Raw genomic sequence first — 72,089 nt, forward strand, 5'->3', positions numbered from 1 at the left:
AATTCTTTTAGATTTATTTTGTTTGATGAACATAGTGTAAATTTGACTATATTATGTGGTATAAGGTAGTATTGACTAGTAAGAAAACAAGTAAATTAGTAAGTAAGGCAGATGAGCTTTGATCCAAACCAGACATGAATTTGAAACTCTATCTTTTAATAGTTAATATTACACTGGTAATTCATTTTATATCTGTAAGCTTAATTTAATTTTTAAGCAGTGATATATATGATGAAACTAGTACAGTAGCAAAAGGTAAAACACAAAGTGGCAGGTATTATCATTATTACAATCATATTCATTCTTTACCTATGGAGTTATGGTTTGCTAAATATAATTTTTAAAATGAGGTATATGTGCCTTTAAATTGTATAAGCTGTACAAGTTGAATTGACCTTTATTTATTACTTTTAATTATAAAACAAAATATCATAGAATGCATTAAAATGCTAAGATATAAGCAGAAAATGCAATTAAAGGCAAATAAGTTATTTTTAGATATGTGTCTAGAAAGAACCCTTTCATTAAAAATAAAGTTTCAGTGATAGATAAAAAGAGATAAATTAACCCAAAGAGATAGGTAAAACTACTATATATGTGCAATTAGAAAGATTCCAGGATGACAGCCTTGCATCAGGCCTAGAATGATGAGGAAGATAGGAGACATTTGGAAATATGCAGGAAATGATGGGTTTGTGAAAACTCTTCAGTTATAGAAGATTTTAGTAAAATATAAATGAATATGGTGTGTTTTTTATATACATCTATGTGAATTTTATATTTCAGTAAAAAAGAGAGTTATATCTGACTGACCAACTATGATGTACATGAAAAAAGAAAAATGGAACTTTAATATTTTTAGATCATAGGTAAGCACATGTTAACCTATATTCCTTAAAAGTCTCCAAGAAAATACATGATAGATTATATAAATTATTCCCATGCTCAAAAATTTTAAATAAAATAAAGAAAATGTTTCTTGGATACAATATTATGAGAAATTCTAGATTGGAAAGTCCAGAGAGGATTGTATGGTACTATGCCCATTAAACATCTCAAATGTGAATAGCATCCTAACTAGTACTGCTAAGGTGTCATATTGTTTCAGCTACAATAACACTAAACTTAAGAAATTTATGGCGATGTATCATTAAAAGTACTGAGGGAGGGTAAAAAATATAGAATCCATCTGATAGCTATATTATTATTTGAGATTTAAGTGATCTAAATATAATTTGAGACAAGCATTTTCAGAATATTTGTAAGCCACAGACTTTCATTGAAAGAACAATGAAAAGATATACACCAACCAAAAGAGAAGTGAAATCAGAAGGGAAGGTTGGACTTTAAAAAACAATAGTGAGCAAAAATTTCATTAAAATTTATTTTAAAAACTGAAACATTGACTATAAAAATAATAATTGTGGTAAATATTCATATCCATTAGTTCTAAAATTAATGCTTCACTATACTGTTAGTTTTGAATCATTTTAAGTCTAGAAAGAGTATACCTTCTATTTTCTTACCAGTAGGTAATGAAAAATTAATACACAGAGGATTCACAGTCTGTGAGCATTGACACCAAAAGATTCAGATACATATGTGCGAAATTTTCTAATAGTAAGACAGAGTAAACAATGTGAGGTTCAAAAAAAGTACAGATAATGGGAGCATCAAATCATACTGAACAAGAAAGAGTTGAGAAAGCTTAAATTCATGGAAAAAAGAAAGAAAAAAGGTTGTTTCCTGGGCATTCCTTGACTCAAAAAATAGTATAGAAAGTATATATTAAAGAGTGATAGTATACACAAATTTCATAAAGTTATACAAATGTACTGTGTGTGTATACTTTTAAATTAATAGCTGACCTCCAAACACACACACACACACGCACACACACACATACACACACGAGAGAGAGATACATACATACACAGGGCATCCTCCCACAAAACACAAAAAATAGGGAAATAAAAACAGAATACTGAAATCACACAAAGAAGTTATGGTTACTATCAATTCTTTTAAACTAATAAACTTTAATTTTTAGAGCCGTCTTAGGTTCACAGCAAAACTGAGTACTTCCCATAAATCTCCTGCCCACACACATGCATAACCTCCCTCACTATCAGCATCTTGTACCAGAGGGAACTCTTGTTACAATCAGTGAACCCACACTGACACATCATTATTACCCAAAGCCCATAGTTTACATTAGGGTTCACTCTTGGTGTTGTACATTCTAGAGGTTTGGATAAATATATAATAATGCATAATAAATATATCCATCACTATAGAATCATACAGGATAGTTTAACTGTCCTAAGATTCCTCTCATCATATACATGGTAACAATACGTAGCCCATTTGAAATATAGGACAAAACACAGGGAAGGTATTTTTAAAAGCTGATGTACGTTGCGAGTTAGCCAAGGGGCCTTGAATGAATAGAAATTAAGGCCTGAGACAAGATGGAGACCCATATAGGGGTCCATTTGTCAGATAGAAATTTTAAAAGGAGTTCTGCTGTGTCTTTCCATTAAACTAGCTGCCTGAGACCTACTGGGGAGTTGAAAGTTATATTCAGTGCCATTTCAAAGACCCCAGCATTGTGTATTCTGAGAAGTGAAATGAGCACTTTAGTTACTCTCAGTAATGTCTAGAACTCTGAAAGAAAGATCTAGTGAGGCTTTATATTGTGGCCTTATTATACGTAGAAGCATGTGCAACTTTGATATATTGGGGATGGGTGAGACAAAGAGATCCCTAAAGATATTCACCCTGGAGAGGACAACTCTTAGGCAATGCTCCAATAGTTTGTAAATGTGTAGATGAAGCACATTTTTGCTGTGTTAGAAAGGGCATCCAGTGCTAAAATGACTGCCTGAAATTTGGGCAATTGTGCTGACTCTTGTGTCCCATCCCTTATTGGGGACATCATAGTTAAGGGGTGGAAAACAGCTACATTATAGTGAGCTCCACCATTTATGATGATAGCACTGACATTTTTGTAGTCCATGAACTGCCATTGCTATTCAGGCAATTAATCCCAAGGGCCTCCCCAGGTAGCCAAGGGATCTGGGAAAGGAATGTGTCCCCCAGGATCATGACTTCTGGCAAAGGACTGGGATAAGGGAGGCCACTCTGTCCTCTGGTGGAATACGCCAGAGGGCCCATTTTGTACTAAGAATTTGTCTCTATTCTGTACTAAGAATATATTCATAGCCATGCCAAGTTTGTGGAGTACTGCTTTCATGACCCAAGATTTAATGGGAAAATGGGTACTAAAGCCCACAATCCCAGAATTAATGAGAACCTCCATTTCCAGGAAAATCCAGTATGTGACCAGCAATTTTCATTCCAATCATGTATAGCACAGAGCCAAGAAAGACAGTTATTTATATCAGAAACCCATGGGCAAGTTATGACTATTTTTTTTAACATCTTTATTGGGGTATAATTACTTTACAATGGTGTGTTAGTTTCTGCTTTATAACAAAGTGAATCAGTTATACATATACATATGTTCCCATATCTCTTCCCTCTTTTGTCTCCCTCCCTCCCACCCTCCCATCCCACCCCTCCAGGCTGTCACAAAGCACCGAGCCAATATCCCTGTGCCATGCGGCTGCTTCCCACTAGCTATCTACCTTACTACGTTTGTTAGTGTGTATATGTCCATGACTCTCTCTCGCCCCGTCACAGCTCACCCTTCCCCCTCCCCATAACTTCAAGTCCGTTCTCTAGGAGGTCTGCGTCTTTATTCCTGCCTTACCCCTAGGTTCTTCATGACATTTTTTTTTCTTAAATTCCATATATATGTATTAGCATACTGTATTTGTCTTTTTCTTTCTGACTTACTTCACTGTGTATGACAGACTCTAGGTCTATCCACCTCATTACAAATAGCTCAATTTCATTTCTTTTTATGGCTGAGTAATATTCCATTGTATATATGTGCCACATCTTCTTTATCCATTCATCCGATGATGGGCACTTAGGTTGTTTCCATCTCCGGGCTATTGTAAATAGAGCTGCGATGAACATTTTGGTACATGACTCTTTTTGAATTTCGGTTTTCTCAGGGTATATGCTCAGTAGTGGGATTGCTGGGTCATATGGTAGTTCTATTTGTAGTTTTTTAAGGAACCTCCATACTGTTCTCCATAGTGGCTATACCAATTCACACTCCCACCAGCAGTGCAAGAGGGTTCCCTTTTCTCCACACCCTCTCCAGCATTTATTGTTTCTAGATTTTTTGATGATGGCCATTCTGACTGGTGTGAGATGATATCTCATTGTAGTTTTGATTTGCATTTCTCTAATGATTAATGATGTTGAGCATTCTTTCATGTGTTTGTTGGCAGTCTGTATATCTTCTTTGGAGAAATGTCTATTTAGGTCTTCTGACCATTTTTGGATTGAGTTGTTTGTTTTTTTGTTGTTGAGCTGCATGAGCTGCTTGTAAATTTTGGAGATTAATCCTTTGTCGGTTGCTTCATTTGCAAATATTTTCTCCCATTCTGAGGGTTGTCTTTTGGTCTTGTTTATGGTTTCCTTTGCTGTGCAAAAGCTTTGAAGTTTCATTAGGTCCCATTTGTTTATTTTTGTTTTTATTTCCATTACTCTAGGGGGTGGGTCAGAAAGAATCTTGCTGTGATTTATGGCATAGAGTGTTCTGCCTATGTTTTCCTCTAAGAGTTCGATAGTTTCTGGCCTTACACTTAGGTCTTTAATCCATTTTGAGCTTATTTTTGTGTATGGTGTTAGGGAGTGTTCTAATTTCATTCTTTTACATGTACCTGTCCAGTTTTCCCAGCACCACTTATTGAAGAGGCTGTCCTTTTTCCACTGTACATTCCTGCCACCTTTATCAAAGATAAGGTGTCCATATGTGCATGGGTTTATCTCTGGGCTTTCTATCCTGTTCCATTGATCTATCTTTCTGTTTTTGTGCCAGTACCACACCGTCTTGATAACTGTAGCTTTGTAGTATAGTCTGAAGTCAGGGAGCCTGATTCCTCCAGTTCCTTTTTTTGTTCTCAAGATTGCTTTGGCTATTCGGGGTCTTTTGTGTTTCCATACAAATTGCGAAATTTTTTGTTCTAGTTCTGTGAAAAATGCCAGTGGTAGTTTGATAGGGATTGCATTGAATCTATAGATTGCTTTGGGTAGTAGAGTCATTTTCACAATGTTGATTCCTCCAATCCAAGAACATGGTATATGTCTCCATCTATTTGTATCATCTTTAATTTCTTTCATCAGTGTCTTATAGTTTTCTGCATACAGGTCTTTTGTCTCCTTAGGTAGGTTTATTCCTAGATATTTTATTCTTTTTGTTGCAATGGTAAATGGGAGTGTTTTCTTGATTTCACTTTCAGATTTTTCATCATTAGTATATAGGAATGCCAGAGATTTCTGTGCATTAATTTTGTATCCTGCTACTTTACCAAATTCATTGATTAGCTCTAGTAGTTTTCTGGTAGCATATTTAGGATTCTCTATGTATAGGATCATGTCATCTGCAAACAGTGACAGCTTTACTTCTTCTTTTCCAATTTGGATTCCTTTTATTTCCTTCTCTTCTCTGATTGCTGTGGCTAAAACTTCCAAAACAATGTTGAATAAGAGTGGTGAGAGTGGGCACCCTTGTCTTGTTCCTGATCTTAGTGGAAATGCTTTCAGTTTTTCACCATTGAGGATGATGTTTGCTGTGGGCTTGTCGTATATGGCCTTTATTATGTTGAGGAAAGTTCCCTCTATGCCTACTTTCTGCAGGGTTTTTATCATAAATGGGTGTTGAATTTTGTCAAAAGCTTTCTCTGCATCTATTGAGATGATCATATGGTTTTTCTCCTTCAATTTGTTAATATGGTTTATCACATTGATAGATTTGCGTATATTGAAGAATCCTTGCATTCCTGGAATAAACCCCACTTGATCATGGTGTATGGTCCTTTTAATGTGCTGTTGGATTCTGTTTGCTAGTATTTTGTTGAGGATTTTTGCATCATGTTCATCAGTGATATTGGTCTGTAGTTTTCTTTCTTTGTGACATCCTTGTCTGGTTTTGGTATCAAGGTGATGGTGGCCTCGTAGAATGAGTTTGGGAGTGTTCCTCCCTCTGCTATATTTTGGAAGAGTTTGAGAAGGATAGGTGTTAGCTCTTCTCTAAATGTTTGATAGAATTCGCCTGTGAAGCCATCTGGTCCTGGGCTTTTCTTTGTTGGAAGATTTTTAATCACAGTTTCAATTTCAGTGCTTGTGATTGGTCTGTTCATATTTTCTATTTCTTCCTGATTCAGTCTTGGCAGGTTGTGCATTTCTAAGAATTTGTCAATTTCTTCCCGGTTGTCCATTTTATTGGCATAAGGTTGCTTGTAGTAATCTCTCATGATCTCTTTTATTTCTGCAGTGTCAGTTGTTACCTCTCCTTTTTCATTTCTAATTCTATTGATTTGAGTCTTCTCCCTTTTTTTCTTGATGTGTCTGGATAGTGGTTTATCTATTTTGTTTATCTTCTCAAAGAACCAGCTTTTAGTTTTATTGATCTTTGCTATTGTTTCCTTCATTTCTTTTTCATTTATTTCTGATCTGATTTTTATGATTTCTTTCCTTCTGCTAGCTTTGGGGTTTTTTTGTTCTTCTTTCTCTAATTGCTTGAGGTGCAAGGTTAGGTTGTTTATTCTAGATGTTTCCTGCTTCTTAAGGTGGGCTTGTATTGCTATAAACTTCCCCCTTAGAACTGCTTTTGCTGCATCCCACAGGTTTTGGGTCGTTGTGTCTCCATTGTCATTTGTTTCTAGGTATTTTTTGATTTCCTCTTTGATTTCTTCAGTGATCACTTCATTATTAAGTAGTGTATTGTTTAGCCTCCATGTGTTTGTATTTTTTACAGATCTTTTCCTGTAATTGATATCTAGTCTCATGGCGTTGTGGTCAGAAAAGATACTTGATACAATTTCAATTTTCTTAAATTTGCCAAGGCTTGATTTGTGACCCAAGATATGATCTATCCTGGAGAATGTTCCATGAGCACTTGAGAAAAATGTGTATTCTGTTGTTTTTGGATGGAGTGTCCTATAAATATCAATTAAGTCCATCTTGTTTAATGTATCATTTAAAGCTTGTGTTTCCTTATTTATTTTCATTTTGGATGATCTGTCCTTGGGTGAAAGTGGGGTGTTTAAGTCCCCTACCATGAATGTGTTACTGTCTATTTCCCCTTTTATGGCTGTTAGTATTTGCCTTATGTATTGAGGTGCTCCTATGTTGGGTGCATAAATATTTACAATTGTTATATCTTCTTCTTGGATCGATCCCTTGATCATTATGTAGTGTCCTTCTTTGTCTCTTTTAATAGTCCTTATTTTAAAGTCTATTTTGTCTGATATGAGAATTGCTACTCCAGCTTTCTTTTGGTTTCCATTTGCATGGAATATCTTTTTCCATCCCCTTACTTTTAGTCTGTATGTGTCTCTAGGTCTGAAGTGGGTCTCTTGTAGACAGCATATGTAAGGGTCTTGTTTTTGTATCCATTCAGCTAATCTGTGTCTTTTGGTGGGAGCATTTAGTTCATTTACATTTAAGGTAATTATCGATATGTATGTTCCTATTCTCATTTTCTATATTGTTTTGGGTTCGTTATTATAGGTCTTTTCCTTCTCTTGTGTTTCTTGCCTAGAGAAGATCCTTTAGCATTTGTTGTAAAGCTGGTTTGGTGGTGCTGAACTCTCTCAGCTTTTGCTTGTCTGTAACGGTTTTAATTTCTCCATCAAATCTGAATGAGATCCTTGCTGGGTAGAGTAGTCTTGGTTTCAGGTTTTTCTCCTTCATCACTTTCAGTATGTCCTGCCACTCCCTTCTGGCTTGTAGGGTTTCTGCTGAGAGATCAGCTGTTAACCTTATGGGGATTCCCTTATGTGTTATTTGTTGTTTTTCCCTTGCTGCTTTTAATATGCTTTCTTTGTATTTAATTTTTGACAGTTTGATTAATATGTGTCTTGGCGTATTTCTCCTTGTATTTATCCTGTATGGGACTCTCTGTGCTTCCTGGACTTGATTAACTATTTCCTTTCCCATATTAGGGAAGTTTTCAACTATAATCTCTTCAAATATTTTCTCAGTCCCTTTCTTTTTCTCTTCTTCTTCTGGAACCCCTATAATTCGAATGTTGGTGCGTTTAATGTTGTCCCAGAGGTCTCTGAGACTGTCCTCAGTTCTTTTCATTCTTTTTTCTTTATTCTGCTCTGCAGTAGTTATTTCCACTATTTTATCTTCCAGGTCACTTATCCGTTCTTCTGCCTCAGTTATTCTGCTATTGATCCCATCTAGAGTATTTTTAATTTCATTTATTGTGTTGTTCATCGTTTCTTGTTTCATCTTTAGTTCTTCTAGGTCCTTGTTAACTGATTCTTGCATTTTGTCCATTCTATTGTCCATTCTATCTCCAAGATTTCGGATCAACCTTACTATCATTATTCTGAATTCTTTTTCAGGTAGACTGCCTATTTCCTCTTCATTTGTTAGGTCTGGTGCATTTTTATCTTGCTCCTTTATCTGCTGTGTGTTTTTCTGTTTTCTCATTTTGCTTATCTTACTGTGTTTGGGGTCTCCTTTTTGCAGGCTGCAGGTTCGTAGTTCCTCCTGTTTTTGATGTCTGTCTCCAGTGGCTAAGGTTGGTTCAGTGGGTTGTGTAGGCTTCCTGGTGGAGGGGACTAGTGCCTGTGTTGTGGTGGATGAGGCTGGATCTTGTCTCTCTAGTGGGCAGGTTCACGTCTGGTGGTGTGTTTTGGGGTGTCTGTGGCCTTATTATGATTTTAGGCAGCCTCTCTGCTAATGGGTGGAGTTGTGTTCCTAATTTGCTAGTTTTTTGGTACAGGTTGTCCAGCACTGTGGCTTGCTGGTCGTTGAGTGAAGCTGGGTGCTGGTGTTAAGATGGAGGTCTCTGGGAGATTTTCGCCGTTTGATATTATGTGGAGCTGGGAGGTCTCTTGTGGACCAGTGTCCTGAAGTTGGCTCTCCTACCTCAGAGGCAGAGCCCTGACTCCTGGCTGGAGCACCAAGAGCCTTTCATCCACACGGCTCAGAATAAAAGGGAGAAAAAGTAGAGGGAATTAGTAGAAGTATGAGGAAAGAAAGAAGGAAAGGAGGGAAGGAAGGAGGGAAGGAAGGAAGGAAGGAAGGAAGAAAGAAAGAAAGAAGCAAAGAAGGAAAGAAGGCAAGAAGGAACGAAAGGAGGAAGGGAGGGAGGGAGGAAGGAAGGAAGGATGGAAAGAAGGAAAAACAGAAAGAAAGAAGATACAGTAAAAATAAAATAAAGTATAATAAAGTTATTGAATTAAAAAATTCTTAATTAGAAAAAAAAAAGGGACGGATAGAACCTTAGGACAAATGTTGGAAGCAAAGCTATACAGACAAAGTCTTACACAGAAGCGTACACATACACCCTCACAAAAAGAGGTAAAGGGGGAAAAATCATAAATCTTGCTGTCAGAGACCACCTCCTCAATTTGGGATGATTCGTTGTCTAAAGGAGGGAAGGAAGGAAGGAAAGAAAGAAAGAAAGGACGAAGGTAAAGTATAATAACGTTCTTAAAATTAAAATTGATTATTAAGAAAAAAATTTTAAGAAAAAACCATGGATGGATAGAACCCTAGGACAAATGGTGGAAGCAAGACTATACAGACAAGATCTCACACAGAAGCATACACATACACATTCACAAAAAGAGGAATAGGGAGAAAAATCATAGATCTTGCTCCCAAAGTCCACCTCCTTAATTTGGGATGATTGGCTGTCTATTCATGTATTCCACAGATGCAGGGTACATCAAGTTGATTGTGGAGCTTTAATCCGCTGCTTCTGAGGCTGCTGGGAGAGATTTCCCTTTCTCTTCTTTGTTCTCACAGCTCACAGGGGCTCAGCTTTGGATTTGGCCCTGCCTCTGCGTGTAGGTCGCTGGAGGGCGTCTGTTCTTTGCTCAGACAGGACAGGGTTAAAGGAGCCGCTGATTCGGGGGTTCTGGCATACTGAGGCCGGCGGGGAGGGAGGGGCACGGAATGCGGGGCGGGCCTGCGGCGGCAAAGTCCAGCGTGACCCTGCACCAGCCCGAGGCCCGCCGTGCGCTCTCCCGGGGAAGTCGTCCCCGGATCCCGGGAACCCGGCAGTGGCGGGCTGCACAGGCTCCGCGGAAGAGGGGAGTGGAGAGCGACCTGCGCTCGCACACAGGCCCCTTGGTGGCGGCAGCAGCAGCCCCAACGTCTCCCGCCCGCCTCTGGGGTCCGCGCCTCCAGCCGCGGCTTGCGCCCGTCTCTGGAGTCCGCGCCCTCAGCCGCGGCTCGCGCCCGTCTCTGGGGTCCGCGCTTTCAGCCGCGGCTCGCGCCCGTCTCTGGGGTTCGCGCTTTTAGCCGCGGCTCGCGCCCGTCTCTGGAGTTCCTTTAAGCAGCGTTCTTAAACCCCTCTCCTCACGCACCAGGAAACAAAGAGGGAAGAAAAAGTCTCTTGCCTCTTCGGCAGGTGCAGGCTTTTCCCCGGACTCCCTCCCGGCTAGCTGTGGTGCACTAACCCCTTCAGGCTATGTTCATGCTGCCAATCCCAGTCCTCTCTCTGCGCTCCGTCCGAAACCGAAACCCGAGCCTCAGAGCCTCAGCTCGCAGCCCCGTCGGTCGGCACCGATCCTCTGTGCGGGAATCTCCCCGCTTTGCCCTCTGCACCCGTTGCTGTGCACTCCTCCGCGGCTTCGAAGCTCCCCCCTCCGCCTCCCGCAGTCTCCGCCCGCGAAGGGGCTTCCTAGTGTGTGGAAACTTTTCCTCCTTCACAGCTCCCTCCCACTGGTGCAGGTGCCGTCCCTATTCTTTTGTCTCTGTTTATTCTTTTTTCCTTTTGCCCTACCCAGGTACGTGGGGAGTTTCTTGCCTTTTGGGAGGTCTGAGGTCTTCTGCCAGCCTTCAGTAGGTGTTCTGTAGGAGTTGTTCCACGTGTAGATGTATTTCTGGTGTATCTGTGGAGAGGAAGGTGATCTCCGCATCTTACTCTTCCGCCATCTTCCTCTGTCCCCCAAGTTATGACTATTACAGGTGGTCCAAGAAATTCCATGGTCAAGAAGGATGTTACAAAAGCCTCTACTGAAGGAGTCTGGAAGGCACTAATGGGAGTACCTGTTGATTATAATTTGGACATATTCTAGAGTCTTTTGCCAAGGGGACACCATTTAAGGTGGGCAGATTTGAAAGTAGTTGCTTCCTTAATTAATGTATTAAATTAATCATCTCATAAAAATATATCATCAAAATAATGTCATACCTGTGTTCCTGGATAGAAGTAGATGTAGTTAAGATCTTGTGTGTAGAGATAGTGTGTTATTGCTAAGCAGCTGATGTACTCCTTGGGTAGTCTAATAAATGTGTATTGTGCCCTTTTGAAGGTTAAGGCAAACTAGTTGAAAAGCTGTTGAAATAAGCACTGAATAGAACATATTACTCACATCTATAATAACAAAATAATTGACCTGATGCTGATAGGATGGAGTTATTAATTTTAATAAACATCAGATATCAGTATAGGAGAATTACTTGAAGGGCAACAACGCTAAAGTTGTAGTTATTCTCTGTGATGCATAATTTTTTTCCAGACTGAAGAATGGGCAAGATTGGATTGATTGTCAAGTGGAAAAGCAATGGGGATAAACACCTCTTTATTATTCATGTCTTATATATGAAATTTTAATCCTTATAAGGCCCTGTTTTTACTTACATTGGGTCATACTAACTATTTTAATTGGGGATCAGTGGAACCTCCTTTTATTAAGCCACTTGTAAATAATTTAATTTTAATTTGGTACTCATTGTGTCAGAACACCTATGCCCACTGTGGGATATTTTAGGCCAATGGGTACTGACCATGGGAAATTTAGGTAAGGTTATAAAATGAAGTATAACAACATTTCCTCTATTTTATATTTAGTTACACTCTTAAGATTATAGGGATTTCATGTTCAAATTTAATGAGATTCGCCAGGAATAACTGTAATTTGAACATCGCTATTTAATAAATCCATGAAAATCTGCCAATGGGTATATTTTAGCAAATGTTAAACTTAATTTAGAACCTGTTCTTGAAGTACAAAAGCAAATAAATACCCTCTTAATGTTTTTTTAATAAATTATTTTAGTAAATTTTGTATTTCCAATTGGGTCAAATTATGGAACTTTAATTTAATAATACATATATATTTTTTTCTTTTTTACATCTTCCCCGCCATATCCAGAATTTTTCCTTCCAACCTCCCATCCTTCCTTCCTCCATTCTGTTCTTCCTTCCATTTTTGTCTTTACTAGATATACTTTAAGGAAGTTCTCTTTACATAGTTCATGTTTATATATACATTTATTTCCTCTCTGGAGCTTCAAATCAATCAGGGTTAAGAACACATGCCCCCACAAGAAGCAATGATTCTATGCCATAGGAACTTCAGCTTTAACATGGATTTGACTTAACCCCTTCCCTATGCCACAGGGGTGCCATAGGTGTCCTCCCCTCGTACCCAAAGGATTAAATATCTAGTGCAACAGACGTACAAGCTGAAGAGTGGTTCAGTGAAAGAGCTTATCAAACCAGCCTCTACTGCTGCCTTTTCCCTCCTTTTGGGTTTTCAGACATGTAAAGCCTCGGTTTTCAGTTTCTCTCTCTGTCTAACTCAATAGTGCAAACTTTTAGGCAGTTACAGGTGTTAATATCAAACACAGAATCCAGACATGCAAATTCCCTGAGCAGATGAAACCAGTTAGTCATACACACAAAGCTTAATTTAGCTTATTTTGCTGACAAGCTAGTTTAACTTGAACTGGATCACTTCTTGCTTATGCTTCTGAAAATCGTAAGTGAAACTTAAATAGTTCCTGAAAATTGATATGAAGCAACCACTAACCAATTCCCTTTCACTTAAGAAAATTCTAATATTGTAACCAATTACTGTTAAGAATAAACACTGCCTTCACACTATATCAGCTGCTTTATAACAACATATCTCTGAGCCTCATGTTTTGGTTTGAGGATGCCCAGCTTGCAAACTGTCTTTTTGGTTTGTGCACATGAAACTATTACTAATTCCTACTTAAGTGATTTGTTGGTTTCATTTTTTTTTTTAATCAACTTTTGACACAGGCAAAGGGGAGAAGCAGGTTGACCAGTCTCATAGGCAGCCATCTAGCAAGGTTACCCAGTCCACCCTTGAGGGATTGATTTGCACCTAAGAAAGCAATAACAAGCTTCTTGGGGCAACAAAGTTAATGCCACCGTTTGAAGTATCAGTCCCTCTGTATGATGATATGTGGAGGCACTTACTTGAGGCCCAAGAACATTAACTAGGGTTCTCACATTATTTAAACAATTTGGTAACTTGGGCCATTTTTTTGTGTGTGGCAGGGTGGGGACAGGGTGTACAGTGGCTAAATATTCATCTCATTGTCCCAGACACCCCTTTGGATTAAATAATGAGCTACTGGTCTCCAAAGGTGTAACCCGCACATACTGCTGAGGATCTGGGTAGCTTGATGTTTGCTGGTGTTAGCAACTACTTATGCAACATCAAGAAGACAGTAGGCTGCTTTCCCCAACTGAGTAATTTGGACAATGAGAAGAGGGTTTTATTTATTTAGTGTTAGAAGTTCAACCAACACTTTCCTCCACAAGTGTTGCCTAAACAGGGACAAACCAGAGTTCTGTCCTGAATATTAATAAAGAAACACCCACACTGAAGAAGTGATGGGACCCTGGACTTGGCATCTACCAAATACAAGATGTGACTGGTAATATACCTGAACACCCAACCCAGGAAATCCCACCCACATTACTCCTATTGCCCTAGGTGCACCTCCACATCCACCTCTTAAACCCTCTCCCCCCATAGGAAAGTTGAGTAAAACATACAACCACCTGAAGACCCACCAGCAAGCAACAAAGCTAAAGCACAACTTTCCCACTTGGATAGATCTGACCCAAGCCACTCGCCAGGAGCTCTGAAATCAATCTCTAATCCAAGAGCACTCCTTCTCCCCCTAAAACCTATCCAAAAGTCAGTGGTCATAGCCATGCTATTGTGCTTTTAAAGCCAATTGTTTTATAAAATGTAAAGATTCATTTGAGGGTGAACCCAACACACAGGCACTTGGATAGATGAAAAGCAAAGATTATTTTGTTGCAGTTCTAAATGAGAAAGGAGTCCAGGCAAGGCCACAAAGGAGTTTGCACACTGGGACAGGAAACGAGAAAGCTGGAGTTGTAGGGGGCAGCCTCGGTATGGTAAGTAGGTTGGTATAAGTAGGTTTCTCTGGGGCTCCCTATGGATTGTCTATTATGGATAATTTCACAGGTTTCTGGGGAAAGGGGCTGCCCCTAGTTGTTTGATACCTGGCCCTGGGACAACTAAGGTGGGTGTATAATGGCCTGGAGTGTGAGAGTCTACTAAAGGAAGTGGGTGGTGTATGGCCTTAATCATTTGCTCAAAAATAGAAACTGACTTCTAGCCAAAGTCTCAAATCTGAATCAAGACAGAATTAAACAACAGCAATTAAGTCTTGTGTGAAAATATTCAAGAAGTTAGGAAGAAATTAATACAAATTACATATCAATCAGAACCCAACCTTGGCCTTCCAGAATTCTAAACTATAAAGACTTTCAAAAGCACTCTGAAAGTTCAAATTTATAATAAACAAAAGTAAAAAATAGAAGGAAAGAAAACTACAAAATAGTAAAAAGAAAATGAAACAAAGAAAAGCAAGCAAGCAAGAAAAAAACAGAAAGTAAAAGAAAGAAAGGAAGGAAGAAGGAAAAGAAGGAAGAAAAAAAAGACTCTCATGAGTAAAGTAATACAAGAACTAATAAGCAATAGGATTGGATGCCAGAAAAATCTAAGAAAATGGATTGACAAGAAGAAAAATACTAAAAACATGTGACTTCGAGATTTTAAATATATAATAAATTAAGTTTTTTAAAATTTCCTTGCTCAATAGATTAAAATTCATATCAGACAAAATGTAAATTTGTAAACCAGAACATAGGCATGAGAAATAAATATAATTCTGCACACTGTTTGAAAGATAAGATTGAGAGATATGAAAAATAGAAAGAAGAGGTCTAATATCAAATTCCAGGATTTTATCACCAACAAAACGACAGCAAAAACAACTTCAAATATATAAATCGAAATGTCACAGAGTATAAATAAAGAATTGAGTAACACTCTATAATTGGAAACTGTTCACATATTTCTCTCAGGAATTATTATATCAGTAATAAAAGAATTCATAAAGATTTAAAGGATTTGAATAGCATAATTAATACTCTTGATTTTTATGAACAGAATATTCTAAAGCACCCTGGTAACATATGTGAAGACTAACCATACTTTAGGCCATAATATAGGTTTTAACAAATTCCAAGGAATCTGTGGCATACAAAATACATTTTTTGGACAAAATTAATTAACTTAAAAATTTTAAAAATGTTACTAAAAAAACCTCATAGTTATAGAAATTGAAAGCTATTTTAAGTATATAATTAAAGGAAGAAAAATAACAATAGAGATGATATATATATCATATAATATTTATAATTCAACAAATAAAAATATAATCTATTAAAACATAATTTGGAAACATGGATAGACATAGACATTGTCATACTGAGTGAAATAAGTCAGACAGAGAAAGACAAATATTATATGATATGGCTTATACATGGAATCTAAGAAAGGGTAAAAATGAAATTTATGTAAGAAACAGAAATAGAGTCACAGATGTAGAAAACAAACTTATGGTTACCAGGCAGTAAGGGAGGAAGGACAAACTGAGAGATTGGGATTGACATATACATACTACTACGTATAAAATAGGTAACTAATAAAGACCCACTGTATAGCACAGGGAACTCTACTCAATATTCTGTAATGGCCTATATGAGAAAAAAAAATCTAAAAAAGAATGGATATATATATATGTATGATTCATTTTGTTGTATAGCAGAAAGTAACACAACATTGTAAATCAACTATTCTCCAAAATATATATATACAAACTTATAGTATGCAAATAAGGAGATAATTGAAGGCATTTAGAATCAATTTCTTTTAAAACAAAATGGTCTTTTAAAGGGGAAAAATAAAATAGAATAAAATAAAAAAGTTTTGAAAAGTTAAAAGAAAAAAAAAAGAAAGAAAAATGACCAACAGAGTAGTGGGAAAATGCAATGAAGAAGAGTAAAAATAAACAAGACCAAAACCTTTATAAAGAAGACAAAACCTTGGCCTCACTGATGAAGACAGGAACTGGAAGAGGCAAAATACTTAATGTAAGTAAAAAGGGGTATGTAAGTGCAGAAGCAGCAGTAATTTTTAAAGAAAAAAACTTATAAACAGTTGTTTTTACAAACTTGAAATATTAGGGCGAACATACATTTTCACAGAAAATATACTACCTCCAAGAGGTGTCTTAGGAAGAAATAGAAACTCAGAACAGAGCTCTAAGAATTAAAAAAATTATATTAGAATTTAAATACTGAGACATATAATTAACATAATATCCAATCATTTTACAATCAAATTTACCAAATTCTAAAGGAAAGGATAATTTAAAACATATACCACTACATAGGATTTGGTCTCTTTATTTAACCTTAAACACCCTCTAATTTATTCAAATAAATCTATATGGTTATTGTAATATTCCAATCTAATCTATACATACTTGAAAATTCTAAACAAAATATTGAAAACTAACTCTACATTAAAATTCAAAATTTCTTATTCATGTATATGTATACAGGAAATTTCCATTATAATCTAGTTTGTGTTATAAAGGAAATGAAAATTTGGGGTCTTTTGTGTTTCCATACAAATTTTAAAATTATTTGTTCTAGTTCTGTAAAAAATATCATGGGTATTTTGATAAGGATTTCATTGAATCTGCAGATTGTCTGGGGTATTATGGTCATTTTAACATTATTACTTCTTCCAATCCAAGAACTCAGTATATCATTCCATCTGTTTGTGCCATCTTCCGTTTCCTTCACCAGTGTCTTATAGTTTTCAAAGTACAGGTCTTCTACCTCCTTGTATAGGTTTATTCATAGGTATTTTATTCTTTTTGATGTGATGGTAAATGGGATTGTTTCCTTAGCTTCTCTTTCTGAAAGTTCGTCGTTAGTGTGTAGAAATGAAACAGAATTTCCATATATTAATTTTGTATCTTGCAACTTTATTGAATTCATTGATGAGCTCTACTAGGTTTCAAGTAGTGTCTTTTGGATTTTCTATGTATAGTATTATGTCATCTGCAAACAGTGACAGTTTTACTTCTTCCTATATGATTTGGATTCCTTTGATTTCTTTTTCCTGTCTGATTGCTGTGGCTAGGACTGCCGATACTATGTTGAATAAAAGTGGTCTGATACTATGCTGAATAAAATTGGTCGCAGTAGGCATCCTTGTCTTGTTACTGATCTTAGAAGAAATGCTTTCAGATTTTCACTTTGAATATGATGTTAGATGTGGGCTTGTCATATACAGCCTTTATTATGTTGAGGTATGTTGCTTCTATGTCCACTTACTGGAGAGTTTTTATGTATGTTGAAGTTTGCAAAAGATTTTTCTGCATCTATTGAGATGATAATACGATTTTTTAAAACATCTTTATTGGAGTATAATTGCTTTACAATGGTGTGTTAGTTTCTGCTTTATAACAAAGTGAATCAGTTATACATATACATATGTTCTCATATCTCTTCCCTCTTGCGTCTCCCTCCCCTCAATCCCACCCTTCTAGGTGGTCACAAACCACCGAGCTGATCTCCCTGTGCTATGCGGCTGCTTCCCACTAGCTATCTATTTTACGTTTGCTAGTGTATATATGTCCATGCCACTCTCTCAATTTGTCACAGCTTACCCTTCCCCCTCCCCATATCCTCAAGTCCATTCTCTAGTAGATCTGTGTCTTTATTCCTGTCTTACCCCTAGGTTCTTCATGAACTTTTTTTTCTTAGATTCTAGATATGATTTTTATTCTTTTTGTAACATCTTTATTTTAGTATAATTGCTTTACAAGGTTGTGTTAGTTTCTGCTGTATAACAAAATGAATCAGCAATACAGATACATATATCCCCATATACATGTCCTCTTGTGTCTCCCTCCTGTCCTCCCTATCCTAGCCCTCTAGGTGGTCACAAAGCTCTGAGCTCATCTCCCTGTGCTATGTGGCTGCTTCCCACTAGATATCTATTTTACATTTGATAGTGTATATATGACAATGTCACTCTCTCACTTCGTCCCATCTTATCCTTCCTCCTCCCTGTGGCCTCAAGGCCATTCTCTATGTCCGCATCTTTATTCCTGTCCCACCCCTAGGTTCTTCAGAACCATTTTTTTTCTAGATTCTCTCTCTCTCTCTCTCTCTCTCTCTCTCTATATATATATATATATATATATATATATATGTGTGTGTGTGTGTGTGTGTGTGTGTGTGTGTGTGTGTTAGTATATGGTATTTTTTTTCACTCTCTGTATGACAGACACTAGGTCTATCCATCTCAGTACAAGTAACTCAATTTCATTTCTTGTTATGGCTGAGTAATATTCCATTAAATGTATGTGTCATATCTTCTTTATCTATTCATCTGTTGATGGACAGCTTGCTTCCATGTCCTGTCTATTGTAAATTGTGCTGCAATGAACAATGTGGTACATGACTCTCTTTGAATTATGGTTTTGTCAGGATATATGTGCAGTAGTGGGATTGCTGGGTTGTAGAGTATTTCTACTTTTAGTTTTTTTAAGGAACCTCCATACTGTTCTCCACAGTGGCTCTATCACTATACATTCCCACCAACAGTGCAAGAGGGTTCCATTTTCTCCACACCCTCTCCAGCATTTATTGTTTGTAGATATTTTGAGGATGGCCAATCTCTCCAGTGTAAGGTGATACCTCATTGCAGTTTTGATTTGCCTTTCTCTAATTAGAAATATTAGATTAGTGACTAGTGATGGTTGATCATCCATTCATGTGTTTGTTGGTAATCTGAAATTCTTCTTTGGAGAAATGTCTATTTAGGTCTTCTGCCCATTTTTTTTGGTTGAGTTGTTTGTTTTTTTTTTGATATTGAGCTGCATGAGCTGCTTGTATATCTTGGGGATTAATCCTCTGTCAGTTGCTTCATTTGCAAATATTTTCTGCCTTTCTGAGGGTTGTCTTTTTGTCTTGATTATGTTTTCCTATGCGGTACAACAACTTTAAAGTTTCATTAGGTTCCATTTGTTTATTTCTGTTTTTATTTCCATTTGTCTAGAAGGTAGGTCAAAAAGGATCTAGCTGTGATTTACATCATAGAGGGTTCTGCCTATGTCTTCCTCTAAGAGTTTTACAGTGTCTGCCTTTACATTTAGGTCTTTAATCCATTTTGAGTTTAATTTTGTGTACGGTGTTAGGGAGTGTTCTAATTTCATTCTTTTACATGTAGCTGCCCAGTTTTCCGAGCACCACTTATTGAAGAGGCTGTTTTTCCTCCATTGTATATTCTTGCCTCCTTTATCAAAGATAAGGTGACCATATGTGTGTGAGTTTAGCACTGGGCTTTCTATCCTGTTCCATGGATCTATATTTCTGTTTTTATGCCAGTACCATACTGTCTTGATTACTGTAGTTTGTAGTATAGTCTGAAGTCCAGCATCCTGATTCCTCCAGCTCCGTTTTTCTTTCTCAAGATTGTTTGGCTATTCGGGGTCTTTTGTGTTTCCATACAAATTGTGAAATTTTTTGTCCTAGTTCTGTGAAAAATGCCAGTGGTAGTTTGATAGGGATTGCATTGAATCTGTAGATTGCTTTGGGTAATAGAGTCATTTTAACAATGTTGATTCTTCTAATCCAAGAACATGGTATATCTCTCCATCTTTTGTATCATCTTTAATTTCTTTCATCAATGTCTTATAGTCTTCTGGATACAGGTGTTTTGTCTCCTTAGGTGGGTTTATTCCTAGTTATTTTATTCTTTTTGTTGCAGTGGTAAATGGGAGTGTTTCCTTAATTTCTTTTTCAGATATTTCTTCATCAGTGTATAGGAATGCAAGAGATTTCTGTGCATTAATTTTGTATCCTGCTCCTGCACCAAATTCATTGATTAGCTCTAGTAGTTTTCTGGTAACATCTTTGGGAATCTCTACGTATATTATCATGTCAACTGTAAACAATGACAGTTTTCATTCTTCTATTCCAATTTGGATTTCTTTTATTTCTTTTTCTTCTCTGATTTTTGTGGCTAAAACTTCCAAAATTATGTTGAATAATAATGGTGAGAGAGGGCAACCTTGTCTTCTTCCTGATCTTTTTGGAAATGTTTTCAATTTTACACCATTGACAATGATATTGGCCATGGGTTTGTCATATATGGCCTTTATTATGTTGAGATAAGTTCCTACTATGCTTACATTCTGGAGGGTTTTTATCATAAATCGTGTTGAATTTTGTCAAAAGCTTTTTCTGCATCTGCTGAGATGATCATATGTTTTTTATCCTTCAGTTTGTTAATATGGTGTATCACATTGAATGATTTGCATATACTGAAGAATCCTTGCATTCCTGGGATAAATCCCACTTGATCATGGTGTATGATCTTTAAATGTGCTCTTGGATTCTGTTTGCTACTAAATTGTTGAGGCTGATGCATCTATGTTCATCAGTGATATTGGCCTGTAGTTTTATTTTCTGTGACATCTTTGTCTTGTTTTGGTATTCAGGGTGATAGTAGCCTCATAGTATGAGTTTGGGAGTGTTTCTCCCTCTGCTATATTTTGAAATAGTTTGAGAAGGATACGTGTCAGCTGTTCTCTAACTTTTTGATAGAATTTGCCTGTGAAGCCATCTTGTCCTGGGCTTCTGTTTATTGGAAGATTTTTAATCACAGTTTCAATTTCAATGCTTGTGATTGGTCTCTTCATGTTTTCCATTTCTTACTGGTTCAGTGTCGGAAGGTGGTGCTTTTCTAATAATGTGTCCATTTCTTCCAGGTTGTCCATTTTATTGGCATAGAGTAGCTTGTAGTTATCGCTCATGATCCTTTGTGTTTCTGCAATGTCAGTTGTTACTTCTCCTTTTTCATTTCTAATTCTGTTGATTTGAGTCTTCTTCTTTTTTTTTTTCCTTGATGATTCTGGCTAATGCTTCATCAATTTTGCTTATCTTCTCAAAGAACCAGCTTTTAATCTTCTTGATCTTTGCTGTTGTTTTCTTCATTTCTTTCTCATTTATTTCTCATCTGACCTTTATGATTTCTTTCCTTCTGCTAACTTTGGGGTTTTTTTGTTCTTCTTTCTCTAATTGCTTTAGGTGTAAGTTTAGGTTGTTTACTTGAGATGTTTCCTGTTTCTTGAGGTTGGCTTGTATTGCTATAACTTCCCTCTTAGAACTGCTTTTGCAGCATCCCATAGATTTTGGGTGGTCGTGTTTTCATTGTCATTTATTTCTAGGTAGTTTTTGATTTCTTCAGTGATCTCTTTGTTATTTAGTAGAGTATTGTTTAGCCTCCATGTCTTTGTATTTTTTTCAGTTTTTTCCTGTAAATGATATCTAGTCTCATAGCATTGTGGTCAGAAAAGATACATGATACAATTTCAATTTTATTAAATTTACCAATGCTTGATTTGTCACCCAAGATACGATCTATCCTGGAGAATGTTCCACGAGCACTTGAGAAGTAAGTGTGTTCTGTTGTTTTTGGATGGAATGTCCTATAAATATCATTTAAATCCATCTTCTTTAATGCATCATTTAAAGTTTGTGTTTCCTTATTTATTTTCATCTTGGTTGATTTGTCAATTGGTGAAAGTGAGGTGTTAAAGTCCTCTGATATGATTGTGTTACTGTTGATTTCCCCTTTTGTGGCTGTTATTATTTGCCTTATGTATTGAGGTGCTCTTATGTTGGGTGCATAAATATTTACAATTATTCTATCTTCTTCTTGTATTAATCCCTTGATCATTATGTAATGTCCTTTTTGTCTCTTGTATTATTCTTAAGTCTATTTTGTCTGATATGAGAGTTCCTACTCCAGTTTTCTTTTGATTTCCATTTGCATGGAATATCTTTTTCCATCCCCTCCCTTTCAGTGTGTATGTGTCCCTAGGTCTGAAGTCAGTCTCTTTTAAGCAGCATATATATGGGTCTTGTTTTTGTATACATATGGCCAGTCTATGTCTTTTGGTTGGAGCATTATTCCATTTACATTTAAGGTAATCATCGATGTTTAAGTTCCTATGACCATTTTATTAATTGGTTTTGGTTTGTTTTTGTAGGTCTTTCCCTTCTCTTGTTTTTCCTAACTAGAGAAGTTCCTTTGGCATTTGTTGTAAAGCTGATTTGTGGTGCTGACTTCTCTTAGCTTTTGCTTGTCTGTAAAGGTTTTAATTTCTCCATTAAATCTGAATGATATCCTTGCTGGGTAATGTAATCTTGGTTGTAGTTTATTCTGTATTATCACTTTAAATATGTCCTGCCACAGCCTTCTGGCTTACAGAATTTCTACTAAAAGATCAGTTGTTAAGCTTATGGGGATTCCCTTGTATGTTATTTGTTGCTTTTCTCTTCCTGCTTTTAATATTTTTTCATTGTATTTAATGTTTGATAGCTTGATTAATATGTGTCTTGTCGTGTTTCTCCTTGGATTTATCCTGTTTGGGATTCTCTGCATTTCTTGGACTTGATTGGCTATTTCCACTCCCATTTTAGGGAAGTTTTCAACTATAATCTCTTCAAATATTTTCCCAGTCCCTTTCTTTTTCTCTTCTTCATCTGGGACCCCTATAATTCGACTGTTGTTGCATTTCATATTGTCCCAGAGGTCTCTGTGTCTGTCTCAATTCTTTTCATTCCTTTTTCTTTATTCTGCTCTGCAGTAATCATTTCCACTATTTTATCTTCCAGGTCACTTATCCGTTCTTTTGCCTCAGTTATTCAGCTATTGTTTCCTTCTAGAAAAGTTTTAATTTCATTTATTGTATTTTTCAGCATTCTTTGTGTGATCTTCAGTAATTTTGGTTCCTTGTTTAACGTTTTTTGTTTTTACTCCATTCTATTTCCAAGATTTTGGATGACTTTTACTATCATTACTTTGAATTCTTTTTCAGGTAGACCACCTATTTCCTCTTCATTTGGTTGGTCTGGTGCGTTTTTACTTTGCTCTTTCAACTGCTGTGTATTTCTCTATCTTCTCATTTTGCTTAACTTACTGTGTTTGGTGTCTCTTTTTCACAGCCTGCAGGTTTATAGTTCCCATTGTTCTTGGTGTCTGCCCTCAGTGGGTGAGGTTGGTTCAGTGGGTTGTGTAGGCTTCCTCTTGGAGGGGACTGGTGCCTGTGTTCTGGTGGATGAGGCTGGCTCTTGTATTTCTGGTGGGCAGGACCATGTCTGGTGGTGTGTTTTGGGATGTCTGTGAACTTATGATTTTAGGCAGTCTCTCTGTTAATGGCTGGTGTTGTGTTCCTGTCTTGCTAGTTGTTTGGCATCAGTTGTCCAACACTGTATCTTGCTGGCCTTTGAGTGGAGCTGGGTCTTAGTGTTGAGATGGAGATCTTGGGGAGTGCTCTCACTGACTAATATTACATGGGGCTTCTAAGTCTCTGATGGTCCAATATCCTGAACTCATCTCTCCCGCTTCAGAGGCTCAGGCCTGCCAACCAGCTGGAGCACCAAGACTGTGTCAGCCATAGCTCTAAAGAAAATGGAGGAAAAATAATAGAGAAATAAAATAAAATAAAATAAACTTATTAAAAATATTATTAAAAATAATAAAACAATTTAAAATGTTAGAAAAAAGAAAGTGAGCAACCAAACCAATAAACAAATCCACCAATGATAAAAAGCACTAAAAACTATACTAAGGTAAACATAAAAAGCAGAAACTAGTCAATTGCATACATCACATTCCAAGTCTCCAGTTGCTCCCAAAGTCCATCACCTCAATTTTGGGATGATTCATTGTCTCTCCAGGTATTCCACAGATGCTGGGCACATCAAGTTGATTGTGGAGATTTAATCTGCTGCTCCTGAGGCTGCATAGAGAAATTTCCCTTTCTCTTCTTTGTTCACATAGCTCCTGGAATTCGGCTTTGGATTTGCCCTCTCCTCTTTGCCCCCTCCTGCATGTAGGTCACCCTCTGACATCTTTTCTTCACCCAGACAGGAGGAGGTTAAAAGAGTGGCTGATTAGGGGGATCTGGCTCACTCAGGATTGGGAGATAGAGGGTTATGGAAGGCAGGGAGAGCCTGTGGCAGCAGATACCAGCAAGAATTTGCAACAGCCTGAGGCATGCTGTATGTTACACAGGGGAAGTTGTCCCTGAATCATGGGCCCCTGGCAGTGATGGGCTACAAAGACTACCAGGAGGAGTGGTGTGGTTAGTGACCTTAGTGCTTTCACACAGTATTCTTGGTGACTGCAGTAGCAACCGTAATGTTTCATGTCCATCTTTGGTGTCCATACTGATAACCACAGCTCATGCCTGTTTCTGAAACTCGTTTAGGCAGTGCTCTGAATCCCCTCTCCTTGCCCACCCTAAAACAATGGTTTCTTGACTCTTAGGCAGTTCGAAACTTTAGCCCCCTTCAGGCTGTGTTCACGCAGCCAACCTCAGTTCTCTCCCTGGGATCTGATCTCTGAAGCCTGAGCCTGAGCCTCAGCTCCCATCCCCCATCCACCCTGGCAGGTGAGTAGACAAGCATCTCAGGCTGGTGAGTGATGGTTGGCACCAATCCTCTGTGTGGGAATCTCTACTCTGCCCTTGCACCCCTCTTGCTGTGATCTCCTCCATGGCTCCAAAGCTTTACCCCCGCCCACCTCCCATTTCCACCAGTGAAGGGGTTTCCTAGTGTTTGGGAACTTTCCCTCCTTCACAGCTCCCTCCCAGAGGTGCAGGTCCTGTCCCTATTCTTTGTCTCTGTTTTTTTTTTTTCTTTCTTTTTTTCTTTTGCCCTATCCAGGTACGTGGGGAGTTTCTTGCTTTTGGGGAAGTCTGAAGTCTTCTGACAGTGTTCAGTAGGTGTTCTGTAGGAGTTGTTCCACACGTAGATGTATTTTTGATCTATTTGTGGGGAGGAAGGTGATCTCCACATCTTACTCCTTTGCCATCTTGAAGGACCTCTCTCGATTTTTCTTCTTCAGTTTATTAATGTGGTGTATCACATTGTTTGAAGGAGAAAAAAATAAATGGAGGAATCACACTCCCTGACTTCAGGCTATACTACAAATCTACAGTTATCAAAATAGTATGGTAGTGACACAAAAACAGACACATAAATCAACGGAATAGAATAGACAGTCTAGAATTAAAGCCATGTACTTATTGTCAAATTTGTTTATGACAAAGGAGGCAAGAATATACAATGACGATAAGACAAACTTTCAGTTAGTGGGGCTGGGAAAACTGGTGAGCTACAGGTAAAGTATGAAATTAGAACACTCTAACACCATATATAAAAATAAACTCAAAATGGATTAAAGACCAAATGTAAGACTGGATACTATAAAACCTCTAGAAGAAAACATAGGCAGAATACTCCTTGAAAGAAATTGTAGCAATATTTATTTACATCTGTCTCCTAAAGAAAATGAAATAAATGCAAAGCTAAATGAATAAGACCTAATTAAACACAAAAGCTTTTACAGAGCAAAGGTAAACATCAACAGCATGAAAGGACAGCTAATTGAATGTGAAAAAAAATATTTGCAAATGATATGACTGATAAAGGGTTAATATGCAAAATATATAAACAACTCATACAATGCAATATCAAAACACAACCTGACTAAAACATGTGAAGAAGGCCTGAATGGACATTTTTCCAAAGAGGACATGCAGACAGACAATAGGCACATGAAAAGATGCTCAACATCACTAAGCATCAAGGAAATGCAAATCAAAACCACAGTGAGATATCACCTTACACCTGTCAGAATGGCTATCATCAAAAAGACCCCAAATAACAAATATTGGTGAGGATGTAGAGAAAAGGGAACCCTTGTACACTGTTGGTGGGAATACCACTGTGGAAAACAGTATAGAGGTTTCCCAAAAAACTAAAAATAGAACTACCCTATGATCTAGCAATTTAATTTCTTGGTATATATCCAAAAAAACAAACAAAAACAAAAACACTAATTCCAAAAGATACACACATCCCAATGTTCATAGCAGCATTATTTAAAATTGCCAATATATGGAAGGAACCTAAGTGTCCATCAACAGAAGAATGGATGAAGAAAAGTGTATATATATATATATATATATATATATATATATATATATATGCAATGGAATACTACTCAGCCATAAAAAAGAATGAAATTTTGCCATACCATGTAAGTCAGACAGAGAAAAACAAATACTGTAAGTTATCACTTCTTTGTGGAATCTAAAAAATGAAACAGAAAAATATAGCAAAAAAGAAACAGACTCACAGATAGGGAACAAATTAGTGGTTACCAGTGGAGAGAAGGAAGAGGAGAGTGGCAATGCAGGGGTAGGGAATTAAGAGGTACAAACCATTATGTATAAAATAAACTATAAGGATATATTGTACAACACAGAGAATATAGTAAATATTTTATAATAACTATAAATGGAGTATAACCTTTAAAAATTGTGAATTACTATATTGTACATCTCTAACTTATATAATATTGTACATCAACTATACTTCAATAAAAAAAGTTAAAAATATTAAAAATAAAGCAGAGCTGGTAGCTACCCAGCTGTTTAGAACTACAGGAGCTCCAGACTTCTGGTCCAAATATATATCCCTCAGGAAAGAAAAAAAAAATAAAAAAGAAAGGAAAAAAAGAAATGACATGATGATATTTGTTTAGGAAATCTACTGATATAGATTTTCTTAGTGAGAACTAAATAGTAAGATAAAGTTTAATAATGTTCCAAAATTATATATGATATATTCTTTTCACAACCTAGGAATAGAAAAAATAAAAGAGAAATTCTCAGTCTTACAAATGATATACAACAAGTTTCCTTAGATATCATATGACCAATGTTGATTTTTATTTAAAAATATATATACCAAAAAATCAACTGAAGTAGTAAAAGAAAAATGACAGTAAAGTTTTAAGGATTGGAAAATCAGAACTCTTATTTACTTATGTATCTCTATTACTCTATTGTTTTATTCAAGGTCATTGTTTCTCTTGCTTTCTTCCTCCCTTTTTTTTTCTTTCATCTTTTCACATTTTATTATTTTATAATGTGTTTTCCTTATTTTTATTTTTGCTGTTTCTCTTTATTTATTTTAGAAATTTTGTTTTGCTTTGTTTTTACCTTCTTTTTAAAATTTTTTATTTTATATTGGAGTAGAGTTGATTAACAATGTGGTGTTTCAGGTGTACAGCAAAATGATTCAGTTATACAAATATATGTATCCATTCTTTTTCAAATTATTTTCCCATTTAGGTTATTATAAAGTATTGGGCAGAGTTCCCTGTGCCATGCAGTAAGTCTTTGCTGGTTATCTATTTATATAAAACACATAGAGGCTAAACAATATGCTACTGAACAACCAATGGATCACTGAAGAAATCAAAGAGGAAATCAAAAATACCTAGAGACAAATAAAAATGAAAGCATGGCAATACAAAATCTATGGGATGCAGCAAAAGCAGTTCTAAGAGGGAAGTTTTTAGCAATACCATCTTACCTTAGGAAACAATAAAAATTCCAAATAAACAACCTAAACTTACCCCTAAAGCAACTAGAGAAAGAACAAACAAAACCCAAGTTAGTAGAAGGAAAGAAATCATAAAGATCAGAGCAGAAATAAATGACATAGAGACAAAGAAAACAATAGAAAAGATCAATGAAACTAATATCTGGTTTTTGAAAAGATAAACAAAACTGATAAACCTTTAGCCAGATCATCAAGAAAAAGAGGAAGAGGACTCAAATCAATAAAATAAGAAATTAAAGAGGAGAAGTTACAACAGACACCACAGAAATACAAAGATTCATAAGAGACTACTACAAGCAACTCTATGGCAATAAAATGGACAACCTAGAAGAAATGGACAAATTCTTAGAAAAGTACAATCTCCCAAGACTGAACCAGGAAAAAATAGAAAATATGAACTATCACAAGTACTGAAATTGAAACTGTGATTAAAATACTTGCAACCAACAGAAGTCCAGGACCAGGTGGCTTCAGAGGCAAATTCTATCAAACATTTAGAGGAGAGTTAACATCTACCCTTCCTAAACTATTCCAAAATATATCAAAGGAAGGTATACTACCAAACTCATTCTATGAGGCCACCATCACCCTGATATCTGTTTATTTATTTTTAATTTGAATTATAAGAACATTTTTGAAGGGCTTTATACTTTAGAACTCTGAAAGGTTAAGGTTGGGATTTCTGATTGGTAGGTAATTTGTATTATTTTTTTCCAAGTTTCTTTGGTATTTTCAACATAAGACCATTTCATATTTATTCTTAAGCATAGAGCTCACTGATCATACAAACTGTACAAATTCAATATTTGTATATTTGACATTGGTACGGTGTTGTTTTTTATATCTAAAAAGATGTCATTATCCTTTTATTATAAAGGTTTTAACACATTATCTTCCCTTAATTCTCTTCTATGCTTTAGTATAGACTGATCTTTTGAATTAACAACAAAGAAAAGTAATTAAATATAAAAAGGTTTTTTTCTTATTATGTACACAACTAAAAAGTGGACCTTCATAGAATAAATAATTATAATATTTTAGTATGTCTGGGCTGCTGAATGAGACTGTTACAATTGTCAGTCTTTTCCCTGACACTCCATTCCCTGGTGTTGTCTCTCCATAAACATGAAAGATTCCCTCCCTACATCTGGGATATTCTTTAACATCTCTCAATAATGTTTTATAGTTCTCTGTGTACAGATCTTGGGCATCTTCTATAAAAATGTATAAGTAGTTATATGAAACATTTTGGTGCTACTTATAATTAATCCATAATTTAAATTTCAGTTTCTAAGTTATCATGTTGGCTATATAAAAATAAATTCTTTGGATGTTGACACTTTATCCACTCATTTTGTTAACTATTTTTAAATTATTTGGCTTAATCTTCTGACATACTGTAATATTATGTAATGCTTTGTAAACTTTTAAAATGAAATAATAACAGAATATTCTAGACATAGAAAAACATAATACCATGGCAATGTCAATTCTACACAAATTAATATACAGCTTTAATTCAACTCCAAATGAAATACTAACAGATTTTTTTAAAACTTGACAAAGTCATGACTTTTATTAAAGGTTGTTTATGTAACCATTGAGGTAACCATATAGATTTTCTCTTTAGACCATTTTATATGATGAAATATCAATAGGTTTGAAATATTAAACCATTCATTGTTCTTCATATAAAACACATTTGATCCTGATGTGTTACTTTCTTGATTTGGTGATAGATTCTGTTTCCTAATGCTTTATTGAAAAATGTATTATCAATATTCATTACAGTTATTTGTCTCTACTATTTCTGTATAATCTTCATCAGGTTTATGTACTAATATTGTATTTGCTTTATAAAATTCAATTCATTGTAACTTTATAAAAGTTTAATGTCCCAAATACCTAAACCAAAAGACATGATAAAGAGAATACTGGCTTTAAAGCCAAATAAAATTTGAATCCTCAATTCTTCCCTTAGTCTTTTCCTGATTGTCTGCTGTAATTCATAGGTTAAAAAAAAAATCAACAGATATGGAAGAGAAGGGGTATCTGACCCTATCATTTTCTCCTTTTCAAGGATAAATGAAGTTTTGTGTTTATATTAACAATCATTCTGCCAGTTTCCACAAAATTATTTCTATTTTAGAATCCAAGTGCTAGTAAAAAGTTATCCTCAAGGCTTTTTACTTTTCAGCAAATATTTTAAATATTCTTTCATTCATCCATAATTTAATCCTTCCAGCCAGCAATGTGTTCATTTCAAAATTTTGAAAATGTACCATACACTAGACTCTGATATAAAATAATGAACAAATGCTTTTATAGAAATAAAGAGACTGAAATCCTGAAGGTAGATGGACTTAGTCAGTGTTACATGAGCAGGGGGCAATATATGTTTATCCTGATCACTAGTCTACTATGAGTTCTATAAGATATTGCAGTCTTTTAGCTTCTATCTCATTAATGTTTGTTTTATTATATTTTGTTTATTTTTTTAGGTATTATTTGGTTAGTTTAATGGAACTGCAGACATTTCATTTTGGTCAATAATTTGACCACACAAGAGCAACTGTTAAATTGTGGATTGGTGGATCATTTTCAACCATTAAAATTTATGACAAAACAAACATCAGCATGGTAAGTTAGGAGGCAGTATGTATAACCTAAGATACTCATATGAATGCATTAGGTGGTTTTGGACTGACAAATAATTTCAGATCTAATTAGGTTTTAGAAAATAGTAATTATGAATGGTGATTTGCACAATCCCTCTTTTAATTATTTTATTTGCAGGGTCAAGGCTTGCTGATTCATGAAACAGTAAATTTGACAATCTATTTGGAGTATGAAAAATAGTTTTAGTGGAAGGGCACTTTAGAAGACATTTTAGTGCTGTAGAGAATGCTATAGAGAATTTAGTCTGTTAATAGTATCTAGCAAAACAAAATCAACCTTATGGTACTTTACTAATAAATGAAGATTAAAATGTCGTATACCATTTCTCCAGTGTTTCAAATGTAGCCTAGAATTAGAAATATTGTTCTTGTGTTATCTTTGAAATTAAAAAAAAGACAATATTCTCAAGAAAGACATGGTTATAATATGTTTATGATTTTCTAAAATAAGTTGTAATACTTCTGGTAAACATAGAAAATGCAATGTACATGACTTACTAAGTTTCTATTGTCCTTGCTAAACCTTTCTTAAAATGCTTATACATGAACGTTTATAAGAATCATTGAATACAATGACAGGGGGGATCAGAAAAAGTGACAATAACTGAGAAAGGTTGAATAAATTCTGGAAGCTGCAAAGCAGGTGGATGAGGACAACTAATTATCATAGCAGAAGTAGGTGAAAACCATGCCTATAGTAACAAAAACAATGTTAAGCAATTTATGGCCTAGAACCCAGAATATGCTCAGTGATGAAAGGAACAAAGGGTTTAGTACAACATTGAAAATGTAAGTATTCGTATAAAATCTGCACAAGGAAAAATTCTATACCTACCTACCAAAATGTCATAAAATTACCCATCTGTAGTGGGTAGAATAGTGATCCCCCAAAAGATATATCCACATCCTAACTATTGGAACTTGTGAATGTGACCTTATTTGGAAAAGGGATTTTTGAAAAATGTGAGTTAAGTATCTTGAGATGAAGATACCATTCTGGGTTACAAGAGTGGGCTTTAAAGCCACTGACAGGTATCCTTAAAAGAGAAAGGCAGAGGGAGGTAAGATAGAGAAAAAGAGAAGACACAAACAAAAGTGGCAAGGAACAGATTCTCTCCTAGAGACTCTGCAGGGAACACAACTCTGCCTTCACCTTGATCTCAGACTTCTGGCATCCTGAACTATGAAAGAATAATTTTTTGCTAAGTCACTAAGTTTGGGTAATTTTTCATAGCAGTCGCAGGAAACTAAAACACCAATCCTCCCCCTGATAAAAGAATGGAAGTTTATTCTCTCTGGGAAGGTTGATTCAGAGTATCTGGAAATGTGAAGCATAAGTGAAGGCAAAGGAATATACAAAAAACAAGTGGGTTAAATGAGAAATTATGCATAGTGAACAGTGAAGTATTTGTTACACATGCTGTATTTCTGATAATAAGGGAAGCCACATTAACCCCAGTATACATAAGTTTGGATAATCTTGTTTTAAGAAACATACCAGATCAAAAGAACATGTCAAATGTTGATGGCAGTTAATTTCCCTTAAATAAGAAAAAAAAAAATGTGGTGTCAATTTGGGTAATTGATGATGCTCACCAATCACAGCTCCAGTCACCAAAGACAGAGCTTTCATTAAACTCTTTAGAGATGTAACTTGAGTTTAAAGAAACCATGCAGATCCAATACACGTTTGAGGAAAACCACTAAAATAAAAGAATAAAGTAGATAAACAGAACATAAAGTAACAGGAAAATCTAATGCACTGCATAAGAATAAAGAAATTTAATGACTCAGGTTGACAGAGAAGATATTGCTTTATAGACATAAGAATGTATAGAGTGAAATTTTACATAATAAAAAAGAATCTGTTGGGGGTTTAAAACGTTAAAAAAATGAACAAGCATTACAATTGTTGGATATAGAGCCAAGAAAATGTATTTAAAAACTGCACATAGAAATAAAAAAATTGTGGACTAGTAGAGATATTAGAATATTAAAACAAGAAGTCTAGCAACTAAATGAAAGGACTATCAAAAATTGAAAACAGAAAATTACAGAGAATAAATTATCAACTACATAATAAAATTTTCACATATTTGAGGACAGTCAAACTGAAAGGGTCTACTGAGTGTCCAACACAGAGAATTTTTTAAAATTCTATCAATATATTAAGATATGTCATTGTAAAATTGTGAAATTTAAAATATCAGAAATAGAAGACAGTATTCCAAAAGCATCCAGAGAAAACATACACACACAGATTTAAATGATTGAAAACTACAGTTTCAGAACACATTAAACAGTCCTGAAATCCACATTATAAAGAACTAAGAAATGAAAAATTCTTAATGCAATTATTTTCTATGGGAGAATTCTATACTAGTCATATAATCAGGCAAGCGTGAATGTCAAATAATCCCATTCCTAGATATGCAAATACTCTCAACATTCTCAGAAAGTTACTGAAAGATGAATGTACTTAGTAAAGCAAGAAAGAGGAAGCTGTAGGGTCTAGGGCCTGGGGTTTCCAACACCAAAGGGAAGGACAGAGGCCCCAAGAGGACACTGAAAATCAGTCCTAAGCTGTGTGTTGTGCAACACGTCTGGAGAGCACACAATTTCAAACTGGATTAAAGAGTGAACCTCAAAATTATTATTGGGAGATGCAGCCTTTGGACAGGAAGTGTGATGGTTATTTAGTGATAAATATTAAAATTAAATAAATAAAAATTAGGAAAAGAATCCCAAAAAAATTTAAAAGAAAATACATCATGTGTGATCTAAAAAAAAATACAAATGAACTTATTTACAAAAGAGAAGCAGACTCATATACTTTGAAAACAAACTTATGGTTACCAAAGGGGAAACATTGTGAGGAGGGATAAATTAGGAGTTTAGGATTGACATATAGACACTACTATATATAAAATAGATAATCAACAAAGACCTACTCTGTAACACAGGGAACTCTACTCAATATTCTGCAATAACCTATATGGAAAAAGAAACTGAAAAAGAACGGATATATTTATATGTATAACTGAATCACTTTGCTGTACAACTGAAACTAATGCAACATTGTAAATCAACTATACTACAATATAAAATAAAAAATTAAATTAAAAAAAAGTAACATATAAATCACATCAAAACAAATGATCAGCCTAGTTAGATTGACTAACCTGGGGTTATGACTTCAATAGTTTATATGTAACACAGGTCTTCAGATTTACCTTCTAGAGACTCTCCTCCTTTAACAATTAAAAATTCTTATCCAGAAAAAAAAAAAAAAGAAAATACATCAGAGAATGGTTCATGTCTCAGTTGTGAATAATATATATATAGTCATAAAGATGAAAATTCAGAAAACTGGTGTAACAAAAAATGTGTTATAAATAATCAAGCTTTGACTGGAAAAGAAGTTCAACTATACCTTCCACAATATTAAGGTCAAAAATGGAGATATCTATACATAATAATATAAATATGTTATTTTCAAATCTGGAGTTAAATACCAACTATCATGAGAAACTGCTAAAGGAGTAGGAATGATTGCCCATGAGAAGAGCATTTTGAATTAGATAGGTAGTTAGAAAATAGATTTTAATTTCATCCTATTCAAAGCATTATTTCAAAGACATTTTCTAGAATTAAATACTTTAATTTCTCATTACTGGTTACCTGTGTCTCAAATACAACAAATGAAGGCAAAGTTTATGAGGAACAGGTGAATACAATGCATTGACAGCCCTCAAAGTTCCCTCTTTAGTCCTTTCCACACTTCTTTTTGAGAGAGGTTTTTCCATATTTTTGTACAAAGGTAATGGTATAGAAGCACTGAACCACACTGCTTCTGGAAGGGGTGGGAATGTAAGGAGTATTGGGATCTCTTGGAATACAAGACTAGACATTGATACCTACATCTTGAACAAAATAGAAATGATCTACGTTTTACAGATAGGCTGCATACCTGTGGTAGCTTTCAAACAATTTTCTAAGTCAGAGCTTGAAGCAGCAAAGAACCAAACATGCGATTGGACATCTCTTCCCTTTTTCTGCTCAAGAAGAAAGGCACAACAAAGGAGGAATTCTTAAAGAAATGTCCAGGCTACAAGAAGGAAGAAAATAAAATAAAAAATTAATGTGAAGGACTACATTTAGTCATGCCCTTCCACCATACCTCTAGTTTCATACTCAAGTTCTCTAACTAAAATTAAGACTGTATATATATGTGGAACAAAGTCCCCAATAAGCTTGAGTAGATTGAACAGTTTACCTGTATTTCTCAAAATATGAGGATCACATTCAGTATAAAACCAAGATTCTTCAAAAGACACACAGACATACACACACACACACAGACACACATACATCCTTATTTAACAGAAAATACACCAGTGAAAAAATAAGCTTACCTAGCATAGGCATGCATTTAATGCAATCAAAATTTCCTTAATACTTCTGAGATTTCCAATCAGTCTCCAACTGTGTAGTAACAGCATGATATCTTCATTAGCAATAGAATGAGATAGCAAGTAACCAAAAGAAAAACATGTATTAACATGCTGCTATATGCTAGATACTGTGTTAGTTCTTACTACTTTGCCACTTTAGACATACAAATATAAAATGCTTTCCATTCATAATGTGAAATTTTATTTTAGCTGTATTTTAGGTTAACCAAACAGATATTCCACTTGTGGATACAATGCTCTATGTTCACAATATATATGTATACTCAATAAAATTATCCTTCTTTATAGAAGCATGGATTGTTTAGACAGTCATTCCAGGCCACAGTCGTACCATGATTTACACCTTGTATGGTTATTGGCAGATTCAGGATGATTGGTGTGTTTGCAAATTATATATCCAATAAAGACCTAGTATCCAGAATACACAAAAAACACTTGCAACTCAATAACAAAAATACAAACCTAATTTAATCTTTAAAACAAACCTCTGAAGTAGGTACTACTTATTTTATAACTGGGGAAAGTGAAGATTCTAGACAGGTTAATCTGTAAATCTACTCCAGAACCTGTGCTCCTAACATGCTTCTCCACGTGGCAAGTTACCCCACAATATGAGGGCAGTGTTTAAGTTCCAAAAGAGAAGTTCAGAGAACACATCTGGTGAGTTTCCAGGAGTAAAGGTCAGTGGGTTTCCGAGAAGCAAAGAACAACTTTGTAGGAGAATATTCGTTTTTTTTTTTTTTTTTTTCCCCTCCATTGTTATATAATACCTAACATAAATTCTGTTTTGCCTCTTGGCCTGCAAAGCTTATTTACTGTCTGCCTGTTACAGGAAAAAAAAAAAAAAAAACAGGCTGACCCTTGTTTTGAAAATCATAATACATAAAGAAAAACTCATATATAGTAAATTTGTTAATATAATTATCTTTTTAATTAACACTTTATTTTGAAGTAGTATAAAGTTCACAGAAAAATTGAGAGGGGAGGTCAAAGAATTTCCATGTACCTCCTGCTCCCACACATTTATATCTTCACACTTTGTTAACTTTCCCCACAATAGGGGTATATTTGTCACAATTGATAAACTACATCGACACATTAGAATAACCCCAAATCCATAGTTTACTTTACTCTTTACATTTGGTAATGTACATCCTATGAGTTTGGACAAGTGTATAATAACATGTATCCATCATTATGTTATCATACAGAGTATGTTCACTGCCCTAAATATCCTTTATGCTTTGCCTCTTCATACATCCCCAATCCCCAGCTCCTGGAAATCCCTGATATTTTTACTGTTTCCATTGTTTTGTATGTCCCAGATTTCATATAGTTGAAATCATACAGTATGTAGTCTTTTCAGTTGACACCCTTCACTTAGTAATATGCATTTAAGATTCTTCCATGCCTTTTCATTTTTTTCTCTTATTTGTGGATTTATTTATATTTATTCTATTAATCTTTTTTCCCTAGTATCAAAGATTAATTTAGTAGAATTTTCCTTCCAGTTTTATTGAGATATAATTGTCATACAGCACCGTATAAGTTTAAACTATACAGCATAATTATTTGACTTACATACATCATGAAATGATTATCACATTAATTTTAGCGAACATCCATCATCTTATAAAGGTACAAAATAAAAGAAAAAGAACAATTTTTTTTTTTTGCTTGTGATGAGACCTCATAAGATTTACTCTCTTTCAGATATAACATAGAGCAGTGTTAGTTATATTAATCATGTGACTAGTACCTATCCCTAGTATCTATTAATCTTATAACACTGTACTTTTTTTTTTTTTTTTTTTGCGGTACGCGGGCCTCTCACTTCTGTGTCCTCTTCCGTTGCGGAGCACAGGCTCCGGACGCGCAGGCTCAACGGCCATGGCTCACGGGCCCAGCCACTCCGCAGCATGTGGGTTCCTCCCGGACCGGGGCACGAACCCACGTTCCCTGCATCAGCAGGTGGACTCTCAACCACTGCGCCACCAGGGAAGCCCCCTCATTTTGTCTTTTTAAACACATGCTATAGGACTTTTAATTTAGTTTTCTTTTTATTATTATTTACATATTAATATCATTATATACAACTGTCGTATTTCTACCTCTCAACTATAATCACTTACAATGAATGTTTTATTTCTATTAGTGTTTTCCTATATTTTTAAATATTCTTACATCTTGTAATTATTATCAATTTTATCTGGAGAAACATCTGTCTCACATTAAGCGTATACATATATATCACATAAATATATATATATATGAATAAAAGTAATGGATGAATAGCAAGTGGTTATTGCAGTAATTTTCTTTTGCACAAATAATAATTTAATTGAGGTTTTCCATACATGTTACAAAGGAAATGAATGATACAAAATAATGTAAGTTACACAGAGATATCATCCATCTGGGATTTCAGGATGGATTCTCTAAGGGAGCACAGAGACCGTTTTGCAGCCTTCAAATGTATAGGTCAGAAATATTCCTATGGGAAATCATAGCCCAGTTAGGTTGGAAAAGGCCACACAGGCCAACCGACAGAGCAGCCTCTGCTCTAACACAATGTCATATGGTTGCTCTCTTTGGTATTATGACTCAGTAGATATAGAGAGAGCTGGAGAGTTTGTATTTCAAACCAGGTGATTCTATTGCTGCTTCTCTGTGAACCACATCAGGTAGCACTAGGTCTTTTAAAATGACTAATTAAAAGACCTAAATAAATGGAGGTCTATAACTATTTCCTTTTTATGCAGATATGTAGCCAAATTTATTGATTTAATTTTTTTTCTCTATACATTTATAGAACAAAGCTTATTAAGATATATCATGGGGCTTCCCTGGTGGCGCAGTGGTTGAGAATCTGCCTGCTAATGCAGGGGACACTGGTTCGAGCCCTGGTCTAGGAGGATCCCACATGTCACGGAGCAACTAGGTCTGTGAGCCACAACTACTGAGCCTGCGCGTCTGGAGCCTGTGCTCTGCAACAAGAGAGGCCACGATAGTGAGAGGCCCACACACTGTGATGAAGAGTGGCCCCAGCTTGCCACAACTAGAGAAAGCCCTCACACAGAAATGAAGACCCAACACAGCAAAAATAAATTAATTAATTAATAAACTCCTATCCCAACATCTTCTTTAAAAAAAAAAGAGATATATCATGGCATTTTGAAGACAGTATTTGGTGTAGTAATTAGCATAATTACTCTATCAGCTGATATTATATGCATGTATTTAAGAATAGATGTGTAGATGTGATCATTGAATTTCATCACTGGGTTTGTTTTGTGCTGTTTTCAATTAGCCTTAAATTATAAGATTTTATAGAATATTGTGATGCTTCTACTACTAAAATTACCTTCTAATAAGTTCAGTAAGCTAATAATTGTAATCAACATTTACACTTATTACTTTATATATCCTCTGAGATTCAGACACACACACCTCTGAGGAGATGGTGTGTCTGAATTAATATCTTATATGACAGTTCAAATGTATAATTTTCTAGGGTTTCTTAAAGCTAGTGTAATATAGAAGAATCATTAATATATTCAGAATTAACACAATTTTAATACTAGTTTTGCAATATCTGATCTTTCTCTTTCTACTCTCAATGAAGAAAATGTCTGCCTTTGCATGTAGCCATAATATTTTGTGTCAGTAAGATAAAATTAAGAAAACAGCTTTATTCAAAGCCATAGGTCTTGCTTCAGTAGATAATATGCACTAAAAAGGGGTAGTAACTTAGAGAAAGAGGTGTGATTCTAAGTCTTACCAGCGACCCTATGTATGAATTTTCCTGAGTCATTTACCATCAGAAAGTCTCAACTTCCTCACCAGAAATATTAATTGGAATATATAATTTCTATTTTTCTAGTTTCCATCCCATGCCTCTTTTATTCTCATAAAATTAAATTTCATTTTGAAAGGTGCATAAATTTATGAACTAAAGCAGGCATATAACAATAAGTATGTTTTCTATTTCAATATTTTTAACTTTAAATAAATGAGAGACTCAAGCTATATCAGGAAAAAATGGAAATATATTTAACAAATTTTAAATAATATCTAAGAGTTTTAATAAAAATATTTATCAAAAATCATTACATCAAAAATGGAAATGTCAAAAATCAAACTCTAAAATTTTAGGAGAAAAGAAAAGTGAATATATTTCTATTTTGTGGTACAATATACATTATAAATAGTACACAAAATCTGTTAACTTGAAAAACATTGACAATTTGGTAAATTGAACATATTAGTATATTAAAATTATTATTAAAATGATATAGTACATTATGATATATTATTTATCATATATCAATATATTATTCCAAATATTGGTATATAATTTTATAAACTAATATTATTTTATACATGAATATTTTAGAGTTAAGCAATTTTTAAATCAAAAGTAATTTTATGCTTATATTTCCAGTTAAGTTAAAGCAACAGGCACCAAATTTAATCTTCTGTCTGACACAATAAAAACAGACAGATGAGAAAATGCGTTGTAAGACAATGAATATCAGGCAAGTAATGGCAATAATTCTGAGAGACAGGAAACAATCAAGGTTGTACCCATGAACTGCCTTGAAGGAGGTTCCAAGCTGTGGCACAATTCATGGTGGAGCTACAAGCTAACTGGTATGATTCATTAATACAAATGTAAATCTCTTTATTCAGAGATGAATATTGCTCAGTCTAAATTTAGAAAATGTATTCCCGAAAGGAAGAAAACTAAGCAACATTTCACAAACCAGAATATTTATAATTAAAACTCACAGCAAGTAACCAATAAACAAATGTGAGTACAGTATTTGTGGATGAAGGACTAATAATAAGTAGTCATTTAAATTGATCTCTGGGTTTTTAACTTTCCTTCCATTTTCCCTATGAGACATAGATCCATAATATTCTACTCTCTTTTAGAAACACATTTCTGACATTATAATCAATAGAGAAAACATTTATCCTATCTTTCACTGAGACCATACAGCAACTAGAACTTGGACTTTTTAGTTTACTCAGTGATATTGGTAGGAGTTACTAAATACCAATATATAAATCTAGTGCAGTTATTATTTTTTTGGCCATACCTCAGTTTTTTGTTATTATTTTTCAGTTTAAATAAAAAAAAGAAGTATAAGAATCTCATTATGATGAAAAAAACATTGCAAAATGGCACTTCAGAACACTTATATTGGTCTAATATTCTTAATTGCTCCATAGTCTTTAGTTATGTATCCTTGAATGATTTTACAGCACAACATCTTGAAAGTAAGAAAGTACTGGGTGGCTATGGGTTGAAGTTGGCTCTTTAATATTGTAAAATAAAGGTTCTGCTTTTGGAAGAATTGACCTAAATGCAGTTTAAGTACACTGTCAGCTTTAAAGTGTATCAGTAGTGCTAACACTGCGCCCACACCAACTTATTGTTCAAGAATTTGGATAAATATCAGTAAATGGCAAAGAAGGGAGACACTGAAACACCACAATAACAAACAGAACCTTCATGTATTATATCTTAGACACTCTCTTAACAATAGAAGTAAAAAGTTCATTGCAAATGTTTTCATCTCATGCTGTTGACTGCAATGTGTTTATAAAGAAAAAAAGGAAAAATATCTTACATAGTTCAAATATCTGGACAGGGAGATGAAACTTTATATATGAACTCATCAAGTCCAACCCCTCCCACCCACACCTATCACCATCTGTAACAAATCAAAACAAAGTAAAATAAAAGTAGAATAATTTGGCAATACACTAGTTTATTTGTTAAGAGTGAATTTATTTTTTTTTATCCAAATGAAAGCTTATATAAATAGATAGTTTAGAAAGTTGTGTTCTGGTTGAATTGGAGATGTAGTATCTAAAGTATCCATGGATGTGTTTTAATCATCACTCTGAGGTGTGCTCTTGAATCACATTATTAGAGTTTTTGAGGAAACAATTAAAAACCACCCCTTTTTAAAAACTGGGCAGAAAATTTGAATGAATGTTCCAGAATACTATATTTGAGTAACAGTTTGTATAGCAATCAGGTAAGAAACATAGAAACATAGGGAGATGAGACAGCAGCTTCAAAATATTTGAACTGAGCTTAAGGTGTTAGTTCAATAGTTGAAGTGTTAGCATTTTGGTGCATTTGTCTAGAAGAACACATAAATTGATGGAAGCAATTGCATTCATTTCTGGGAATCAAAACATAAAGGCATTTAGACATCCTGGAACATGTTCAGGAAGCAATGAGGATGGAGAAGGGTCACAAAACCAAGTCACATAAGGAAGTTTGGAGATGATTAGCCTGGGGAAGAAAGAAAAATCAGAAAATAAGATATTTTCCAGGTATTTGAAGAACAGCCACTTGGAAGGGGACTTGTTTAGTTCTTATCCTCAAGTATTTATTGACTACCTACTATATTTCATGTTAGATGTGGAGAATATATCATGGAAGAACACAGGCATGGTCTTGACCTCAATGGAGCTTCTCAGAGGGAGACAGACAACCAACAAATTTGAAAAAACTAAATTATGTATTTGAGATATATGCTATGAATAAAAGGGACAAGCAATTATAGAAAGTAGCAAGAGACATACAGTGGATCACATAATGTTTGAAGGATTTTTTTTAGGAAGTACTATTTTAAATGTTCATTCTGAGGGACTGAATTGGTAACCAGCCTGGAAATATCAGAGAGATGATTCTTTTCAACAAATAACAAAATTCCTCAAAGATACAGCATATTGTCCTAGATTGTAAATATAAAGAGTCATTAGATAATTCAATCATAGATTGAAGAAACATGTGTGGAGAATAATTTAAAAATTAATTTGAGTATTAAACTATGAGAACTAAAACTTAGTAATAAATAGCATGCAGTTCTGACAATCTCTTTTTACATGTGAAATTACTTTATCAAGACAAAGTTTAGAACAGTGCTTCCCTGGTGGCGCAGTGGTTGAGAGTCCGCCTGCCGATGCAGGGGACACGGGTTCGTGGCCCAGTCCGGGAGGATCCTACATGCCTCGAAGCGGCTGGTCCTGTGAGCCATGGTCGCTGAGCTTGTGCGTCTGGAGCCTGTGCTCTGCTACGGGAGAGGCCACAGCAGTGAGAGGCCCGCGTACCGCAAAAAAAAAAAAAAAAGTTTAGAACAGATCTTTATTATTCATAGATAGAGTCCCACATTACACTTCTGAAATTTTAGGTAAAATTTCCAAAATAATTAAATATATTTCAGTGGTGAATCTAACAAGAAGATTAGATAAGAATTTTGATAAAATACATGAAAAAGGATGACCCTCATTAAGCTATAGTAATTTGTTTCATATTAAATTATAACGTATATTTTATAAAGTTAAATTATTTGTATTAATTAATTATTTGTATTAATTATATTAAAATCATAGAAAATAACTGAGGAATTCAAGGGAATACTTCAACAATATTGTGTCAAAAGTGTAAACACTAAGCTGGTTTCACAATTTGTCAATTAATCTATAACTCAAGGGAATGCAAAACAGACTTAGAAAACGGCTGAGCCTCAGTGCAGTTATTGATCACACCTTCTTTTCATCAGCTTTAAGAGGTATGTTGGGGTAGGAACAAGATTGGGTCTGGATTTAGTCTAGATTTTGTGTAACCAAACTACGTATTTCAGGCTTACCTACATCTAGCCTTCTTTGGGTGTCAGGACTCTTAGATCTTCTTTGAACTCCCCCTTTAATAGGTGCACACACACATATTAAATGAAACGTTAATATCTGTCGATATTAACTACTAAATATGTCATATCAGTTCCCATTACTTATAATTTTAATGGGATTTCCTGCTATAATTTCTTCTACCCAGTCCCCCACTTAACCCTATTCAACCCTTCATGTATGTGTCATTGTAGTCTTTTCAAATGTAAATATGACAGATGGATTATGTTGACCCCTTGGATAGCACCATCTGACCAGACATCTATATGGCACTGGAGTAATCATTGGTCTTTGATACTACTTCTTTTGGATCATCTCCTGAGAATTCATCCTTCTTCCACTTTCACCAGCACATACTCTCTATATTTCCCCAAACACAAACTGCCTTTCTATGCTCTCCTACTTCTTAGTAAGATACCTCATTTTCCTAATTTTATATTGGTTATGAAATGAAATCCCATATACACCTCATAACATTTTTTATTGCCCTTCACATACACATACACCTCTCCTTACATCACAGTCCTTTTGGTCCAATGGTATTTGTACTTCTCTTATGGGCTACTCTGATCCCTTAAAAAAAAGAAAAAATATATATATATAACATATATTCATTCAAAAGGTTGGAACCTTTCTGACAAGTCAAGCTATTACTTCTTATGCTTATCATAATGTCAACCTCTTATTATGTAACACTAGGAGTTCAGATCTACAGTGTAAAATATAAGTTTCAATGCAATGTATTGTATCATGAAAGAGTAAATTATCTTGAAGTTATTTGGAGAAAAAACAATCTGTCACCATTATTGGACATTTGTTCATAGACAGAATTTTCTGCCCTAAATGTTATATGACATTTCAACAAGTATTTAATAAACTTTTTTTTGAAAAATTTAGAAATAAGATATAATTTTATTATACTAGTCAAAAATGTATATAGTTTTTAAATTTATAAGTATATGTAAACTAGGAGTTGTTACAACTGCTTCATAGTTTTAGCCACATTTACAAAATTAAGTTGTAAGAATATAAGGGAACCATAAAATTAAATTTTATGAGACTATCTAATGGGAGCATGTCAAGACAGGAGTTAGGAGTTTTACTTTTACTGGAATGATACAGAATCATTATTAGTATTATTCAATTTAGTTAATAGTTATTCAAGTATTTTGCCAAAGGAAACATGGAGACAAAAGAAGATAAAAAGAAATTTCACAGTTATCTCAGACTTAAGAACAAATTGTCTCGCATGATAAAAAATAGAAAATAATTCTTTCTCAAAGTAGATGATAAATTACACATCCTGAAGACTTAATTTATCCTCCAGGATCACTTTTAATTTATTCTAAAGCAGAAATTTTAGAACGATATTATGAAAATAATAGTAATATATGATAATAGTTAAATAATATGAGGATACTTAATCACACAAATATGTAGTGCTAGAAATTTTAAAATAAATTTCCTTAATAGTACATTTATGGTATTAAATTAATATTTAATATATTAATGTATAATATGTATACCACATCTCTGTACATAAATATATAAATATAAATAAATATTTATAATACACACACACACACTTCCTGAAGACCTCATCTTAATAAAAGGAAATTCATGCCTGTGATTATGGTATATGGTCTCATACTAAATAGGTACCAAAGCTACAGCTAAAGCCACATAGCAAATTAAATATTTAAGGACGAGTGCTCCAATTTTACAGTGAATATCTATGTGATGTCTGTTAAGATAACAATGATATATATGATTTTCTTAATGTTGGATATGAATTTTTGTCACTCTATGCCATGTATATCATGAGTTTGAAGGAAATATATTTTGTTTAGATTTTTAAATAATATAATTCAAAAATTTTCAGAAATACCTCTATTGAAATTATAACATGGAAATATTGTCCTCACACACTATTGTAATTGTATTTATATAATTATAATATATAATATTTCTATAACTATAATAAAGTATACAGTTACTTAAGTTATTTTCTAAATAGAATCATATTAGGGGAAAATTATTTCTAAAGCCACAATTACTCCTTGGCTATTCTTAATCTCACATCATTATATACCTGCAAAGATAGATCAACCTCAGTGGACACTGGGAGTTAAGCCCCAGACCTTCAAAAATTGCCACCCAATCCCTGTCGTACCTGGAAGGTAGAGGATATATGAAGAGTTTTAGTGTTTTCCCATCTCCTAGAAACATTATAGCTGGCTAGAAGCAATCCTCAGTGCTGCCTAGAGCAATCTTTTCTTCCAACTTGCTGGCTAAAGTTTGATTGCAAGAAAAAAGGTGGTGTAATGAGAGAGAGCTACTGCATTCCCTTGAGGCACTATCAGGAACCTTGCTAACAAAGGCAAAATCTTATCTCCTAGGACAAGCCCATAGAACACCATCTTCTAATATATGGGTTTAAGGATTCTGAATTTTTCTTACAACATATGTGTGTATAATACAATATTTCCTGTGCAGTTTGTGTGGGTTGGAAACTATTCTGTCATTTACTAGCTGAATGAAATTAAGAAGGTGATTTAAATGCCATGTGTTTTGTGCTTTTGTTTCTTCATATGTAAAATGTGTAAAATACTTGCATTATGAATCAACATATGAAAATTGCTTGGGAGATTGCATGACATAGTAAAAATAGCTATTCAATTATTATTAGTTATTGCTATAAGTGTATATACTGTACATGTGCATTAAATATATATTGTAATAGACATATACATGTGTATAAATAACATGATATATGTACTATCACATATATGTATGTAAAATATATGATAGTACTGAGTAATAAACAAGATAAACAGTTTATGAGAGTTTAAGGCGATTAATTACAATTGTGACAAATCTATATTTACAGAAGTTATCAGAGTGTAGTAGAGAAACATAGGACAAGAAAATAATGAACAGAATAGTTTTAGTGATTGGGTTTAAGAATATCCAACAGTTTGCTAAACAATTCTATGAGACTGTGGTCCAAGGATAGAACTCCAATTCCTGGTCAAAATAGGCAAACCAAGCCAAGGCATAGTCCAAGAGTGAATGGAATACTAGGCAGGGGACCAGGTCATGGACTAAAGCATAGATAGGAAAAAATCCTGTTCGGGACTAAGCTGCAGCTCCACTATTAGTGTGCACTTAGTGCACTTTGGGTCAGAAAAACAGGAAAGAGTGAATTATTTAAATGTCCTTCTAATGCTGGGAATGACATTTGGATCTTCAGAGGGAATGAGGGCATAAACCCTTAGTAAGGATCCTGAGACACTACCTCTAGGCGCAAACACTCTTCCCATTCTGGTCAAGGAATTGAGGAGGTAATCCTGTAAGGTGATTAGATTGAACTGTCTGTAGAAGAAAGTCTTCCAAAAATTAATTTCCTTCCATGAAAATTTTTTGAACTATAAATGCAATTAACTCACCCCATTTACATATATTTGTTAAAAAGATATCTGAAAAAGTGATTCAGATTTGCTCCATGAAAAACATGCAATAGTCTCTTCTGTATTAAATGTCAGGGTCAGGGTCATTAAATTAAATCCTACACTGAGTAACAAAATATACTTAAAATTTGTACCTAATACTTATGCAGTAACTTTAAATGTCTTTTTATTTTGGGGTAACATGATGTTCTTTGCAAATAGTTCCTGATTCACAAATATAATTACAATATATTTTCCCAAAAAATAGCTCAGATAAATATGTCAGACTTGAAGGAAGTTTGGTCAAAAATTATCAAACTATAGTGGGAAAAAGAATAGTTTTAGAGTGGATTTGCGATAAATTTTACAATTCTTCCTTTTTTCGCAATGTAACATTGGATAAGGTATTTAAATCTTAGTTTATTTCTCTATTAAATGGGAAAAAGTAATTCAACAGCTGTTATTATAATAATTGTTTAATCATAATCCACTCCAGTTTCTGAGATCTCACATAAACAGTGGCCAATGACAGGCTTAGATGATGACATTTTTAATCCCATAGCTTCAAATAACTGTGCTAAATCAGGACTTTTGCTGAGCCTGAGAATCCCAGATGGGGATTGGTCTTGTTATAAGTCACAGAGCTATTCCAATGCTGCAAGATTTTAAACCACTAGGATAAATGACAAAAACAAGAAACTTTTAATAATCAAATAATTTCCCAGGGAACATTGGATCTTTACTCATTGGATTAATAAAAGGAACATTCTTCCTATTTCATTAGCATAGAAGTGATAGATCTTTGGCATAGTGCCTCTTGAATAGACTGTGATCTGGTCTGAAGAGACAATATGAAAATGCCTAAGTTGGGTTATAATTACTTTGTAATTTTGATTTCCAAAACTAAGCCACAAATGGAACTTCTGTTATCATCAACCCAGGAGGGCCTTGCTCACTTATGCATATTGCAGTGTCCTTAAATGTCAGCTTCTGCAGATGCCAATTGCTCAATACACCAAGTTTAACAGAGTGGCTACATCAAAGGGACTTAAATATGTAGTTATCCATTGAGATTTTGATGTCTGTTAGAAAAGTATCTCAAAAGGTGAATCATATCTCAGTTCAGCAGGACAAAGGCGAGGGTTGTGTGTGTTGACAACAATGTTTCAGTGTGTTATCTGCATGTGCCTTAATTGTTCCAGAATTGAACTAAATTCTGATTAAAAAACCAGTGTAAGTACATATTTGAATGACTTAATCTAAATATATATGTAAGCAATATGGATTAGTGAGTTTTTTCAAAATAAAAAACGATCTATAATTTATAGTTTCAAAGGTAAAGTGAATGAACTTACTGTTATTCATAAATATTATTCCTATAGAAATGGAATTAATGCTTACTATTAATAGAAGTAATAAAATTATTTGAAAATTGGCCAGTAATCATAGGAAGAGGGCAATGTGTTGCAGGAAAATAAACCCAGAATTGGAGTTATTTTTTTAGTGAAGAGACTGGACATACATGTAGAGAATTTACCAGGTAAACACTGTTTTTGATTTTTATAAAGCCAAGAGGAAGAATTTTAGTTATCTATGGCTATGTAGCAAACTACTCCAAAATTTAGGGACTTGCAACAATGATTCATTATTTCTTCTGATTCTGTGGGTTGTCTGAATGATTCTTTTGCTGGTCTTACCTGAGCTTACTCATGCACCTAAGGTTATCTAATGGCTGAGTTGGGATGGCTCGATTTGGTGGGATGACTGGGCTTCTCTCCACATGATCTTACATCCCAGTCTTCTACATAGCTTGAGAGTCTCCAGTTTCAAGAATGTGAGAGCAGAAACTTCAAGGTCTCCTGAGAATAATTCTCAGAAGCCTCATGTTGCAACATCAGTTGAGAGGATGGGGAAACTGCCTTTATTTCTTAATGGAAGTAGTACTAAAGATTTTGTGGCCATATTTAATATAACACAATATTTTGATAATCCAATAATTTTACAAATAATAAAGCCAAAGTCCTGTATTGTCATTTGTTATCTGGCACCATTTATTTATTGACCTGTCCTATCATTTCCATATCTGTGTGATTCTGAAGACTGATGATCAAGCTAAACTTTCTTATGTGACTGACAGCTAATATCTATCACTGAACTGTAAACAGCAATGAAGGGGATTCTGTCAACGTCAACTGTAAATGGGTGATAGGTAATGAAGAGGAAAAATGAAAAACACTGTGCTCCTTAAAAACATGAGTAGCACCTCAGGAAAAATTGACTGAACTCCATTGCTTCAGATCTGATATATGCCACTTTCCCTTGTATGATGTTAGTTCAACTATCTACAAATTTATAAAAAATACAATTCTATATACAGATGTTTATTATTATACAGTGATACTTCCTTTAGGTGTGTTAATTAGAGAAACTATTGCACATATGCACAATGAAATGAATATGATATTGGTTATTACAGTATTGTTTGTAGAGATGAATGTTTGGAAATCAATCAACAGAAGAAAGTTAATGAATGGTAAATTAAACAGTGACTGCAACTTATCTAATATAACATCTGCATGGTGTCTCATATGATTTTACTGCATACCATATATGCAGTAACATATGGCTGAATTGCCACTAACAAGCTGATACTAAAACACATTTTCCTTCTGCCATCGCATGGTCAGAGTCTGTTTACATTGCAAAGGTTAAAGAAAATTGACTGCCACAGATTGAATTCACAGCAAAGTGTATTGGATACTTCTCCTTAAGAGTACTTTTATAAAGAATTCTGATGTGTAAAGCTATTAAAGAATAACAAGGCACGTGGTACACTCAATTTCCATCTAGTAGAAATTATGTACTAAATACATTTTAAAATAGAAAATGAGAACCTGCATTTCCCCATTCATAATTAGGTTTGTCTTGAATGAGGTTTTCAATGTAAGGGTTTTGTCACTGTTCCCTGAGCCCAATTTTTGGTAACATATCTCAAGTACCTTTTATGAACACTGAACTCAGAGACAGATTGATGGTTACCAGAGCAAGGAGTGGGGAAAATGGGGAGATGTTGGTCAAGGAGCACAAATTTTCACTTATAAGATGAGTAAGTTCTAGAGGTCTAATGTACAGCATGGTGACTATAGTTAACAGTACTGTAATGTACACTTGAAAGTTGCTATGGAAATAGATCTTAAATGTTCTTACTATAACAACAACAACAAAATGGTAATTATGTGAGGTGAAAAAATGCATTAACTAGCCTTATTATGGTAAACTTCTCACAATATATGTATATCAAATTATCACATTGTATACCTTAAATGTACACAATGTTATATGCCTATTGTATCTCAATAAAATAGAAAAATGTCCTTTTTATTTATAAGGAAAAAAACCCCACCAACCTAGAGCAGATTAGAACAGCAGTTTTGGGAAGGAGGAAGCTGCCACTGGATATAAGCAGTCTGTTCTCAGTGAAAATTACTAAACATAATAGCATTACATTAAAAAAATGTACTCCTAAATGTCCAGTACATGTCCTTTTAGCTGGATTTCCCCCAAAAGTTTTGAGAGTTTTATCCTTATCCTTCTACAATGAAATGTAGTCAGTTTTGATGTACAATTATTGCAGTATGGAAAATAGCACTACATTGTGGTTAGATTATTCTAGATTGAAATTCCAGATTGATAATTTTATGTGTACCATGGGATTATTATTTTGTAAAGAATCCATTCCTAATGTATAAAATGAGTAAAACAATATAATATGTGAGGTAATTTCTCAGATTAAAATAAAGTATTTAACAATCTTTGTACTTTGCTGGGTGTATAGGAAAGAGTTAAAATCCTCTGAACACATTCAACACCTTTTCTTTCAGCAATAAAACCACTTCTTTATTTAAAATAATTATGCAACATCAGAGAATCCAGTATTGTCTAGTGAAATAAATGCTGGTTGGAGATCAGTAAAGAGGGGTTGCAGGCAGCCAGATTAATTTTGAGCAATTTATTTATTTTTCTGTATGCCAGTTTCCTTATATGTAACACAACCTATATGATGATTGATTTTTTTCTTTGTTTAATGGTAATTTTGAAGATCAAAATATTATGGAAGTTCATATATTCTGAAAATGTAAAATTGTTTTAAATTCGTTAAAATATTCTTTAATGATATTACCTGTTATTGAAACCTAGAGATGTGATCAAAAGTAATCAATATTTAAGAATGACTTAAACCTTAAGAATAAAAACTACTATCACATAAAATAGCAATCATTTTTCAAAGAGTAAATAGAGAGGCACTATAAGTTACTAACTATACAAACTTAAATTACACAATTTCTTTAAACTGTACTTTTAACAACACTCAAAATATTTTTTTTAATTCTTTGCTTTTTAGCTTTTGTGAGGTTTGTAGGTAAGAGAGAGATGGAATATTTTAATCTTATTCTTGGATAGTTCGTTGATAGCAAACAGGATGTCAATATAAGTAAACATGGATGTGCTAGTGTATAGTGCAAGTGGGAAGGAGAAATTTAACATGGACATGGGATGGGAAAAGGAAGTAAGAGAAGCTTGGACTTATTATTTATGCTGACATAGACATACTGATATCTGGATATGCTGTTATGTTACAGTTTAAGAAAGCTTGGTAATACAAGAGAGTATTTTGATATACAACCTTATCTGAAATAATATACTGAAACTTAAAACATTTTATATATAAAGCAAAAAAACCAAAATTCCAACAGTTTATATATAACTAGTTAGGGTAAAAGCTTAGCTGGAAATATCTAATTTAAGGAAGGTTTAATTCATCTAAGAATGCCTATTTTGGGAAAAAAACTCAGGAGTAAATGTGTTAATTGGAAATTACTTTCTTCATTGATCTTGTTAAAGAGCAAGAAAACAATTCATATTTTCTTTAGTTTCTTCACAGAAATTCAAAAAGTATCAAATGGATCTATTTTTATCAAAATAGAAGTTGCCCATAAAAGAAAATGCACTCATAAAAACTGTAGCACAAATGTATAAGCCACTTTATTCATGGTCAGTTATTGTAAATTGCACTTGCATGTTTGCTGGATTGTACTGGCGATTGAGCAAATGTGACTGTAGAGTTCATTATCATTTATTTGATAGGCTTTTCAAGTTGTTAGGCTGGCTCCTGTAATACATATATCAAGCATGCATTATTTTCCTCTGGTTTGAGGTTAAGATGAGATGCCTAACAGAAATCTACACAATGTCCTTCCTATAACCCAACTCTCCTGAAATTGGTTCCAGGCAGTCATTTTACCATATGACAAGACACTTTGGTTAGAGTTAAATGTGGTCCATTTATTTGACCTAATCTCCTTCCTTCAAGATTCCAAGTATTTTCCGGTAACATCAATAGTATCTCACCAAATAATTCTAAAATGGATATTTTCTAATATTAAAAGAGTTCATTGGTAAGTATTCATTCCATCTCCCTACTTCATTCAACTCTACATATTTTTTACTACTGTAAAAAAACCTTTCCTCATATCCTATACATGGTAGCAAATTTAAAATTCTAATCAGGATAAAAACATGGTAGACTTTGTGCTGTATCTAAAGAAATATTTTTTTCACTTAAGAAAATACCAGCAATTTTAAAGTATTTGTTAAATAAATTAAAATAAATGAAACAGTGGCACAGGAAAACTAGGGTATAGTTTTCTTTGACATAATAGGGCTCCAAAGGAAGACTCTTACAGGAAACTCAATCATGAAATTTTCAAGAGAAAGTAAAATTTCCTCTTAGAAGAAATTTCTATATATAATTAATAAGGTTAATGCATGGGTTATTCTTTATAGTCTTCTCTCTATTCTGTTTCATTGGGATATTTTCCAATCCTTGATCCAGTACACAATTTTAGTTATTGGAATTTTATAATAAGTCAATATCTGATAGCTTAAATCTTTTAACATTATTCTCTCTTATGAATGTCTTAGGTTTTCTTATCCCTCCTTGTTTGTGTGTATATATTTATCCCCATCTTCTGGTATTCATGTCATTTTGAAATTTATTCCCCTTGAGAGTATGTTGAGGATAATGAATTGCCCCTAGTAAATGATATGGCAAAAATGTTGAAAATATTACTTCTGAGATTAGATTATAAAATACTGTTACATCTGTTCTGCTAGTTCTCTTTCTCTTGTTCTCACTACTTGCTTGCTCTGATGAAGCAAGACACCATGTTTTAAGCTGCTTTATAGACCAACTCATGTGGCTGGCAAAGTACTAAAAGAAACCTCAGAATATTTTTAATTTGATTTTTTTAATGGAAGCATAGTGCATTTACAATATTTTATTTGTTTCTGGTAGACAACAGAGTGATTCAATATTTTTATAGATTATACTTCATTTAAAGTTATTACAAAATAATGGCTATATTTCCTGTGCTGCACAACATATCTTTGTTGCTTATTTATTTTATACATTGTAGTTTGTATCTCTTAATTCCATACCCCTATCTTGCCCTTCCCCCTTCCCTTCCCCATTGATAAACACTAGTTTGTTCTCCATATCTGTGAGTCTGTTTCTGTTTTGTTATACACATCCATTTGTTTTACATTTTCGATTCCACATATAAGTGATAACATAGTGTTTGTCTTTGTCTGACTTATTTCACCAAGTATAATACTCTCTAGGTCCATCCACATAGTTGCAAATGACAGCACTGTATTTTTTATGGCTGAATAATATTCCATTGTATAACAAGTCTTCTTTATCCATTTATCTGTTGCTGATGGACACATAAGTTGCTTCTATATCTTGACTATTGTAAATAGTGCTGCTATGAACACTAGAGTGCATAGTACCTTTTTGAGTTAGCGTTTTTGTTTTCTTCAGATATATACCCAAGAGTGGAATCGTTGGATATTATGGTAGTTCTATTTTCAGATTTTTTGAGAAACTTCCATACTGTTTTCATAGTGCCTGCACCAATTTACATTCGCACCAACAGCATATGAAGGTTCCCTTTTTCCATATCCTTGCCAACATTTGTTATTTTTGTTCTTTTTGATGAGAGTCATTCTGACAGGTGTGAGGTGATATTTCATTGTAGTTTTGACTTGCATTTCTTTGATGACTAGCAATATTGAGCATGTTTTCATATGCCTACTGGCCATCTGTATGTCTCCTTTGGAAAGATGTTTATTTAGGTCTTCTGCCAAGTTTTTAATTGAGTTGTCTGAGCTTTTTGATATTGAATTGTATGAGCTGTCTTTATATTTTGGATATTAATCCCTTAGCAGTCATATCATTTGCAAATATTTTCTCCCATTCAGTAGGTTGTCTTATCATTTGGGGGATGTTTTTCTTTGCTGTGCAAAAGCACTTAACTTTGATTAGGTCCCGTTTGTTTATTTTTGCTTTTATTTCTTTTGTCTCAGGAGGTAGATCCAAAAAATATTGCTACAATTTATGTCAAAGAGTGTTCTGCCTATGTTTTCTTCTAGGCGTTTTATGGTTTCAGGTCTTAAATTTAGGTCTTTAATCCATTTTTAGTTTATTTTTGTGTACTCTGTGATGAAAAGTTCTAATCTTGTTCTTTGACAGGTAGCTGTCCAGTTTTCCCAGCACCACTTATTGAAGAGACTGTCTTTTCTCCTTCATATATTCATGCCTACTTTGTCATAGATTAATTTGACCATAGGCACTTGGGTTTATTTCTGGACTCTATTCTGTTCCACTGATCTATGCATCTGTTTTTGTGCCAGTATCATGTTGTTTTGATTACTGTAGCTTTGTAGTATAGGCTGAAGTCAGGAAGCATGATAACTCTAGCTTCATTCTTTTTTCTCAAGATTGCTTTTGTAATTCAGAGTCTTTTGTGGTTCCATGTAAATATTAGGATTATTTGTACTATTTCTGTGAAAAATATCATGGGTGCTTTGATAGGGATGCATTAATCTGTAGATTGTTTTGGGTACTATGTATATTTTAACAATATTAATTCTTCCAGTCTAAGAACATGGAATATCTTTTCATTCTTTGTATCATTTTCAAATTCCTTCTTCAATGTTTTATAGTTTTCACAGTTTAAGTCTTTCACCTCTTTGGTTCCTAGGTATTTTATTATTTATGATGTGATTTTAAACCAGTTATTTTTTTGCTTTCTCTTTCTATTATTATTTTCTCTTTCATTATTATAGAAAAATACTTAGAAAAGCAACAGATTTCCATATGTTATTCTTGTTTCTTGCAACTTTACTGAATTCATTTATTAGTTCTAATAGTTTTTTTTTTCTTTTTTTGTGGAGACGAGGATTTTTGATATACGGTATCATTTTATCTGCAGTTAGTGACAGTTTTACTTCTTTCTTTCCAATCTGGATGCTTTTAATTTCATTTTCTTGTCTGACTGCTGTGTCTAAGACTTTCAATACTACTTTGAATTGAAGTGGTGAAAATGGTCATCCTTTCCATATTCCTGATTTTAGAGGGAAGCATGATCCAGCATCTCCACTCCTGGTTGTGATGAACAGTTTGTTATCCGAATAATTCTAGATATAAATCTTTGCAATGTCCTTTTATCTTTGCAACTCCATCATAAAGGTCATTAATACAAAATATACACAATGCTTTTACAAATTCTTATTTGCTTTTACATATTATTACTGTAAATATTTTACCCCAATAGTTTGTTCTGGTACAGATTTCACAACAAATAACTTTCAACTAATGCTGTTAATTGGGCACATTAAATAATAAATGAAGGTTTATAACTATGCAATAAAAAGATTCTGTTTTCATGATTTTTAGAGTGATCTCTATGTTGTCTGAAATGTCACAAAAATCCATTAATAATATTATTCTATATTGGCAACTCTGATTTTTCTCTGTGTTATTATTCCCCAAATTGTGTTGACATTTCTCATCTGACTGGTTAAAAGAGCCATCCTGCAGTTGGGTAAGAATTACTTATAAAATTGTGGTAAGAACCAATCTCCTAAGGAACCATAAAAAGTAAGAAAATAGGTGGAAAACAAGAAATTTTATGTGGCTCAGGAAGAAATATCTGATTAATTTTGGAACTGAGACTTGACTATTATACGATCACAGTTCAATAATTTCTAATAGGTTTGTTGCTAATGATTTCATTTTTTACAATGTTATAATATTGGTAAAACTATTAAGAAAATATTAGGTTTTATTAATCCATAGATTCAGGCTTCCTAGATGTATATTATTGTTATTATTTTTCTTTCTCCAGTTTATTCTCTTTCAACAGAATCAAGTGCATTTCTTATTTTCTACAAGTTTGACAACACTTGCAAGAGACTCAAATTTTAAAATTGTTGAAAGAAGTCTTTTGTCTCTACACTGTTTAACACAGGTCTACATCCTCAATAATTCTGTTAACTGACCTTCAATAGCTTTATCAATATATCTTTTTTTTTTAAATTATAGGTAGGAGAAAAGATGTTTTACATAAGTGTTTGATATTTGGCTATTGTCAAAAGAATATCGTAATTCTGTGTCCATTCCCAATCTGGAATCCATGACAGAATCAATGTTTTCCATGACTTTACAATTGTGGATCCTATTTGTGTTAAGCATATAATATCTTAAAGAATTGAGACTGGGTATCTTTTTTTTTTTTTTGCGTTACACGGGCCTCTCACTGTTGTGGCCTCTCCCGTTGTGGAGAACAGGCTCTGGACGCGCAGGCTCAGCGGCCATGGATCACGGACGCAGCCGCTCCACGGGCATGTGGGATCTTCCCGGACCGGGGCACACCTGCATCGGCAGGCGGACCCTCAACCACTGTGTCACCAGGGAAGCCCAAGAGACTGGGTATCTTTATTCTTGCTTCAGACGAGTGAGTCTACAGTCTGTTATTATACATGCCGACTTGATAATTGACTGCTGTCAGTTAAGATGTGTGCAAAACAATGTGCTAACAAGATATATGTGAAGATGAAGCCATTACAGATGTCTTAATTAACCCCTAATCCATCATTTCAATGGGAACTTTTACTATCTCAGGCTGATGCAATTAGCTTGTTTATGCTGGAAAATATTAATATATAGCAGAAGATTTATTTTAAATTGACTCAATGCAAAGTTTCGTTTCTTAGTGAAGCTTACCTTGCTCTCATGATATCTGGAGAATGTTAAGGAACATGTTACAAAGTAAACAAATGAAAAATCAAAGATTTATTGTGGATCTTTAAAAGAATTGTAATGAGCTATGCGTGATATACAAATTTAGAAATGCAAGATGAGTGAAGTGATCCCAGGATCTTTAGAAACTGTTCTTTGCTGCATCATCAGATTTGTCTTATCCAATGGATTACTGAAAGTACAAGAACAATAACAAACTTATTTAAATTTTATGTATTAAAATATACAGAAAACATACAAATAATATATGAATTCTAATAATTTTGTAAATGCTGTAGAATTTTTAACAATGCTTCTAAAGATAAATTTAGATATATATTTTTTATAAAAGCTATCTGGAAAGTTGTATTCTTACTGGATAATAATGAAATAAAGTTAATTATATTTTTTAGTAATAAAAAAGAAAATATTTTTCCATTAAGTATAATTTTAAAGTGCTTTTTATGTAATGCATTTTAATAGGTAATTAATAATATTTTATATACTTAATACATAGAAAGCACTAGTTTTCAAATGTTTAGGTAGTTTTTCTTGCTTTTTCCACTTAACTATAAGATGTAGTATAGATAATGCAGCTAGCCATGTGTTATATTGCACTCATTAATATTATAGTTTCTATTACTGAATTCTTGAGTTCTTTATCATTAATTAATTAATTTATCTTATAGGTTTCATCAAGTTCTCAGCTTCATTTGAATATTCTCAGTACAATAGAATGGTTTCCATGGTAACTATTCATATAATACAGGCTATCTGAGAGAAGCAGAACTTACTAAAGAAACACATGTTCATCATAGTTTAATTATCAATGACAGGCTATCACATAATTTTTTAAAAATCCTTTTAGATAATTTTTTTAAAAAAATCCTTTTAGACAATAAAATAATTTTTAAAAATTTAAAGGAAATTTTTTCATTGGGATTGAGTGTTCATCTGTCAGCAATTTTGATATATTAAATTCCTATTCCAACAAAAATGTTGAATTCACCAAATGATCAACAAGGAATTTACTATTAAACTCTTCTATATTTTTATTCACTGTTTAATCATTCTAACTATGATATCCATAGAGATAACTCTGACCCCTTAACTACATTATGCTGTACAATATAATACTATGTGGGAATTGCTAGTCTACAACAAGTCAATAAAACAATTTTCTTACTTTTCCAATAATATCCTCCATTCATTTCAAATATCTAACAAAACACCCATGAATACATTTTAATATGTATTAACATGTGGAACATAGGGTTGACATGCATATCTTTCTTTGTATGCCTCATACTAAATTACACAATGCTAAGGACATTTAAGTTTAGGAATAATTGAATGATATGAATATATGTTGCCTAGGAAAAATCACATCAATATTATAATGCAAATTGAAAGGAAAATATCATTTTAGATTTCATTGTTCCACTTGTTATGCTTTACCTCTGATTTTACATTGGTCTCATATGCACATAATTGGACAGATTACAATTCTATGACACAAAATAATAATTAGACACACATGGTCTTCTTATCTTTTTGATTAGATAATTAATTTTCAGTTATTCATGTTATTGTTACAATGAACATTGGTGAAACAATCACACAACAGAGAAAAATAGAACTGAAAGTAACTTATATCTGCTTAAATTCTTCTTTTCTATCTCATCCAAAATCTCCACACATGGTCTACATGGCTCAGAATTGTGTGCTTATTATTTTTTATATGTATTTATATATATGTGTACATGATTTTCTATTAAAATATATTATTTAGCTTTATTTTTCCCCTCAACAAAGTTTTCATTATTATATATGACAGTTTTTACTCAATTTATATTAAAGACAAATCCATATTTGGCACATTTATCATGTATTTTATTGGTGAATGATATTCCATTGTTTGAATATACTAAATTTTATTTATCTATCCTTTGCGGAGTGGCATATATTTTCTCCTTGTTTATTGCAAAGAGAAAACCTATAGTCTAAATTGTATTTCAACCTATAATCTAAAACTCTCTTTTCATTAGAGTCACACATTTTCATGCTTAGCTGAAGGAGACTGAAGAAGAGTGTCCACCACACTAAGCTTAGTGAAGAGAAAGAGGTCTCAGTTCTACCACAAATACTCATCTCCTAACTAAATTTTCATTTATTTTCTTGAACAGATATTCCTTCATTTTTGTTTGCCCTTATGACTTTTACAGAGATTTTGAATGTTGTTTTTGTTGTTTAATAATATTTGCCAGTTTCACTGTGGATCAAGTTAGTGGAGCCCTACACATTTTCATGATGGAGGTCAATCTGAGGGAACCTATTTCTTGCCACTGTTCTTGTTGTATTCCACAAATAGAACAATTTTTATTGGATGCTTATTCACATGGTAATTGGGATGTGGGAAGTGGGGATTCTCTAATGTTCTGAATACTCTTCAGTCTTAAGTAATCACTGAGCCTGGGTCTTGTGGATATGGTCTTCACTACATTTTCTTCTCCTCCCGTACTTGTAATTCTGGCCCTAGCATGTTTTCCTGCCCTTTCCAAAGCATTGATGTGCTTCTGAAGTAGAAGGCTCTTTTATCTTAGGGTATATGAGGGAAACTGGTGTGAGTATACTTTTGGTGGTGGCTGCTACTCCTCTCCCCAAGCTACCAGGTTTCAACCAGTGATACAGCTTTTCATGACCTTCCCCCCAGGATATCAATGATTTTGTTCCATTTGGGAGGCAGGCAACATGGATTAGATTAGGTGCAGTTTTGGCAGTGGCTGCTATTCTTTTTCCTCAGGTGGCACCACTGGAGGAGGACTCTCCTTAACATTTTCTGTTTTCAACTGATAAAAATTTTGGAAGAAAATCCTGCAAGAGAGTGCCAGGTTTCCTATGCCTGCAAGCCTCAGGGCTTCATTCTCTCACTTTAACTCTCTCTTGGCCCACAGTAATTTGTTAAAATGTTCAAGATTAACTTTCTACCTGTTTATATGACATCTAGGGTCATGGATTCCAGGTAGGCAAATTATGAGGTTATGTCTCTCTGTAGTTTTATGTCTCTCTCAAGATTTGGAGTTATTTGTCCTGGGATCTCAGTTCTTTGATGGGATTTTTTAAAAAGTCATTTATTTGCTGTTTGTCTGGCTTTATTTACAATGGAATATTATTCAGCCATATAAAAGGAACTCATTTGGGTCATTTGTATAGGTGTGGATGGACCTAGGGTCTGTCATACAGAGTGAGGTAAGTCAGAAAGAGAAAAACAAATATCATATATTAATGCATGTATGTGGAATCTACAAAAATTGTACCGATGAACCTATTTACAGGGCAGGAATAGAGATGCAGACATAAGGAATGGATGTGTGGGCACAGGGGTGGGGATGAATTGGGAGGTTGGGATTGACATATATGCACTGCCATGTGTAAAACAGATAGCTAGTGGGAACCTGCTGAATAGTGCAGGGAGCTCAGCTCGGTGCTCTGTGGTGACCTAGATGGATGGGATGGGAGACTTTATCCCCAATAAAAAAACAAAAACACAAAACAAAAGAATGATATGAAGTAAAAATCTGGTCTAAATCGGAGGATGGCAAAAAATCAGACTTGGAAAAAAAAAATTCTTTTTGTAAGTGACAATCTTTTCAGCTTTCTACATATCCAAACCAAAAGTGTAACTGCAAATTATTTTTAATTGACACCAGTACACTAATAATTTTAGGCATTTCACATGACCTCTTTTAAAAGTACTTTGTATGGTTTGAGCTCGTCAGCTTCTGATATTTCATATTATTGATTTGGAATATTCTTGTCTATTAAATTTGTAAGAGATAATTCCTATATTCTAGAAACTCTTCCTTTTACTTAAAGGTAAAAAATGTCTTATTAATGAAATTTCAAGTCACAGAAACTGCCAAATTCTGGCTTTCTAATTGGTGAGACCATGGTTTTACAGAAAATGGTAGGTGTGCAAGGTGAATCACCTATTAATCACATATTAACTTGCAATGGAAATAAATATAAAACTAAATACATAATTATACAATAAAACCTAAATTCTATATTTATATCAAACATTTATATTAAAATTATGATTTGAAGTTCTATGCCAATTATAATAAAGCTTCTTAAGCAGTTCTAAATTTCATTTAGGTTTTATAAAAGAATCTACTTATCCACATGCAATTTTATATAAATATTGAAAGAGTCATTTATTTTATAAACAACTTTGCTATTTTTAATGATGAAGTTCTTATAGATATGGTACTGAGGATGACTTAAGAAGAGTTACTATAATTTATTAGGGAATTAGCAAATAATGTATAAAAAAAGTAAAGAAAATATTCAATTTTCAATTAGAAATACTTAAAATAAATTTTAAAATAAACTTCAAGATGAAGCCCAAAGTTATCCACACAACATTGATTATAAACAAATGAAAATAAGATCTGTCTTGTTTTGCACGTCTATGATGTCTATGAATTTCTGTCACAAATAATGAAGAATATGATAGTGAGAAATGTTATATAACTCTTCCATGGTAAAACTGCTAAATCCATGTGCTTAATTCTCAAATGCTTGATTTACCATAATACAACAATGCTACCCAGTTTAAGATGTTCTTATCTATTTTACACTATCATAAAAAAAAAAATCTTAAGTCATCACAAATAAGCTTCCAAAGAGCATTCACTATTGGGAGGTGGTTAATCTTCTATTTTTAACAGAAACTTAAAAAGAAGAAAGCCAGTAACCTCTAGAATCCCAAGCTTGAGCACTTTATGTCTCTTTGATCCTATAAATGCCTGGTGGCTTTTTATAAATTGATATATCCTCAGTCTCTAACTTCTATGACTTTTTTCATTTCCACTACTTTTGCGGTTGATTTTTCCAATTCTACCAACTTAGAGATCACAAACTTTGGTTATTTCATCCACCATACAACAGTCTACAAATGATTAATGAATTAGAATGAGTTTACTTTTCCTTCACTTAAAAATATATATAATGTTACATATATTGCCTTTACATATATAGATATATTGCTTTTAGCATATGCACATATAAATGTATTTTTATAAAATATGTAGTATTGGTTTTGTACAAAAAGTGTTTTTCATTCATTTGTAATCCTGACATAATTTAATACTTTTCTTAGTCAATGCTTATTTTTTTAAGAATTTTTGTTATTAAGTTAACATCAAATCTTTTTTCTGACTGCATTCACTTTTTTTTAAGTTCCCCATTAATGGTTTTCTAGGTTGCCTTCAACTGCATACTCCATAATAAATGCTAAAATCAACTCCCCTTATTCATTAATTTATTATTGATGCATGCATTTTTGTATTATGCATAATCGATAATGAGTGCATCAAAAACAATGTGCACAATTAAATATGGCAAATACTGCATATTATTTTTTTGGGTAACTAGTATATTTTATTTTCCATATAGCAATACATAGGGCTTGCTCTCTATCAACAAAATATTTCTTAATATTTAATAAGATAAGCCATCATCCCTCTATTTTTTTCAAAGTTGATTTGTGTATTTTATTTTTTACATTAATTATAGCGTTTTGCCAGACACTCAAATACTCCAGCTGGAATTTTGACTGAGATAGAACAATACTTCTAGATTAAAAGGAATAATTGCCATACTAAATAAAAAATGTATTATATGTATATCATATAATATATATACTATATGTTATAGTATATATATTATACATAGACATAATATATATAATATAATAGTACATATACTATATATATTATAGTGTAGAGATAGAGATAGAAAGATAGATAGATCTCATTCCTGAAAAATTTTTTGCTTCATTAGTCTAATAGTTTTTTTGGAATTAAAGATTAATTTACTTAACTTTTTAAAATTTTATTGAAGTATAGTCAATGTACAATATTATAGTTATGGGTGTACAATAGAGTGATTCACAATTTTTAAAGGTTATACTCTCTCTATAATTATTATAAGTTATTGGCTGTATTCCCTGTGTCTTACAATGTATCCTTAGTGTTTATTTTATACATAATAGTTTGTACCTCTTAATCCCCTACTTCTGTATTGCCCCTCTTCCCTTCCTTCTCCTCACTGGTAACCACTAGTTTATTCTCTGTAACTGTGAGTCAATTTGTTGTTGTTGTTGTTGTTATATTCACTAGTTTCTTGTATTTTTTTTAAGATTCCCCATATAAGTGATATCATATAGTGTTTGTCTTTCTCCATCTGACTTACTTCACATAGCACAATAACCTCCAAGTCCATCCACATTGTTGCTAATGGCCCAATTAAATTTAAAAGCTTTTGCACAGAAATGGAATCCACTGACAAAATGAAAAGACAACCTACTGAATGGGAGAAAATATTTGCAAATAATATGACTGTTAAGGGGTTACTCTCCAAAATACATAAACAACTCAAACAATACAACATCCAAAAAAAAAAAAAACTTGATTAAAAAATGAGCAGAATACCTGAGTAAACATTTTTCAAAGATGATAGGCAGATGGATAACAAGAACATGAAAAGATGCTCAACGTTGCTAATCATCATGGAAATGCAAATCGAAACCACAATATCACTTCACACCTGTCAGAATGGCTATCATCAAAAAGAACACAAATGACAAATGCTGATAAGGATGTGGAGAAAAGGGACCCTTATACACTCTTGGTGGAAATATAAATGATGAAGCCACTGTGGAAAGCAGTATGGCAATTTCTCAGAAAACTCAAAATGGAACTACCATATTATCCAGAAATTCCACTCCTGGGTATATATTCAAACCGAAAAAAAAAAGCTCAACAATACTAATTCAAAAACATACATGCACCCCAATATTCATAGCAGCATGATTTACAATGGTCAAGATATGGAAGCAACTGAAGTGCCCATCAAAAATGAATGAATAAAGAATATGTAGTATATATATATATATATATATATATATATATATATAATGGTATACTACTCAGCCATAAAAATGACTTATTTATTTTACCTGCAGAATTCTTATGATTTTTGTGTTGTTCACTTTTAATTATTTTACATTTGTTTTTGTGATTATGAATGCTATCTTATTTTCTTTTAAATTTTGAAGTTGGTGTATGTAGAGAAAAATACTACTGCTAATTACAAATTGATATTCAGTATTCACTAACTCAACATATTTGTATTGTGTAATGATGATGTGTCAAGTGTTATTCTAAGTTCAGTGGATACATATGTGATCAAGGAGACAACTATTCTTATCATCCTAGTGCTGGTGCTTCACTTTTAGAGATGGAGTGGGAAGACACACGAAAAAATAAAAATTTTGAAAATTATAAAGGTGCATTGGTAATTAGGGTAATATTGTAGGAGTCTCACTAAGAAAGTGACAATTGCTAAAGATATGAATGATGTGAGATGGTAATCATATAGCTATACTGATAAAATTCTTTGTGGCATAGGGATCAACCATTCTAAAATTCCGTGAGCTGGAATTTGATTAGGGACTTTTAAAAATATGAAGAAGAAAATGGATGAGAGATAGGGTGGTAGAAAGTAATATCTGAAGTTTAAAGGGAGTGCAAGTAAGGTAGAGTATTGAAGATCACTGTAAGGACATTATCTTTTACTCAAACTCTTCAGAAGATCCATTCATTGGTGGGTTTTGAACAAAGAATTCAAATGATTAAGCTTAATTTTTTAAAGCATGACTTGGTTTTCTGTTTTGGCAATAGACTAGATGAAGCAAATTTATAAGCAAGAAAGTAAATCAGTAAGACATAATAAGAAAACAGGCAAAAGTTGAAGGTGATTCAGACAAAAATATGTCATGGAAATATTGAGAACTGGTTAGATTCTGAATATAATAGAATTTTCTGATTGTTTAAATTTAACATTTAAATTATAAAGAGATAAATAAGGCTTAATTCCTCAATTTTTTAAACTATTTTATCTTATTTTTTATTTTGACATGTGCAACTGAATGGACAGCACTGCCATAATATGAAAATGGGGAAGAACTTTACAAGACCTAGCTTCGAAGGAAAGATGAGGAGGTATGTTTGGATAGGTTAAATTTGAGTTATATAAATATAGTTGCTAAAGTAACATTTAGATAGACAAATTGGAGACCAGGAAATTTGTCTGAGTTGAAAGTATCAGCTTTGCCATAATGATAATTAAATAATATATACAATTCCAAGACTTGAATGATTTCATTCAAGATATAATTGCAGATAGAGAAAAGAAACTAACAAAGTACAGAGCTTTGAATCAGTACTATTTTTATAGTTTTGGTTGATTTTGAGAATATCATTATATTGATATTTTTTGAAGGATATTTTTTCTGAATATAGAATTTGGGGTTGATAATTAATTGTTTTCTTTCATCACTTTAAAAATAGTCTTATGTTTCCTGACCTTTAATGTGGTGACATATGTCATTTCCAATCTGTATCATTGTCTGCTGTATGTAATGTTTATGTAATGTTTCTTTTTTTTCTCTATTAGGTTTCTAATTTCCTCTATGTCTTTTGTTTTTAACATCTTGACCTTTACATGCTTACATGAGGTTTTTTTCTGTATTTGTATATACAGCCTACTTGGAATTCCTTGAATTTTTGGATATTTCATCAAATTTGGAAATATTTTAGCAATCATTTCTTCACATATGTTTCTTTCCTGTTGTTTCCCCTTTATCATTCTGAAAGTTAACTTGCACATATTAGACAACTCAATTTTGTCTCACAATTCCTTGAGGCCCTGTTCTTTCCTCTCTATTTTAATTTTTCCATGGGTTTTATTTTTCATATTTCTTTTTGTCTGACTCCAAGTACAACAATTATTTCTTATGCCACTCCATACTCCTATTTAGTCATCCATCTTTTTTTTTCTCCATTACTAGTATTGTAATTCTCAGTTTTATAATTTACCTGCAGAAATAATATAAATTTCTGCATAATATAAAATATATTATATTTATATTTATATAAATTTACTTAATATTTTTAATGTCTCCTTGTCTTTGCTGAAATTCTGTATAAAATTAAATCATTGTGACCATGTTTTACTTTCAGTTCTTAAGAATATTTATAGTAGCTCCTTTAACAATTTTGTCTCATAATTTTAGTATTTCAGTTCTCTTTTAGTATGTTTATGTTTCACTTATCCTTTTCTTTAAAATGGATTGCATTTTTCTGCTCACATATAAATTTCATTGTTTTTAACTTAGAGACAGTGGATACAATATTGTTAAAGATTCTGGATTATATTATCTTGTTCTACAAATCATGTTAAATTACTTATTCCTTAAATTTATTTAGGTGTAATTTTATATTTTGATAATGTAAGTGTTCTAACTTTGCTGAATTGTTCAGGGACTCCTGTGGTAGATGTACTACTAATACCCTCCCAGGAAAAAAAAAAGTTATATCTTAATCTTTGGAACTTGTAAATAAGTTACATGTCACAGCAAAAGCAACTTTGCAGATTAATTTAATTAAGAATTTTGGAATTTGGAGAATATCCTGGGTTTTCCTGATGGGCCCAATGTAATCACAACAGCCTTTATAAGTGAAATAGTGAAAAAAATTTTTTAAAAAAAAGAGTCAATGTCAGAGTTATGAAGACTACGGAAGTCTAGACTGGCCATATGAGGTGTTGAAGATGAAAATAGCCATGAATCAAAAAATTTGAGCAACTGGAACAGGCAAAAAAATGTATTCTGCCCTAGAGTCTCCAGAAGGAAAACAGCCCTCTCAACTTTTTAACACAGGGAGACCCATTTCAGACTTCTGATCTCTAAACCAGTAAGATAATAAATTTGCATTATTTTAGGCTCCAAGTTTCTTTGCAGTAGCAATATGGAACTAATATACTCCAACCCCAAATAACCATGTTTAGATCTCATAATAACTAAGAGGCTATTTTAGTTTTTCATAATTGAACAGAGAGAGAATATACTATATAAATATATTACTTAAAATTTGACTCTTTTTAAAAATATTAAAGAAATAAGATATCAGAAAAAACACATCCCATCTTTTTAAGATATTTCTATAATAATTTTGAAATAAGTAGTGCTAAAATAATCCACAGGGTAGAACATTTTTTCAGCTTCATGTTAACAGCTCCTTGATTGATGTTATTAGGTACTATTCTTATTTATGAAATTACCAAAATTGAAATTTCAATTTTATTTTAATTGTAAATTAAATCTAGTGTATTGTAGACACCTATTTAAATTTAAGAAACTAATGAAAATGTTAATTTGCCTACAGAAATTATCTAACTAAAGCAGTAAAATTTGAGTTACATTACTATCAAAGGATTTTTAAGGATAGACCAAATGCATATATAATCCCATGATTCTGTGTACAAAAATGTATTGTCATTTTATGTTTAGCATGCAACTATGAAAGTAATCATGAAAGGAGAGTTTTCCTTTTCCAGTATATATGTTTGCATGAGTTTTAGCATTAAATATGTAGGTGTCCATTGCCTAGCAAGGTATAATGTTACTATCTACTACACAGTAACCTGTCAGTAATGACAGCCCACACCTCCATTTTTCTCAATAGCATTGATGGATTTACTGAACATCTTTCAAAACTTCTCCTCTTGTTGTACTGACAATCAGCTCTTTTATTAGGAGCTCTATGTTATATTTATGTTCTTGCCATGTTTAAAAAAAAATGTTATTACATTTCAGATAATTTAATTATTTTCTTTGGAGATGAGGAAAAATCAAGAAAATGAGGCCTTATAAATATATATTAATTAAGTGGAAGTTAATATTGTAACATTTTGCAACAAATTTAGAGAAAAAAAATAGTAGTGGTCCTGAGTCTACCTTACACTGAGTTCAACCTAATAAAGGCAGGGAAAGTGCTGGCCATATCATTTATATTCCAATCTGCCCAAAATCCATATCATATTATTCACAATATCTATTCCCAAATTAGTAGATATTAGTTTGCAAATAAATTAACATAATAAATAGTTAATATGGATTTAAGCATATATATATATATATATCCAGAGATAAGTCAAATATTTATGTGTAAAGTATATTACAATAATGCAAAACAAAATATATATAATCATACCACAGAATATATATATATATATATATACTTATATAACTGTCTAACTTATTAAAATTTAAAACATGCAGTTTGATAATTAAATCATTCTTCAAACTATATATCCTCTATTGGTAATGTTTTCTGTATCCTAAATTTTTCCATTTTTTTCATACAACTTCAACTAAAATGTCCTCTACTCATTTCTACTTGCCAAAACATAATTATTTAAAAACTCAGCTTAACTGTCACTTTCCTTTGGAAATCTTACCTATTTTCTTTTGTGTTATTATTCTCCTCTGTACCCTCAACACATGTCTTCTAATTGTAAATATTTCAGTTATTGTTTCATCCCTGAAATGTTTATCATGAAACATTAATTAATATACACCTATAATCTCTGGTATATCGCACCAGGCTTATTAATATGCACCTATAATCTCTGGTATATCACACCAGAGAGAAAATTAAGGTCAGACACATTCTATGTTATGACCTAATTAAGGAAAGTGCAAATGAATTATTCCTTTCAAAAAGTGTATGTTTGGTATGGTCGATTGTTATATCTGAAAAAATGTATATATTATCCAATGTAAAATATATTCAATTGTAACATTATTTAAATTTTCCATATTACAATTAAATAATTATTAAAGAAGTACACAATTCCTGTTTCATGCAAACATGTCCATTTATATTAGAAAGCATCAATTTTGTTTTAAAAATCTAGAAAATTATAAGGTAAAATGACATATTCAAAATGTGTCATTGGTTCTGATAGTAATTAGTTAAGTTTCCCTCAACCACTGACCATTTTATAAAACTTGAAGGTTGTAAAAACCACCAAACTTGTTATTGAGAAAAATACTTGTAATAAAATTTTATGGTGAGCTATGAATGAATATGCTAAAATTCAGACTGGCAGAACTTTCTATAACCTAAATTATTGGCTCATATAAAACAAAATTTTATGAAGAAGTAATCACCCATCAAGGTAGTCTTATTTTCAAACTCCTACTTTTTGATTTGTTATATTGAAATGAGTGCTAGTCTATGAATGTGATCATGCATCTATCTTATGAATGGGCTTCTTACAGTCAGATTTCTTTCCATAAGAGTGAAAGTGGGTAGTAGAGTAAACCTGTGATGTTAATGATAATTGTGTTCTATGTTAGCTTGTTCTTTCCACTCCCAGTCCTCATTTTATTCTAGATTACAGAGGGAGAAAATTAAAAGTTCAAAGGTATTTCCTCTATATTCTGTTTCAATTAATTTTTTTTTCCTCAAAGAGCCACTTAGAATAAGTTTTAGTAAGACCTCCCAATAATCTCCAAACCCTTGTTTGGTTTTCCAAATCACTGTGCACATTCATTGCATAAATAATTTTATAAGTCACAACATAGCATCAAATAACTAATTATGCCACAAAGTAGAATACATATTAGCACAATATTCAACAACAGAAGTTCTGGCCCTCCACCTTCTCCAGGAGTCAGTAAAACCTTACAATATTTACACTCCATGTTGGTTACCATGATCCAAGACGCTCATATCTCTCACTTGGATTTTTAATAACACCTCTAGCTGGTCCCCCTCCATTTACTCTTGTCTCTTCACTATGGACTAATCACCAAACAAGAGCAAAGGTGATGCTCTTAAAATATAATTTTGATTATCACTTTTCTCTTTCTAAATAGCTCCAATGGCCTTCATCTCACTTATAATAAAACAAAAAGTTTTCCAATGTCCTACATGTCTATAAATCATCTGCTTTCTCCTTATGTCTCTTATATATTCTTTTAAATTTTTCTTCCTATTCTCTCTACTCTACCCACACTGGCCTCCTTGCTCTTCCTCCCTTATAGCAAGAAAGTGCCTCAAGGCTGTTATAAATTTTGAAATTTCTCATTGGAATGACAATTCCCTAGAACTCTGCATGGCCTTATCTATCAGTTCCTTCACATTTTTTCACATTTCAATATATTGTGAACTTTTTGATTAACCTATTTAAAGTTTTGATGTTTCCAGAGCTTTAATCTTAATCACCATTTAAACAAACATGTATTGTATACATTTTATTTATTGTCTAATACCCAAACCAAAATTTAAACAGCTTAAGAAGAGGGATTTCTTTTATATTTACTTTCATGGCTTCTAACATAGTCCATCAGAAACAGTACAAACTCAGTTACTATTTTAGTATATTAATAAAATCATTCCACACTGATTAGGTAAGCACATCCTATGCAATAGCCATTATACTATATGCTGGAGAATTAGGATGTTGAGAAGGCAGAGATGTTGTTTAATCTATGAAGAATACAAGGCATTAAATAGACACTGAGGAGAGTGGCATCATCAAAATTGCAGAATAACAGTTTTCCCCTCAAAGAATACCAACTTATACAACCACTCAGAAATGACACTTTGTGGATGTTGAGGAATACAGCTGAGAATTTCCAATACACCACTGGAGCAAAAAAAAAAAAAAAATAAAAGAAAGAAAAAAAAAAAGCCAAAGTTGGATGCATTGAAGAGCTTAAGAGGCATAACCCTCTCCCAAGGCTGTACAGCTCAGTGCCAAGAAAGACATTCTTATCTGTGAGTTCTCCCACAGGGGAAAGTGAGAGCATGTGAGTGGGCACCTGTCTTCCCCAGCTGCACAGGGTGCTGTGAAAGAGATCCAACTTTTTTCTCATCCATCCAGAATACTGAGATGTGTTGTGAAACTGGGTGAAAGGAAGTGGTCAGGAGACCAACAAATAGGGCTCTTTGTGGGCATTAAAGAGAAGCTGATCCTACTAACCATACCATGCACTCTATCATGAGCCTTCCTATGAGTCACTGGGGATGCCTCACCTGTAGATCCCCCAGGTGCCTCATGGGTACCCCCAGTTCTCCTGGTGCCTCACCCACACATCCCCAACACTGACCAGCTTCTTATGTATGCTTCCAAAATGTCAGGAACAAACCTGTGCAGATGGCTAGTGAGCATGTGCAGAAAGCTAACACAACTCTGTGCTCCTGAGAGAAACCACAAACTTGTGTTTTCAGCACTAAACTAGGGAAAGGAAAAGGGAAGCTTTCAGCACTTTGCCTGGCTTTTCAGGATAGAGAAAAGACACACAAGTTAAGAATTCTGCCACAAGAGGGAACAAGAATTATGCAGCAAGTATACCTATTTAAAAGATGTAAGAAAGCCTCAAAATCTCAAGCAGGGCCAGAACCATCAGTAAAGACATGAGGAGGTGACTGAATTTTCTAGGTGTGGACTTCAAGGGAGGTGAATAAACAAGGAAATATGACATCACTAAAGGACTACAAAAATTTCCAGCAAGTGACCCCAAAGAAATAGAGATTTGCAATTTGTCTAATAAAGAATTCAAAATGTCTATCTTAAGAAAGCTCTGTGTGCTACAAGAAAACAGAAAGAAAATTCAGTAAAATCAGAAAACAAAACATAAACAAAACGAGAAGTTTAACAGAGTTAGAAATTACTTAAAAAACACACAGAAGTTCTGGAGCTGAAGAACACAATAAGTGAAACTAAAAATGCAATGGTGAGCACTAAGAGCAGACTAGACCAAGAAAAAGAAAGAATCTGTGAAGTAGAAGATATCATTTGAAATTACCCAGTCAGGGAACAATAAATAAATAAATAAATAAGAGTGAAGAAAACTACCTGAATTATGGTATACCATTTAAAAAAAATCTACAGATTATTGGTATCCCAGAGGAGAGGAGAGGGAGAAAGGAGAATAAGCTTATGTAAGTAAACAATGACCGGTAAGATCAAACTCTTAGAGAGATTTGGATACCAATCATGAAGCCATGTCACCTCAAAATTGAAACCCAAAAATATCTGGGAGTTCCCTGGCAGTCCAGTGGTTAGGACTCAGCACTTTCACTGCCATGTCCCTGGGTTCAGTTCCTGGTTGGGTAACTAAGATCCTGCAAGCCACATGACATGGCCTAAATAAATAAATAAACCCCAATAGATCTACAAAAGGCCAATTATAATAAAACTATCTAAAATAAAATACAAGGAGAGAATTTTAAGAATATCAAGGAGAAAAAGTCCTTACATGCAAAGGAACTCCCATAAGGCTATCAGCAGATAGTTCAGCAAAACCCTTACAGACCAAGAAGGAATGGGATAGTATATCCAAAATGCTGAAAGGAAAAAAAAACAAAAAACCTGTCAACCAAGAATATTATATCCAGCAAAATTGTTCTTCAGAAATGAAGGCAATACAAAGATTTCTCAAATAAACAAAAGTTAACAGAGTTCATTAGCACTAGATTTGCTTTACAAATAATGCTGAAAGGAGTTCTTCAAGCCAAAATTAGAGAACAGAAATCAGAAACATAACACTTATGAAAATATACAACATAATGCTAAAAGTAAGTATGTAGTCAAATTCAGCATACTCTAATATTGTAGTCTGGTGATGTGTTAATCACTTAAATATAGCTTAAGGTTAAATAACAAAATTATTAAAAATAACTATAGCTACAATAATTTTTAATAGATATCCAATATAAAAAGAAGTAAATAGTGAATTAAAACACAAAATGTGGGAGAGAAAGTAAAGGGAAATTTTTTGTATGGAACTGAAGTTAAGTGTTTATTACCATAAAATAGACTGTTATATCTATAATAGTTTTATGTAAACTTCATAATAACCATGAAGCAAAAACCTACAGTAGGTACAAAGGTAAAGACAGGGAATAAAAGGATACTACAAAAGAAAATCATTAATTC

The sequence above is a fragment of the Grampus griseus genome, assembly GCF_964374135.1.
Source record: "Grampus griseus genome assembly, chromosome: 18".
NCBI lineage: Eukaryota > Metazoa > Chordata > Mammalia > Artiodactyla > Delphinidae > Grampus > Grampus griseus.